Here is a 72,089-nt window from a genome sequence, read left to right as displayed (position 1 = left end):
TCTCGGTTCCGGCGAAAACCTGAAGGCACTGTCCATGTATCCATCAAGATGAGCTCACGAGAGTGCTCCTGAGAGAGGGCACTGTCAACTTCTTTTTGTTGTTGTGCTGCTAATGTCCAGTCCCATTTAAATTAGAGCACGTTTACATAAAAGTGTGCTGATATTTTCTGCTACTATATTGAAGCTAATGATGCTACCATATAACCTTGATTCACCAGAGACTTTCTATGTCAGACGGCGATGATGCTACCGTCGCATCCAATCTTGATTCACGGGAAACATGGCATGGCATAGATTCAAACACTAACAAAAATCTTAGGAGTGATAGATTGACCAAAACACAATACCGATAATCAACATTCTTTATCTTGAGTATGACCACCAAACTGGTAGTGTAAAGTGACCGGGCATCCACGCCGGGTGTTGAGTAGTTGAAAAACTGAGTTACCGACAATATTTGGTAGCAAAGAAAAGAAGATTGATGCAACATGTCAAATCAAACTACAACAACTAATTTATTAGTTACTTCTATCCCAAATTATTTTTTCACACAATATCCATTAGGTCCCAGGCAAAATACAGGTAATTTGAATTGAACCTAATGCAGAGGTGGGAGAGGGGGCAAGTAAAGGAGAACGGGTCATTGTCATCGACACCATGTCAGAGGGTTTCAAACAGTCTTTCTTGCACGCCTCCTGTTGGAAATATGCCCTAGAGGCAATAATAAATTGGTTATTATTATATTTCCTTGTTCATGATAATCGTTTATTATCCATGCTATAATTGTATTGATAGGAAACTCAGATACATGTGTGGATACATAGACAACACCATGTCCCTAGTAAGCCTCTAGTTGACTAGCTCGTTGATCAATAGATGGTTACGGTTTCCTAACCATGGACATTGGATGTCGTTGATAACGGGATCACATCATTAGGAGAATGATGTGATGGACAAGACCCAATCCTAAGCCTAGCACAAAGATCGTGTAGTTCGTATGCTAAAGCTTTTCTAATGTCAAGTATCATTTCCTTAGACCATGAGATTGTGCAACTCCCGGATACCGTAGGAATGCTTTGGGTGTACCAAACGTCACAACGTAACTGGGTGACTATAAAGGTGCACTACGGGTATCTCCGAAAGTGTCTGTTGGGTTGGCACGAATCGAGACTGGGATTTGTCACTCCGTGTGACAGAGAGGTATCTCTGGGCCCACTCGGTAGGACATCATCATAATGTGCACAATGTGATCAAGGAGTTGATCACGGGATGATGTGTTACGGAACGAGTAAAAGAGACTTGCCGGTAACGAGATTGAACAAGGTATCGGGATACCGACGATCAAATCTCGGGCAAGTATAATACCGCTAGATAAAGGGAATTGTATACGGGATTGATTAAGTCCTTGACATCGTGGTTCATCCGATGAGATCATCGTGGAACATGTGGGAGCCATCATGGGTATCCAGATCCCGCTGTTGGTTATTGACCGGAGAACGTCTCGGTCATGTCTGCATGCTTCCCGAACCCGTAGGGTCTACACACTTAAGGTTCGGTGACGCTAGGGTTGTAGAGATATTAGTATGCGGTAACCTGAATGTTGTTCGAAGTCCCGGATGAGATCCCGGACATCACGAGGAGTTCCGGAATGGTCCGGAGGTAAAGAATTATATATGGGAAGTGCTATTTCGGCCATCGGGACAAGTTTCGGGGTCACCGGTATTGTACCGGGACCACCGGAAGGGTCCCGGGGGTCCACCGGGTGGGGCCACCTGCCCCGGGGGGCCACATGGGCTGTAGGGGGTGTGCCTTGGCCTATATGGGCCAAGGGCACCAGCCCCAAGAGGCCCATGCGCCAAGAGATGGGAAAAAGGGGAGAGTCCTAAAAGGGGAAGGCACCTCCGAGGTGCCTTGGGGAGGATGGACTCCTCCCCACCCTTGGCCGCACCCTTCCTTGGAGGAAGGGGCAAGGGCTGCGCCTCCCCCTCTCCCTTGGCCCTATATATAGTGGGGAAAAAGGAGGAGCAAACCAATATAAGGCCTGGCGCCTCCCTCTCCCTCCCGTGACACATCTTCCTCCTCCCGCAGCGCTTAGCGAAGCCCTGTTGGAATCCCGCCACTTCCACCACGCCGTCGTGCTGCTGGATCTCCATCAACCTCTCCCTCCTCCTTGATGGATCAAGGCATGGGAGACATCTCCGTTCCGTACGTGTGTTGAACGCGGAGGTGCCGTCCGTTCGGCACTAGGATCATCGGTGATTTGAATCACGACGAGTACGACTCCATCAACCCCGTTCTCTTGAACGCTTCCGCGCGCGATCTACAAGGGTATGTAGATCTACTCCTCCCTCGTTGCTAGATGACTCCATAGATAGATCTTGGTGACACGTAGGAAAATTTTGAATTTATGCTACGTTCCCCAACAGTGGCATCATGAGCTAGGTCTATGCGTAGTTAGTATGCACGATTAGAACACAAAGTAGTTGTGGGCGTTGATTTTGTTCAATATGCTTGCCGTTACTAGTCTTATCTTGATTCGGCGGCATCGTGGGATGAAGCGTCCCGGACCAACCTTACACGTACTCTTACGTGAGACCGGTTCCACCGACATACATGCACTAGTTGCATAAGGTGGCTGGCGGGTGTCTGTCTCTCCCACTTTAGTCGGATCGGATTCGATGAACAGGGTCCTTATGAAGGGTAAATAGCAATTGGCATATCACGTTGTGGTCTTTGCGTAGGTAAGAAACGTTCTTGCAAGAAACCCATAGCAGCCACGTAAAACATGCAAACAACAATTAGAGGACGTCTAACTTGTTTTTGCAGGGTATGCTATGTGATGTGATATGGCCAAAGGATGTGATGAATGATATATGTGATGTATGAGATTGATCATGTTCTTGTAATAGGAATCACGACTTGCATGTCGATGAGTATGACAACCGGCTGGAGCCATAGGAGTTGTCTTAATTTATTTATGACCTGCGTGTCAACATAAACGTCATGTAATTACTTTACTTTATTGCTAACCGTTAGCTGTAGTAGTAGAAGTAATAGATGACGTGACAACTTCATGGAGACACGATGATGGAGATCATGATGATGGAGATCATGGTGTCATGCCGGTGATGATGATGATCATGGAGCCCCAAGATGGAGATCAAAGGAGCAATATGATATTGGCCATATCATGTCACTATTTGATTGCATGTGATGTTTATCATGTTTATACATCTTATTTGCTTAGAACGACGGTAGTAAATAAGATGATCCCTTACAACAATTTCAAGAAGTGTTCTCCCCTAACTGTGCACCGTTGCGACAGTTCGTGTTTCGAAGCACCACGTGATGATCGGGTGTTAGATTCTAACGTTCAAATACAACGGGTGTTGACGAGCCTAGCATGTACAGACATGGCCTCAGAACACATGCAAAACACTTAGGGTTAACTTGACGAGCCTAGCATGCACAGACATGGCCTCGGAACACAGAAGACCGAAAGGTCGAGCATGAGTCGTATGGTAGATACGATCAACATGAAGATGTTCACCGACGTTGGCTAGTCCGTCTCACGTGATGATCGGACACGGCCTAGTTGACTCGGATCATGTAATCACTTAGATGACTAGAGGGATGTCTATCTGAGTGGGAGTTCATAAGATGAACTTAATTATCCTGAACATAGTCAAAAAGGATTTTGCAAATTATGTCGTAGCTCGCGTTTCAGTTCTACTGTTTAGATATGTTCCTAGAAAAAAATTAGTTGAAAGTTGAAAGTAGCAATTATGCGGACTAGGTCCGTAAACTGAGGATTGTCCTCATTGCTTCATAGAAGGCTTATGTCCTTAATGCACCGCTCAGTGTGCTGAACCTCGAACGTTGTCTGTGGATGTTGCGAACATCTGACATACACATTTTGATAACTACGTGATAGTTCTGTTAAATGGTTTAGAATTGAGGCACCAAAGATGTTTCTGAAATGTCGCAAAACATATGAGATGTTTTGAGGGCTGAAATTGGGATTCAGGCTCGTGCCCACGTCAAGAGGTATAAGACCTCCTTCTAGCCTACATACTAAGGGAGAAAAGCTCAATTGTTGAGCTTGTGCTCAGATTGTCTGAGTACGACAATCGCTTGAATCGAGTGGGAGTTGATCTTCCAGATGAGATAATGATGTTTCTCCGAAGTCATTACCACCAAGCTGCTAGAGCTTCGTGATGAACTATAATGTATCAGGGACATATATGATGATCCTTGAGATATTCGCGATGTTTGACACCGCGAAAGTAGAAATCAAGAAGGAGCATCAATCGTTGATGGTTGGTGAAACCACTAGTTTCAAGAAGGGCAAGGGCAAGAAGGGATACTTCATGAAACGACAATTCAGCTGCTGCTCTAGTGAAGAGACCCAAGGTTGAACCCAAACCCGAGACTAAGTGCTTCTGTAATAAGGGGAACAACCACTGGAGCAGAATTACCCTAGATACTTGGTAGATTAGAAGGCCGGCAAGGTCGATAGAAGTATATTGGATATACATTGTGTTGATGTGTACTTTACTAGTACTCCTAGTAGCACCAGGGTATTAGATACCGGTTCGGTTGCTAAGTGTTAGTAACTCGAAATAAAAGCTACGGAATAAACGGAGACTAGCTAAAGGTGAGCTGATGATATGTGTTGGAAGTGTTTCCAATGTTGATACAATCAAATATCGTACGCTCCTTCTACCATCGAGATTGGTGTTTTGTGTTGAGCATAGACATGATTGGATTATGTCTATCGCAATACGGTTATTCATTTAAGGAGAATAATGGTTACTCTGTTTATTTGAATAATACCTTCAATGGTCTTACACCTAAAATGAATGGTTTATTGAATCTCGATCGTAGTGATACACATGTTCATGCCAAAAGATAGTAATGATAGTACCACCTACTTGTGGCACAGCCACGTAAGTCATATTGGTATAAAACGCATGAAGAAGCTCCATGTTGATGGATCTTTGGACTCACTCATTTTTGAAAAGTTTGAGACATGCGAACCATGTCTATTGGTGTGTATGCATGAAGAAACTCCATGCAAATGGACCGTTTGGACTCACTTGATTTTGAATCACTTGAGGCATGCGAATCATACCACATGGGCAAGATGACTGAAAGCCTCGGTTTCAGTAAAATGGAACTAGAAAGCAAATTGTTGGAAGTAATACATTTTGATGTGTGCAGTCCAATGAGTGCTGAGGCATGTAGTGGATATCGTTATGTTCTTACTTCACAGATGATTTGAGTAGATGTTGAGTATATTTACTTGATGAATCACGAGTCTGAATTATTGAAAGGTTCAAGTAATTTCAGGGTGAAGTTGAAAGATCGTCGTGACAAGAGGATAAAAGATCTATGATATGATCATAGAGATGAATATCTGAATTACGAGTTTGGCACAGAATTAAGACATTGTGGAAATTGTTTCACAACTAATACAGCCTGGAACACCATATGTGATGGTGTGTCCGAACATCATAACTGCACCCTATTGGATATGATGCATACCATGATGTCTCTTATCGAATTACCACAATAGTTTATGGGTTAGGCATTAGAGACAACCACATTCACTTTAAATAGGGCACCACGTAATTCCGATGAGATGACACCGTATGAACTATGGTTTAGAGAAACCTAAGCTGTCATTTCTTAAAAAGTTTGGGGCTGCGACGCTTATGTAAAAAAGTTTCAGGCTGATAAGCTCGAACCCAAAGCGGATAAATGCATCTTCATAGGACACCCAAAACAGTTGGGTATACCTCCTGTCTCAGATCCGAAAGCAATAAGGGATTGTTTCTAGAATCGGGTCCTTTCTCGAGGAAAAGTTTCTCTCGAAAGAATTGAGTGGGAGGATGGTGGAGACTTGATGAGGTTATTGAACCGTCTCTTCAACTAGTGTGTGGCAGGGCACAGGAAGTTGTTCCTGTGGCACCTACACCAATTGAAGTGGAAGCTTATGATAGTGATCATGAAACTTCAGATCAAGTCACTACCAAACCTCGTAGGATGACAAGGATGCGTACTACTTCAGAGTGGTACGTAATCCTGTCTTGGAAGTCATGTTGCTAGACAACAATGAACCTACGAGCTATGGAGAAGCGATGGTGGGCCCAGATTCCGATAAATGGCTCGAGGCCATAAATTCCGAGGGAGGATCCATGTATGAAAACAAAGTGTAGACTTTGGCAGAACGGCTCGATGGTCGTAAGGCTGTTGGGTACATATGGATTTTAAAAGGAAGACAGACAATGATGGTAAGTGTCACCATTAAGAAAGCTCGACTTGTCGTTAAGAAGTTTCCCGACAAGTTCAAGGAGTTGACTACAGTGAGACTTTCTCACTCGTAACGATGCTAAGAGTCTGTTGGAATTATATTAGCGATTACTGCTTTATTTATAAAATCTTGCAGATAGGATGTCAAAACATTGTTTCCTCGACGATTTTCTTGAGGAAAGGTTGTATGTGATACAACCGGAAGGTTTTGTCAATCCTGAAAGATGCTAATAAGTATGCAAAGCTCCAGCAATCCTTCTGAGGACTGGAGTAAGCATCTCGGAGTTGGAATGTATGCTTTGATGCGATGATCAAAGATTTTGGGTTTATACAAAGTTTATGAGAAACTTGTATTTCCAAAGAAGTGAGTGGGAGCACTATAGAATTTCTGATGAGTATATGTTGTTGACATACTAATGGATCAGAAATGATGTAGGATTTCTGTAAAGCATATAGGGTTATTTGGAAAGTGTTTTTCAATGGAAAGCCTGGATTAAGCTACTTGAGCATTGAGCATGAAGATCTATAAGGATAGATCAAAACGTTTAATGGTACTTTCAAATGAGCACATACCTTGACATGATCTTGAAGTTGTTCAAGATGGATCAGTCAAAGAAGGAGTTCTTGCCTGAGTTGTAAGGTATGAAGTTAAGACTTAAAGCTCGACCACGGCAGAATAGAGAGAAAGGACGAAGGTCGTCCCCTATGCTTAAGACATAGGCTCTACAGTATGCTATGCTGTGTGCCGCACCTGAAGTGTGCCTTGCCATGAGTTAGTCAAGGGGTACAAGAGTGATCCAAGAATGGATCACGGGACAACGGTCAAAGTTATCCTTAGTAACTAGTGGACTAAGGAATTTTCTCGATTATGGAGGTGGTAAAAGAGTTCGTCGTAAAGAGTTACGTCGATGCAAGCTTAACACCTATCCGAATAGCTCTGAGTAGAGATATCGGATGCATATAATGGAGCAACAATTTAGAATAGCTCCAAGTAGAACAGTTATTTGGAATAGCTCCAAATAGAGCGTGGTAGCTACATCTAGGAGATGACATAGAGATTTGTAAAGCACACACGGATCTGAAAGGTTCGGACCCGTTGACTAAAACCTCTCTCACAAGCAACATGATCAAACCTAAAACTCATTAAGTGTTAATCACATAGTGATGTGAACTAGACTACTGACTCTAGTAAACTCTTGGGTGTTAGTCACATGGCGATGTGACCTGTGAGTGTTAATCACATGGCGATGTGAACTAGATTATTGACTCTAGTGCAAGTGGGAGACTGTTGGAAATATGCCCTAGAGGCAATAATAAATTGGTTATTATTATATTTCCTTGTTCATGATAATCGTTTATTATCCATGCTATAATTGTATTGATAGGAAACGCAGATACATGTGTGGATACATAGACAACACCATGTCCCTAGTAAGCCTCTAGTTGACTAGCTCGTTGATCAATAGATGGTTACGGTTTCCTAACCATGGACATTGGATGTCGTTGATAACGGGATCACATCATTAGGAGAATGATGTGATGGACAAGACCCAATCCTAAGCCTAGCACAAAGATCGTGTAGTTCGTATGCTAAAGCTTTTCTAATGTCAAGTATCATTTCCTTAGACCATGAGATTGTGCAACTCCCGGATACCGTAGGAATGCTTTGGGTGTACCAAATGTCACAATGTAACTGGGTGACTATAAAGGTGCACTACGGGTATCTCCGAAAGTGTCTGTTGGGTTGGCACGAATCGAGACTGGGATTTGTCACTCCGTGTGACGGAGAGGTATCTCTGGGCCCACTCGGTAGGACATCATCATAATGTGCACAATGTGATCAAGGAGTTGATCACGGGATGATGTGTTACGGAACGAGTAAAAGAGACTTGCCGGTAACGAGATTGAACAAGGTATCGGGATACCGACGATCAAATCTCGGGCAAGTATAATACCGCTAGATAAAGGGAATTGTATACGGGATTGATTAAGTCCTTGACATCGTGGTTCATCCGATGAGATCATCGTGGAACATGTGGGAGCCATCATGGGTATCCAGATCCCGCTGTTGGTTATTGACCGGAGAACGTCTCGGTCATGTCTGCATGCTTCCCGAACCCGTAGGGTCTACACACTTAAGGTTCGGTGACGCTAGGGTTGTAGAGATATTAGTATGCGGTAACCCGAATGTTGTTCGAAGTCCCGGATGAGATCCCGGACATCACGAGGAGTTCCGGAATGGTCCGGAGGTAAAGAATTATATATGGGAAGTGCTATTTCGGCCATCGGGACAAGTTTCGGGGTCACCGGTATTGTACCGGGACCACCGGAAGGGTCCCGGGGGTCCACCGGGTGGGGCCACCTGCCCCGGGGGGCCACATGGGCTGTAGGGGGTGTGCCTTGGCCTATATGGGCCAAGGGCACCAGCCCCAAGAGGCCCATGCGCCAAGAGATGGGAAAAAGGGGAGAGTCCTAAAAGGGGAAGGCACCTCCGAGGTGCCTTGGGGAGGATGGACTCCTCCCCACCCTTGGCCGCACCCTTCCTTGGAGGAAGGGGCAAGGGCTGCGCCTCCCCCTCTCCCTTGGCCCTATATATAGTGGGGAAAAAGGAGGAGCAAACCAATCTAAGGCCTGGCGCCTCCCTCTCCCTCCCGTGACACATCTTCCTCCTCCCGCAGCGCTTAGCGAAGCCCTGTTGGAATCCCGCCACTTCCACCACGCCGTCGTGCTGCTGGATCTCCATCAACCTCTCCCTCCTCCTTGCTGGATCAAGGCATGGGAGACATCTCCGTTCCGTACGTGTGTTGAACGCGGAGGTGCCGTCCGTTCGGCACTAGGATCATCGGTGATTTGAATCACGACGAGTACGACTCCATCAACCCCGTTCTCTTGAACGCTTCCGCGCGCGATCTACAAGGGTATGTAGATCTACTCCTCCCTCGTTGCTAGATGACTCCATAGATAGATCTTGGCGACACGTAGGAAAATTTTGAATTTATGCTACGTTCCCCAACACCTCCATGGACTGGTAGCATTCTAGGGGTGTGTTTGGCTGAAGAACCAACTGTCATGGAATGGAATGATTCCATTCCAGAGGAACGGGTTGGTTCCGTTCCTGTGTTTGGTAGAGCAAAAAAGTGGAATGGGATGGTTCCGTTCCAGTGTTTGGTTGTGAAGCATGGAATGAAAAATGGAATAACAAGAATTCAAAAATTCAGCGGCATTTCACTTGTATTTTGAAGAAAAACATCATAATTATATATATATATAGTGTTACTATTCATCAACCAGGGTGCAGAATAAGTTATTCTTCACCCGAGGTAATCTTACGATCATTTCATAATTAAATTATATTTCGAATTCAAATAGTTACATTCCTATTGATTCACTACGTAAAATTTGACATAAGAAAATAAAAATATAGGTCATAAGACCAGAAAATTTGCAGTTTATGTGTATTTTAGACTATGTTTTTATGTTTGTAATTTTACATAACATAAAATATTTTTTACGGCGATTATATATTTTCTTACGGTCCCTTTTTACGTCGGAAATAAGACGAAACTTACGGTGCATTGATGGTAAAATAGAGGGGGTGAAGAATAACTATGCCTCACCCAGGGTGACGAATAGCGCGACCCTATATATATATATACATACATATAACAGAATTTTCAACAACAATATCATAAGGTAGCAATCGGGTAGCAAGTTCCAGAGCCACATCCAAAAGCAATCAGCCAATACATGTCTTGTTTGCATACAAATATCCAAAGCAAAGTGCACTACAACCATACATGGTGTTCACATACCAAATATCCAAAAGCAACCAAATGACACTATATCCATGAAGGAAATATGCCCTAGAGGCAATAATAAAGTTATTATTTATTTCCTTATATCATGATAAAAGTTTATTATTCATGCTAGAATTGTATTAACCGGAAACATAATACATGTGTGAATACATAGACAAACAGAGTGTCACTAGTATGCCTCTACTAGACTAGCTTGTTAATCAAAGATGGTTATGTTTTCTAACCATGGACAAAGAGTTGTCATTTGATTAACAGGATCACATCATTAGTTGAATGATCTGATTGACATGACCCATTCCATTAGCTTAGCACCCGATCGTTTAGTATGTTGCTATTGCTTTCTTCATGACTTATACATGTTCCTATGACTATGAGATTATGCAACTCCCGTTTGCCAGAGGAACACTTTGTGTGCTACCAAATGTCACAACGTAACTGGGTGATTATAAAGGAGCTCTACAGGTGTCTCCAAAGGTACATGTTGGGTTGGCGTATTTCGAGATTAGGATTTGTCACTCCGATTGTCGGAGAGGTATCTCTGGGCCCTCTCGGTAATGCACATCACTTAAGCCTTGCAAGCATTGCAACTAATGAGTTAGTTGCGAGATGATGTATTATAGAACGAGTAAAGAGACTTGCCGGTAACGAGATTGAACTAGGTATGGGATATCGACGATCGAATCTCGGGCAAGTAACATACCGATGACAAAGGGAACAACGTATGTTGTTATGCGGTCTGACCGATAAAAGATCTTCGTAGAATATGTAGGAGCCAATCTGAGCATCCAGGTTCCGCTATTGATTATTGACCGGAGACGTGTCTCGGTCATGTCTACATTGTTCTCGAACCCGTAGGGTCCGCACGCTTAAGGTTACGATGACAGTTATATTATGAGTTTATACATTTTGATGTACCGAAGGTTGTTCGGAGTCCCGGATGTGATCACGGACATGACGAGGAGTCTCGAAATGGTCGAGACATAAAGATTGATATATTGGAAGCCTATGTTTGGATATCGGAAGTGTTCCGGGTGAAATCGGGATTTTACCGGAGTACCGGGAGGTTACCGGAACCCCCCGGGAGCTATATGGGCCTAAGTGGGCCTTAGTGGAAAAGAGAAGGAGCAGCCCAAGATGGGCCGTGCGCCCCTCCCCTCCCTTGGTCCGAATAGGACAAGGAGAGGGGGCTGGCCCCCCTCTCTCTTTTCCCCCCTCCGCGAATCCTATTCCAACTAGGATTGGGGGGGGGAATCCTACTCCCAGAGGGAGTAGGACTCCTCCTGGCGCGCCTCTCCTAGGCCGGTCGCACCCCCCCTTGAGCCTTTATATACAGAGGCAGGGGCACCCTGAGAAACACAAGTTGATCCACGTGATCATATTCTTAGCCGTGTGCGGTGCCCCTTCCACCATAGTCCTCGATAATATTGTAGCGGTGCTTAGGCGAAGCCCTGCTAGAGTAGTACATCAAGATCGTCACCACGCCGTCGTGCTGACGGAACTCTTCCCCGACACTTTGCTGGATCGGAGTCCGGTGTCGGGGTACTAATCCACGAGCACCTATGGGACCGGCGGACCGAGTCCCTTTCGGTTCGGGGGCGAGGGTCGCACGAAGAGCGGATCGAGGCGAAGCACACGAGCAGTTTACCCAGGTTCGGGTCGCACGGATGCGTAAAACCCTACTCTTGCTTTGTGGTTTGTATTGAGTTCTTGCTCGGGAGCGCGGAGTGCTACAGTACACCCCAGCAGCTAACGAGACCGAGCATGAGTGTTCTCTTCCTCCCCCCCTTCTACGTTGCGCATGGGCCTCCTTTTATATGCTCAAGGGGTCACCGACAGGTGGCAACGTAGACAAGGGTAAAAATGGAAAGGTGTTGCGGTTGGTACAGCTACCTGCTATAGTGTATCATACCTAACCCTGACGGCAGGGGACCAGGGCATTAAATGCCCGTCTGCGTCGCCTAAATAGTGCAAAAGGGACCATCAGGGACGCCACCGCTCGCCACGATGGCAATCTTGTCAGCGCCGCTTGCCACCGCGCACCGCTGGCTGCACAGCCTCCCGCCACGTACGCCTGGAAGGGTCCCAGAGCGACACGTTGGTGGATGTGCTGGAGCGCGGACACAGAGTGGTGGCTTGCCGCGGCAAGCGCCTTGCCGCGGTTGTTGTCTTGTCGCGTCCGGGAGCTTGTCGCTCACCGGGCCTTGCCGGGACGCGTGGCGCGTTGCGGCAAGTTCCTTGAGATGCCTTGGTTGGCCTTCCCGGCAAGCTCCTCTTGCCGGGGTCTTGTCTCCTTGGCTTGGATACTATGTCCTTGAATGGCTCCAAAGGAACCACAGAGGACCTTGGCGGTCACCCGGCAAGCCTTGCCGCGGGATGCTGCGACTGCCCGTGCACAAGTTCGGGATACTAGGGTACCCCTACTCTAGTACACCGACAGGAGCCCCCGGGCCTGGGCCATACACGGTGCCGAGCGCTGTTGGGCCAGGCCCAAAACAGGGCACGGGCACACGCGGCCTGGGTTACGTCGTATCTCTCCCCGTATCCACCGCGCCCTCCCCGAACGACACGCGTTGAATGCGGCGTCGTGGGATAGATCGTGGGTGGTTTCTTTATTCGGAAAGGCGGAACGTCCGCCCCTCCCTCTGATGAGAACCTCCAACCCAGCGCCAAGCTCACCTTGTTCTTCAAAGGCGTGGCGACGGCCCTCCAGCGGCTCCGGGAGAAGATCCCAAAGCAGCTGGCCGACGAGTCGCGCAAGATCTGCGCGGGAGCTCTTCAAAAGGTGTTGGTGAAGGTGGCCTTCCGCAACCCGGGCCTCAACCTCACCAACGTCCTCAAGACCCTGCCGCCGGATGCTGATCTGGAGGCGCTCAAGACCCTTGTCGCACCCATTGTGGATAAGGTGAGCGGGATCAAGAGGATTGAGGGCGATCGCGTAGACTAGGCCGCCCGTTTTCTTCTTTTCTTGTCGCTGCTGGTCATGTTATGAGAACAATCTGTTAGAGCCGCGACAAGCTACCTTGTAATATAACTCTATTCCGGGTAATGATTGCAATGCTATTCCCTTTACTTGATTCCTCCCTTTGTATGTTTTTTCCCTACGCTTTTAGGGAACTTGCCGGTGCAGGCACCTTAGCCGCGAGCGCTGAGTGCGGGACGTCAGCAGCCTGCTGGCGGTGCCGCTACCGACAAGAAACCTTGTCGCAACTAGTCGCAGCTCACTTAAGTTGTTGAGCGGACTCGAAACAAAGTAAGGGCGCAACTAGCTACGAGTTGGTTCCTCCGCGCACAGGTTTTCCATACAAAGTGCAGTCGTTCAAGGGAGATAACTTAAAAATTTAAAAAATCTGATTGCTCAAACTTTGGAAACTTAGCTTTTCTGTTGTTTGCTTCCCGGTAAGGCGAAACTTTCTTGAACGACGCCTGGTCCATACCATTATCTTCTCCTTTCCCCCCCCCGGCAAACTTGTGGGCGAGGGAACCTTCCTTTCCTTGAGAAAAAAGAAAGAGGAGAAAATAAAGATATGGAGCCTTACGGCTCGTTATTGCTTACCGGGGAGTAGGTGCTGCACAAAGTGTCAGATCACATATGCAAAAAATAGAAAGCATGAAATTGACAAGATGTGCGGAGCATATGAGCTTTACTTATGCATGGGGTCTGCGCCCGGCTTTGTACAAAGGATTACATGCAACAGCGGCAAGACTTGTACAAAAGGTGGTTGCCGGAACAGATTCCGGCAACCGCGCCTTACGGGTAAAACTTACGAAGATGCTCAATGTTCCAGGAATTGCTCACCGGAATGCTATCTTCGGTCTCAAGGCGGACAGCGCCAGGCCTAGTGACTCGTTTCACCCGGTAAGGGCCTTCCCACTTCGGCGTCAACTTGTTGGAATTCTTGGCGGACTGAACACGCCGAAGAACAAGGTCGCCTTCCTCGAGACTTCTGGCGTTAACTTTGCGGCTATGGTAGCGGCGCAAAGCTTGCTGGTAGCGAGCAGCTCGTACAACAGCCTGAAGACGGTCTTCCTCAAGGAGTAGCGCGTCATCTTGTCGCAGCTGCTCTTGCTCAAGCTCATCATAAGCGAGCACTCGAGGTGACCCGTATACGAGTTCCGTGGGGAGAACTGCCTCTGCTCCATAGACTAGAGCGAAAGGTGTCTGGCCAGTGGCTCGATTTGGCGTCGTCCTGATCGACCAAAGAACCACCAGCAGCTCCTCGATCCAGCTTCTTCCGCACTTGTGCAGCCTGTCGAAAGTCCTGGTCTTGAGGCCACGCAGCACTTCAGCATTTGCCCTCTCCGCTTGACCGTTGCTTCTCGGGTGAGCAACAGAAGCGAAGCAGACCTTGGCGCCAAGATCTTGGACGTACTGCATGAAGGTGCGGCTCGTGAATTGTGTACCGTTGTCGGTGATTATCCTGTTAGGGATCCCAAAGCGGCAAACAATCGACCTGAAGAACTTGACTGCTGACTGTGCTGTCACCTTCCTCACTGCTTCCACTTCCGACCACTTTGTGAACTTGTCGATTGCAACGTACAAGTACTCAAAGCCCCCGACTGCTCGGGGAAAGGGGCCGAGGATGTCGAGCCCCTAGACCGAAAATGGCCAGGATAAAGGGATCGTCTGGAGAGCTTGAGCTGGTTGGTGTATCTGCTTGGAATGGAACTGGCACGCTTCACACTTGGTTACTTGTGCAGTTGCATCCTGGAGGGCTGTCGGCCAAAAGAAACCTTGCCGGAATGCTTTGTCGGCAAGTGCTCTTGCGCCAATGTGGTGACCACATATGCCTCCATGTATCTCTGCCAACAGCTTTTGTCCGTCTTCCCGGTGAATACACTTCAATTTCACACCGTTGAGTATTCTTCTGTACAGTGTGTTGTCGACAAACTGGTACATACTTGACTGCCGGGCTACTCTTTCCGCTTCTTCTTGCTCTTCGGGAAGTTCTCCTGTCTGAAGGAAACAGACAATCTGATGTGTCCATGCTGGAGCTTGTGGCTCGACAACAAGGACTAAAGGCAAATCTGCTGCTACGGGAACATCCGCTTCTACGGCGAGAACCTGCGGCTTTGCCGGAGCTTGACGTTCCCCGGCAAGCTTGCCGGAGAAAAACTTGTCGGAGTTTCTGCTTCAACGGAACAAACCCTAGGGCTTGCCGGAGCAGACTGCTCCTCAGCGCTCTTGGCGTTGATCTTGGGGACCTTCTTGGCGGCGGCTTCGGGAAGCTCTGCCGGAAAATAGTCACCAGAAATCAACTTCCTCTTCTTCCATGAAGATCTGATGGTATCCTAAGTATGCCTCAAGAAATGAAAGCAAGTCACATCCGGCCGTGGAGTCAACAATCTGGTCCATGCGCGGCAAAGGAAATGGGTCTTTGGGACAAGCTTTGTTAACATCGGTAAAGTCGATACAAAGTCTCCATTTCCCATTCGCCTTGCGCACGACTACAGGATTGGCCAACCACGTAGGATGGAGCACTCCTCTGACAAGGCCTACTGCTTCCAACTTCTTGATCTCTTCTGCGATGAATTCTTGGCGCTCCACTGCTTGCTTCCTGACCTTCTGCTTGACGGGCCGCGCATGAGGACAAACGGCAAGATGGTGCTCAATTACTTTCCTGGGTACACCGGGGATGTCAGACGGTTGCCACGCAAACACGTCGACATTCGCCCGCAGGAAAGCAATGAGCGCGCTTTCCTATTTAGGGTCGAGAGTGGCACTGATGGTGAAGGTACCACCAGTGCCGTCCTCCTTGGCGGACACCTTCTTGGTCTCTGGCGGAGCTGCCATTGTCTTCTTACACTTGCCGGTGGAGCTTGATGGTGCATCCTCGACGGCAGCGCAGCACTCCGAAGAGGTGCGCTTGCCGGAGTGGGCATCAGAACTCTTGCCGGACTTGGTCTTCTTCTTCCCCCCGGGAGCTTCAACGGCAGGTGACTTGCGATCTGTTGTGGCTGCCGCTTCCCGGTAGATCTTGTCGGCGCAGATAAGAGCATCCTTCTTGTCGCCAGGGACAGAGATGACGCTTATCGGGCCTGGCATCTTCAGCATGTTGTATGCGTAGTGAGAGGCTGCCATGAACTTGGCGAGTGCTGGACGGCCGAGTATCCCATTGTAAGGCAATGGAAAATCGGCAACGTCAAAAGTGACCCTCTCAGTCCTGAAGTTCACCTCGTTGCCAAATATTACTGGCAACGTGACCTTCCCCTTCGGCTTGCTCCTTCCCGGGTTGATTCCTTGGAATGTGCCGGTCTCTTCAAGCTCGCTGTCAAGGATCTGGAGTTTCTGGAGTACAGCGGAGGAGATCAGGTTCAAGCCGGCCCCGCCATCAACTAGCATCTTAGTGACCTTGAGGTTGCGGATAGTTGGTGATACCAACATCGGCAAGCACCCGACCGCAGTTGTGCGATCAGGGTGGTCCTCAATATCAAAGATGATAGGCGTGCTGGACCATTTCAGAAGCTTGCGTGACTCGACAGGTGGTTTCGCCGCATTGACTTCCCGCACCCACTGCTTGAGTTGGCGGTGCGAAGTATGCAGAGAAGCACCGCCGTCAACGCACAAGACCTCTGTGGCTTTCTGGAACTCCTGCTCACTGGTCTCGACACCATCCATGTCTTCGTCGTCGTCGTCATCTTCATCCTTGTCGCGGCCGCGAGGAGGTCTGTCTCCTTGCCGCTGCTTGGCCTTGCCGCGGCGTCCTCCCCGGCCGACGCGCTTCTTGCCGGATTCTCCAGCGCCTCCTTGGGCCCTCTCCTTGTCGCGTTGCTCGTATTCAGCCTTTTGCTACTGGACAAGCTGCTCGACCTTCTTGTAGCTCTGGAGGTCATGGCCCTTGGTGCGGTGGATCTTGCAATACTGCTTGTCGGTGCCGTCCTGCTTGTCGGCGACCGCCACAGTCTGGCAGTTGGTGCATGCGGCAATCTCCTTGCCGGAGCTACCAGCTTTAGCTTTCTTGGCGCCACCTTCGTTGCCGGACTGCTCAATGACTAGCACATCTTTGCCTTTCTTCTTCCTGTTGTTCCGCCGCCGGTTTTTCTTTGCCGGGGCAGCATCCTCGCTGTCAGATCCTCCTGCTCCTGTATTCTCTCCGGGGAGTTTCCTCCCTTCCTCAGCACGTGCACACTTGTCGGCCAGGGCATACAGCTCACTGACGTCTTTGATCTTGCACATCGCCATCTCCTCCCGCATCCTGCGGTTACGCACGTTCTGATGGAACGCACTGATGACCGCAGCAGGGGGGACATCTGGGATGTTGTGCTATACACGGCTGAATCTCTGAATGTACTTGCGCAGGGGCTCTCCTTCCTTCTGGGCGAGAAGATGAAGGTCACTCTCTTGGCCATGAGGTTTGTGGCCGCCTGTAAAGGCGCCGACAAACTGATGGCATAGGTCTGCCCAGGAGGATATGGAGTTGTCCGGCAAGTGCATGAGCCAGGACCTGACGTTGGGCTTGAGCACCAGCGGAAAGTAGTTGGCAAGGATCTTGTCGTCCCGCCCCCGGCAGCCTGCACCGTGATGGTGTAGATGCTGAGGAACTCCGACGGATGCGACTTGCCGTCGTACTTCTCTGGTACGTCTGGCTTGAAATTCTTCGTGCTGGGCCACTGGACTTGCCGCAGCTCACGAGTAAACGCAGGGCAACCTACCACGTACGGCAAGTCGCCTGGTTCCCCTAGCGCATGCATGTCGACAGAGGGCCCAGCGCGCTGGTCCGATTGATGTCGCACTTCTCTTCGGCGCTCGATGCGAGTACGAGCGTCTTCTTGCTATCGTTCGTGAAGAACTTGGCGCTGATCGCGACGAGCTCGTGGATCTGATGACGCGGTGGAGTCGCTGTCGAGGTGGATCCGGCGAGTCGGCGATCTTGGCCTTCGGGGCGGAGAGTGCACAGTGGTTGCACCCCCACCGGTCTTGTCGCCACCAGCTCGTGCCTGGCTGACTTGCCGCGGCTACGACGTGTTCGGCTGCCGTTGAGTGTCGCCGTTGGCGAAGCCGATGAGAATCTGAATGGTGGCCCTCCAGTCGTCGATCTTGTCTGCCGTTGGAGGGTAGTCCAGGAGCAGTTGAGCTCGCGCCAAAGCTTCTGCTGTAGTGGCGGGTGGCGGTGGCGAACGGTGCGAGGAGTGGGATATGCTCGGACTTCTAACTATGTTAGAAGGAGCAGTATCCCGTCCAGGCGACCGTGCCTCGCTCGTGCCAGCATGTTGGCGTGCATGCTGGTCTTGAGCACTCCGAGATCCAACAGCACGATCTTGGTCCAGCAAACGCATGGTACCGTGAGTACCATGACACTTCCAGTCCCGCGCCTCCTGAGATGGGCGCGGTGCATGTACGGACACCGAGGTCTTGGAGTGCGCCCGGTCGTTGTGGGAGCCGGCTACGCCGCCGATGGGCAGCGCAGCCTTGTCCTTGGACCTGGCAGCACCGTGAGCTCCCTCGTCGACGCCCGTTCTTCCGCCGGCGTCTGCCCCATCAGCCGTTTGCTCCGGTGGTGGTGGGTTCGGCGCGGACGGAGCAGCCGCCTCCGAAGCCTTCTTCTTCGGTGGCATGTCGATGAAGATGATGAAGATCTAGCTCGTGTGAACGCCGGATCTGGTTCACACAACCTCGACACCCCTACCTGGCGCGCCAAGGATGTCAGGGTACTAATCCACGAGCACCTATGGGACCGGCGGACCGAGTCCCTTTCGGTTCGGGGGCGAGGGTCGCACGAAGAGCGGATCGAGGCGAAGCACACGAGCAGTTTACCCAGGTTCGGGCCGCACGGATGCGTAAAACCCTACTCCTGCTTTGTGGTTTGTATTGAGTTCTTGCTCGGGAGCGCGGAGTGCTACAGTACACCCCAGCAGCTAACGAGACCGAGCATGAGTGTTCTCTTCCTCCCCCCCCCCTTCTACGTTGCGCATGGGCCTCCTTTTATATGCTCAAGGGGTCACCGATAGGTGGCAACGTAGACAAGGGTAAAAATGGAAAGGTGTTGCGGTTGGTACAGCTACCTGCTACAGTGTATCATACCTAACCCTGACGGCAGGGGACCAGGGCATTAAATGCCCGTCTGCGTCGCCTAAATAGTGCAAAAGGGACCGTCAGGGACGCCACCGCTCGCCACGATGGCAATCTTGTCAGCGCCGCTTGCCACCGCGCACCGCTGGCTGCACAGCCTCCCGCCACGTACGCCTGGAAGGGTCCCAGAGCGACACGTTGGTGGATGTGCTGGAGCGCGGACACAGAGTGGTGGCTTGCCACGGCAAGCACCTTGCCGCGGTCGTTGTCTTGTCGCGTCCGGGAGCTTGTCGCTCACCGGGCCTTGCCGGGACGCATGGCGCGTCGCGGCAAGTTCCTTGAGATGCCTTGGTTGGCCTTCCCGGCAAGCTCCTCTTGCCGGGGTCTTGTCTCCTTGGCTTGGATACTTTGTCCTTGAATGGCTCCAAAGGAACCACGGAGGACCTTGGCGGTCACCCGGCAAGCCTTGCCGCGGGATGCTGCGACTGCCCGTGCACAAGTTCGGGATACTAGGGTACCCCTACTCTAGTACACCGACATCCGGGGATCGTCATCGAGCTGAACGTGTGCTAGAACTCGGAGGTGCCGTAGTTTCGGTGCTTGATCGGTCGGGCCGTGGAGACGTACGACTACATCAACCAAATGCTTCCGTTGTCGATCTACAAGGGTACGTAGATCATACTCTCCCCTCTCGTTGCTATGCATCACCATGATCTTGCGTGAGAGTAGGAATTTTTTTGAAATTACTACGAAACCCAACAGTGTCATCCGAGCCTAGGTTTTATATATTGATGTTATATGCACGAGTAGAACACAAGTGAGTTGTGGGAGATATAAGTCATACTGCTTACCAGCATGTCATACTTTGGTTCGGCGGTATTGTTGGACGAAGCGGCCCGGACCGACATTACGCGTACGCTTACGCGAGACCGGTTCTCCCGACGTGCTTTGCACATAGGTGGCTTGCGGGTGACAGTTTCTCCAACTTTAGTTGAACTGAGTGTGGCTACGCCCGATCCTTGCGAAGGTTAAAACAGCACCAACTTGACAAACTATCGTTGTGGTTTCTGATGCGTAGGTAAGATTGGTTCTTGCTTAAGCCCGTAGCAGCCACGTAAAACATGCAAACAACAAAGTAGAGGACGTCTAACTTGTTTTTGCAGGGCATGTTGTGATGTGATATGGTCAAGACATGATACTAAATTTTATTGTATGAGATGATCATGTTTTGTAACCGAGTTATCGGCAACTGGCAGGAGCCATATGGTTGTCGCTTTATTGTATGCAATGCAATCGCGTTGTAATGCTTTACTTTATCACTAAGCGGTAGCGATAGTCGTGGAAGCATAAGATTGGCGAGACGACAACGATGCTACGATGGAGATCAAGGTGTCGCGCCGGTGACGATGGTGATCATGACGGTGCTTCAGAGATGGAGATCACAAGCACAAGATGATGATGGCCATATCATATCACTTATATTGATTGCATGTGATGTTTATCTTTTATGCATCTTATCTTGCTTTGATTGAAGGTAGCATTATAAGATGATCTCTCACTAAATTATCAAGAAGTGCTCTCCCTGAGTATGCACCGTTGCGAAAGTTTTTCGTGCTGAGACACCACGTGATGATCGGGTGTGATAGGCTCTACGTTCAAATACAACGGGTGCAAAACAGTTGCACACGCGGAATACTCAGGTTATACTTGACGAGCCAAGCATATACAGATATGGCCTCGGAACACGGAGACCGAAAGGTCGAGCGTGAATCATATAGTAGATATGATCAACATAGTGATGTTCACCAATGAAACTACTCCATCTCACGTGATGATCGGACATGGTTTAGTTGATTTGGATCACGTAATCACTTAGAGGATTAGAGGGATATCTATCTAAGCGGGAGTTCTTTAAGTAATATGATTAATTGAACCTAAATTTATCATGAACTTAGTACCTGATAGTATCTTGCTTGTTTATGTATGACTGTAGATAAATGGCCCGTGTTGTTGTTCGGTTGAATTTTAATGCGTTCCTTGAGAAAGCAAAGTTGAAAGATGATGGTAGCAATTACACGGACTGGGTCCGTAACTTGAGGATTATCCTCATTGCTGCACAGAAGAATTACGTCCTGGAAGCACTGCTGGGTGCCAGGCCTGCTGCTGGAGCAACACCAGATGTTGTGAACGTCTGGCAGAGCAAAGCTGATGACTACTCGATAGTTCAGTGTGCCATGCTTTACGGCTTAGAACCGGGACTTCAACGACGTTTTGAACGTCATGGAGCATATGAGATGTTCCAGGAGTTGAAGTTAATATTTCAAGCAAATGCCCGCATTGAGAGATATGAAGTCTCCAATAAGTTCTATAGCTGCAAGATGGAGGAGAACAGTTCTGTCAGTGAGCATATACTCAAAATGTCTGGGTATAATAATCACTTGATTCAGATGGGAGTTAATCTTCCAGATGATTGCGTCATTGATAGAATTCTCCAATCACTGCCACCAAGCTACAAGAGCTTCGTGATGAACTATAATATGCAAGGGATGAATAAGACTATTCCCGAGCTCTTCACAATGCTGAAAGCTGCGGAGGTAGAAATCAAAAAGGAGCATCAAGTGTTGATGGTCAACAAGACCACTAGTTTCAAGAAAAAGGGCAAAGGGAAGAAGAAGGGGAACTTCAAGAAGAACAGCAAGCAAGTTGCTGCTCAAGAGAAGAAACCCAAGTCTGGACCTAAGCCTCAAACTGAGTGCTTCTACTGCAAGCAGACTGGTCACTGGAAGCGGAACTGCCCCAAGTATTTGGCGGATAAAAAGGATGGCAAGGTGAACAAAGGTATATGTGATATACATGCTATTGATGTGTACCTTACTAATGCTCGCAAGTAGTACCTCTACATCTACCTGATACTGGTTCTGTTGCTAATATTTGCAACTCGAAACAGGGACTACGGATTAAGCGAAGATTGGCTAAGGACGAGGTGACGATGCGCGTGGGAAACGGTTCCAAAGTCGATGTGATCGCAGTCGGCACACTACCTCTACATCTACCTTCGGGATTAATATTAGACCTAAATAATTGTTATTTGGTGCCAGCGTTAAGCATGAACATTATATCTGGATCTTGTTTGATGCGAGACGGTTATTCATTTAAATCAGAGAATAATGGTTGTTCTATTTATATGAGTAATATCTTTTATGGTCATGCACCCTTGAAGAGTGGTCTATTCTTATTGAATCTCGATAGTAGTAACACACATATTCATAATGTTGAAACCAAAAGATGCAGAGTTGATAATGATAGTGCAAATTATTTGTGGCACTGTCGTTTAGGTCATATCGGTGTAAAGCGCATGAAGAAACTCCATACTGATGGACTTTTGGAACCACTTGATTATGAATCACTTGGTACTTGCGAACCGTGCCTCATGGGCAAGATGACTAAAACACCGTTCTCCGGTACTATGGAGAGAGCAACAGATTTGTTGGAAATCATACATACAGATGTATGTGGTCCGATGAATATTGAGGCTCGTGGCGGATATCGTTATTTTCTCACCTTCACAGATGACTTAAGCAGATATGGGTATATCTACTTAATGAAACATAAGTCTGAGACATTTGAAAAGTTCAAATAATTTCAGAGTGAAGTTGAAAATCATCGTAACAAGAAAATAAAGTTTCTACGATCTGATCGTGGAGGAGAATATTTGAGTTACGAGTTTGGTGTACATTTGAAACAATGCGGAATAGTTTCGCAACTCACGCCACCCAGAACAGCACAGCGTAATGGTGTGTCCGAACGTCGTAATCGTACTTTACTAGATATGGTGCGATCTATGATGTCTCTTACTGATTTACCGCTAACGTTTTGGGGTTATGCTTTGGAGACGGCCGCATTCACGTTAAATAGGGCACCATCAAAATCCGTTGAGACGACGCCTTATGAACTATGGTTTGGCAAGAAACCAAAGTTGTCGTTTCTGAAAGTTTGGGGCTGCGATGCTTATGTGAAAAAGCTTCAACCTGATAAGCTCGAACCCAAATCAGAGAAATGTGTCTTCATAGGATATCCAAAGGAGACTGTTGGATACACCTTCTATCATAGATCCGAAGGCAAGACTTTTGTTGCTAAGTTCGGAAACTTTCTAGAGAAGGAGTTTCTCTCGAAAGAAGTGAGTGGGAGGAAAGTAGAACTTGACGAGGTAACTGTACCTGCTCCCTTATTGGAAAGTAGTGCATCACAGAAAACTGTTTCTATGACACCTACACCAATTAGTGAGGAAGCTAATGATAATGATCATGAAACTTCAGAACAAGATACTACTGAACCTCGTAGATCAACCAGAGTAAGATCCGCACCAGAGTGGTACAGTAATCATGTTCTGGAAGTCATGCTACTAGATCATGATGAACCTACGAACTATGAAGAAGCGATGGTGAGCCCAGATTCCGCAAAATGGTTTGAAGCCATGAAATCTGAGATGGGATCCATGTATGAGAACAAAGTGTGGACTTTGGTTGACTTGCCCAATGATCGGCAAGCAATTGAGAATAAATGGATCTTCAAGAAGAAGACTGACGCCGACGGTAATATTACTGTCTACAAAGCTCGACTTGTCGCAAAAGGGTTTCGGCAAGTTCAAGGGATTGACTACGATGAGACCTTCTCACCCGTAGCGATGCTTAAGTCTGTCCGAATCATGTTAGCAATTGCCGCATTTTATGATTATGAAATTTGGCAAATGGATGTCAAAACTGCATTCCTGAATGGATTTCTGGAAGAAGAGTTGTATATGATGCAACCGGAAGGTTTTGTCGATCCAAAGGGAGCTAACAAAGTGTGCAAGCTCCAGCGATCCATTTATGGACTGGTGCAAGCCTCTCGGAGTTGGAATAAATGCTTTGATAGTGTGATTAAAGCATTTGGTTTTATACAGACATTTGGAGAAGCCTGTATTTACAAGAAAGTGAGTGGGAGCTCTGTAGCATTTCTGATATTATATGTGGATGACATATTACTGATTGGAAATGATATAGAATTTCTGGATAGCATAAAGGGATACTTGAATAAGAGTTTTTCAATGAAAGACCTCGGTGAAGCTGCTTACATATTAGGCATAAAGATCTATAGAGATAGATCAAGACGTTTAATTGGACTTCCACAAAGCACATACCTTGACAAGATTTTGAAGAAGTTCAAAATGGATCAAGCAAAGGAAGGGTTCTTGCCTGTGTTACAAGGTGTGAAGTTGAGTCGGACTCAATGCCCGACCACTGCAGAAGATAGAGAGAAGATGAAAGATGTTCCCTATGCTTCAGCCATAGGCTCTATCATGTATGCAATGTTGTGTACCAGACCTGATGTGTGCCTTGCTATAAGTCTAGCAGGGAGGTACCAAAGTAATCCAGGAGTGGATCACTGGACAGCGGTCAAGAACATCCTGAAGTACCTGAAAAGGACTAAGGATATGTTTCTCGTATATGGAGGTGACAAAGAGCTCATCGTAAACGGTTACGTTGATGCAAGCTTTGACACTGATCCGGATGATTCTAAATCGCAAACCGGATACGTGTTTACATTAAACGGTGGAGCTGTCAGTTGGTGCAGTTCTAAACAAAGCGTCGTGGCGGGATCTACGTGTGAAGCGGAATACATAGCTGCTTCGGAAGCAGCAAATGAAGGAGTCTGGATGAAGGAGTTCATATCCGATCTAGGTGTCGTACCTAGTGCATCGGGTCCAATGAAAATCTTTTGTGACAATACTGGTGCAATTGCCTTGGCGAAGGAATCCAGATTTCACAAGAGAACCAAGCACATCAAGAGACGCTTCAATTCCATCCGGGATCTAGTCCAGGTGGGAGACATAGAGATTTGCAAGATACATACGGATCTGAATGTTGTAGACCCGTTGACTAAGCCTCTTCCACGAGCAAAACATGATCAGCACCAAGGCTCCATGGGTGTTAGAATCATTACTGTGTAATCTAGATTATTTACTCTAGTGCAAGTGGGAGACTGAAGGAAATATGCCCTAGAGGCAATAATAAAGTTATTATTTATTTCCTTATATCATGATAAAAGTTTATTATTCATGCTAGAATTGTATTAACCGGAAACATAATACATGTGTGAATACATAGACAAACAGAGTGTCACTAGTATGCCTCTACTAGACTAGCTTGTTAATCAAAGATGGTTATGTTTCCTAACCATGGACAAAGAGTTGTCATTTGATTAACAGGATCACATCATTAGTTGAATGATCTGATTGACATGACCCATTCCATTAGCTTAGCACCCGATCGTTTAGTATGTTGCTATTGCTTTCTTCATGACTTATACATGTTCCTATGACTATGAGATTATGCAACTCCCGTTTGCCAGAGGAACACTTTGTGTGCTACCAAACGTCACAACGTAACTGGGTGATTATAAAGGAGCTCTACAGGTGTCTCCAAAGGTACATGTTGGGTTGGCGTATTTCGAGATTAGGATTTGTCACTCCGATTGTCGGAGAGGTATCTCTGGGCCCTCTCGGTAATGCACATCACTTAAGCCTTGCAAGCATTGCAACTAATGAGTTAGTTGCGGGATGATGTATTACAAAACGAGTAAAGAGACTTGCCGGTAACGAGATTGAACTAGGTATGGGATACCGACGATCGAATCTCGGGCAAGTAACATACCGATGACAAAGGGAACAACGTATGTTGTTATGCGGTCTGACCGATAAAAGATCTTCGTAGAATATGTAGGAGCCAATATGAGCATCCAGGTTCCGCTATTGGTTATTGACCGGAGACGTGTCTCGGTCATGTCTACATTGTTCTCGAACCCGTAGGGTCCGCACGCTTAAGGTTACGATGACAGTTATATTATGAGTTTATACATTTTGATGTACCGAAGGTTGTTCGGAGTCCCGGATGTGATCACGGACATGATGAGGAGTCTCGAAATGGTCGAGACATAAAGATTGATATATTGGAAGCCTATGTTTGGATATCGGAAAGTGTTCCGGGTGAAATCGGGATTTTACCGGAGTACCGGGAGGTTACCGGAACCCCCCGGGAGCTATATGGGCCTAAGTGGGCCTTAGTGGAAAAGAGAAGGAGCAGCCCAAGATGGGCCGTGCGCCCCTCCCCTCCCTTGGTCCGAATAGGACAAGGAGAGGGGGCCGGCCCCCCTCTCTCTTTTCCCCCCTCCGCGAATCCTATTCCAACTAGGATTGTGGGGGGGGGGGGATCCTACTCCCAGAGGGAGTAGGACTCCTCCTGGCGCGCCTCTCCTAGGCCGGTCGCACCCCCCCTTGAGCCTTTATATACGGAGGCAGGGGCACCCCTGAGAAACACAAGTTGATCCACGTGATCATATTCTTAGCCGTGTGCGGTGCCCCTTCCACCATAGTCCTTGATAATATTGTAGCGGTGCTTAGGCGAAGCCCTGCTGCAGTAGTACATCAAGATCGTCACCATGCCGTCGTGCTGACGGAACTCTTCCCCGACACTTTGCTGGATCGGAGTCCGGGGATCATCATCGAGCTGAACGTGTGCTAGAACTCGGAGGTGCCGTAGTTTCGGTGCTTGATCGGTCGGGCCGTGGAGACGTACGACTACATCAACCAAACGCTTCCGTTGTCGATCTACAAGGGTACGTAGATCATACTCTCCCGTCTCGTTGCTATGCATCACCATGATCTTGCGTGAGCGTAGGAATTTTTTTGAAATTACTACGAAACCCAACAATCCATACATGTCAAGTTCACATACTTGACAACCATACAACCATATCGAATTTAGAAGTTCTTCACATATCTACTCACCCAAATAGATTTGTTGGTTTGGGAAAGTGTCATGAAGGCTTTTGTTATCTTCGCATTGTCAACAAGATGAGCATAATAGTGGGCTAGGTGCTCTTCATCAAATTCTCCCAACTTGCAGACCTCATCCCAAAGTTCAGCGGGTATATCATCATCATCCCTAGACTTCACAAGAGCACCAGCCACAAGTTTGAACCCATAATTGAGAGTGGTAACTAGTGGATCTTCAAGAACTTTCACTACCTCAGCCTTATTTTTTGGTGGTCCTTTGGGGTGAGAGGACTCAGCAAACATTTGGTGATGTATTCACCTCACCATTCTCCTCATCTTCCACATCAATAGAAAGTAGATCATTCCCAGACCTAGCATTCATCCCCGAAGCCGCGGTTGTCCCAAAGATGGCCGCCATAGCATGATAGTGTTAAATTGGGGTATTCAAGAAAGGGGCATCAGCTTTGTGTGTCTACAAAAAATGTGCAAGTGATTAGCAAAATGTAGGCAGAAAATGGCATGATATAATTTCATAGCATTAGAAGCTTACCATGCAATGACCTGCATAGTGTTCTTCGCTAAGCCTAATTGTGCAAGTATCTTCATCCCATAAAGCTCCACTCAAATTCTTCAAGATGACTACCCTTCCCCAAATCTTCCTCCACTTCTTGAGATGGTTTCAAACTTGTTCTCCAGTGACAACTAGTTTGAACTTCTCAGTCAAAACAACAACACATTGTCTGTGATGTGCCTCCATGAACCCACTAAAGTCCTATTTCCTTTAGCAACAAGGTCAGCCAAAAACCCTAGCATCGTGTTGGTCATGGCAGCAGTCCATACAATGACCCCACTCTTTGCGGAGTTCCCACTTGCAGCGGTGACTCCAGTATTGTCCATTTCTGCCAAGCCATCAAAAGATTGCAAAAAATAGATTATAGTTTAACAAATTCATGGTTTCAATATCATAAATGATGCAAGCTGTCCAGCCATCAAAATAGACCAGTAAAATGGATTAAAGCTTTACAATTCATGGTTTCAATATCATAAATGATGAAATCTGTCCAGCCATCAAAACCGACAAACAAATTTGATGAAATCTAAACAAATACACGGTTTCAATACCATAAACAGTACAATCTGTCCAGCCATCAAATAAATCCAAAGGAGTGGTTTCAACACTACAAATACATGGTTTGAACACAATAAATGATACATGATACATGGAGTGTCACACACTCATAAATTTGTATACATGATTTGCCTATCTTCCCACATTTGGGCGGCAATTTGCAGCCTATGGTCTACCGTGGCCCTATGGTCACTTGCTTGTTGCCTTGTTGTGCGAATTGGTTGGGTGGTCCATGTCACTTCCGGTATAATAAATTCATCAATCCCTTGTGACAGTGCATAATTATGAAGAACACAACAAGCTGTAACAATGTCGACCTGCACCGGGAAAGAGAAGAAGGGTTTGGCATCATCTAAAATTTTGAAACACCTCTTGAGAGATCCAAAAGCCTAAGATTGAACAACTCCCTATCATTTTGGACCGGATTGTTGCCCCACTCATTCAAATGGTACCTCACACCATGAAAAGGTGGTAGGAACCCAGGCTTTGCTCCATAACCAGCATGAACTAGGTAGAACTTTCCTAAAAAAATAAAACAAAAATTGGTGACAATGGTTCTTGCAAGGCAATAACAAATGGACAATTTTCTATCTTGGGAAACTTCTTACCCGGTGGCACTTGTAAGCCTCTCTCACGCGTTTATGCATTAGCTAAAATAGTAGCATCATGTGCCGACCCTTCACGGATAGCACTCTAGATTCGCGAGACAACACAAACAAAGCCATCCATCTTTGCATCCTTTCTCGTTGACGCAAAGCCAATACGGTAAATTGATCTTATCGTCATCCACGTCTTCTTCGATGATCCGACCTATGGAGCAACAAATAAATTGGCCATTGATATGGTAATTGATCATTTTGGACTGATTAACAAACAAGCAACATATATTGAAAGGTGAGAAAGAACTGATAACTCTGTGTGGAAGTGCATACATTGTGCAGTAGGTGCGGAGCATAGGAGATGGAGAGACACTAACAAGGCTAGACCGTAGATGCGAACCATTAACCTATCTATCCTCTTCTAATGCAGTTTGAAAATGCTAGGCAAAATATATGCATGATTGGTCTATCAACACAGGGCAATAAAATACTCCCTCCGTTCCTAAATATTTGTCTTTCTAGATATTTCAAATGGACTACCACATACGGATGTATATCGACATATTTTAGAGTGTAGATTCACTCATTTTGCTCCGTATGTAGTCACTTGTTGAAATATCTAGAAAGACAAATATTTAGGAACAGAGGGAGTTGTACATACCTATTAATTGGCCTAATTAAAACTTGTAGTACTCACCCCGATCCATATTAACTGTCGCTCAAATGGATGTATGGATCAGAAGGAGTACCTCATTTAAGAGCTTCATACTAGAAGCACATATCTTATGGTAGTACCATTATTTCTAATAGGAAGATTCCAAGACTTAATAAGACAGACCTAAATAAGAATTCCTGCAATAAAGAAGATTCCAACACTTGATAGGAGACTTCATTATTAAACACATATTTCAACACTGAATAAGAATATTGCTCAATAAAAAGTTCCAACACTTAATAAGACATACCTACAAGAGGAGATATTTTTATGCTTCTTATATTCATGGATATTGTTATGTTGATATGATTACTTCATCGTTTTTCAATATTTATACCGTTAAAGAGGTTACATGATACACATGTTGGGTAGCATTTCATATAAAAAATAACCTGTTTTTATCATTTACCTACTCGAGTACGAGCATGAATTAAGCTTGGGGATGCTTGATATGTCTCCAACGTATCTATAATTTTTTTATTGTTCCACGCTATTATATTATCAATCTTGGATGTTTTATATGCTATTTTATATCATTTTTTGGGACTAACCTATTAACATAGTGCCTAGTGTCAGTTGCATTTTTTTGCCTGTTTTTGGTTTTCCGGAAAATCAGTACCAAACTGAGTCCAAATGCTACGAAACTTTTTGATGTTTTTTTATGGACAAGAGAGATCCTAGAAGTTTCGGGAGGAGACCAGAAGGCAAATGAGAAGACGACAAGGCAACAGGGCGCCCTAGGGGAATGAACTTCATGAGTTACATGAACTAAATTTGAGATGAATCCAAAACCATGTGTGAGAGTAAACATTGCGCTGGCAAGTGGCAACACGTGGGCTCAGTGGAGGAGCCAGGAATAAAGCAAACCCCGGGCCTAGTTTTCTTTCCAACAACATGGAAAAACTTTGGCACTTGAAGCTACTTCATACCATTTTGTAAAAAATACCTGATGCAGAAGCATACAAAATAAAGTTCAATTTCTTAATAATCTACAATTTAAACTTGATGCTCAATGATCCAAGAAAATAGATAAAACACGCCAGAAGTATAAATAGTAATATGGGAATAGAAAAAAAAATACCAAATCAATTGATAACTTCATCGGTGCCTCCCATAACTTGATCAATGGTAGAAGAATCAACACCTTCAAGGCTTTCACGAAAAAACATAAGTTTCAGGTGAGACAATTATGAAAGATACAAATCTGAAAATATACCAAGTAACACATAGGTCACATGAAAGCATCAGGGGAAGCTAGAAAAGCATCAAAAAAAAAACCAAGCTGCGGCAATCAAGCAGGGGAATGGTGCACAGTACATCGGTGGCCAGGAGCAGGGGGAAGTGGGAGGGTGGAGGCAGTCGGTGGACGACGCCACGGCGGCCAGGAGAAGGGGTGGCTCCACGGGACTGCAAAAAACTAGTACATAGATAATAGGCTGCAACATTTTGGTTTCCACGGCCCGGGGCCAGGTCCGCCCCTGCGTGGGCTTGAATTTGAGTGGAAACAATTCAAATATCGATGTCAATGCAGGAGGAAGACACGTAAAAAGTGCTGCCTTATTAATTTAAAATGCCATTTTCGGTTTTGATTTTTGGAATCAAATGTTTCTTGATCCTACATTGACATCGATATTATAAGCGGCATTGTCCATTTGTTTCGAAAATATGGCCAACTTTGTCCAATCACAAGAAATCTGTTCAAGTCACCCACCCACCAACCCCACGCAGGCAGCCACTCTCACTCAATGTTTTAAATATCGGTCTATGGTATTTAGTAGCGGCTCGGCCAGAAGCTATGAAAAGCTATAGCGAAGCTATAGCTAAGCCAAGCCCTATTTAGCGTTTTCCATAAATTATGAAAAATTGAAATAATAAGTATACAATCAGGCATCATATATGATATACTGCATATATTTAATATATTCACATGTTCGTACATCAAAACCCGACCATCAATCAGGTGTCCCAATTCAATAACCAAGCTTTGCGTCAACGCATCATTTATATCATAAACAAGAACAAAAAATAATGCATAAGGATGGTGTTGTATAGCGGCTTAGCAGCTAAATGACTCCAAATTTAGCATTATAGCGGGAAATAGCGGGCTATTAGCGTCATTTTCAATTTAGCATTAAAAGTGCATAGCTTTAGCGGGAGAGCTCTCAAAGGACGGCTATTGAAAACATTGCTCTCACCATGTGACCCCGGCGCCTGCATCTCAACCGTCCACGCTCGAACGGAGGCACATGATCGGCCCCGACCTTAGCTTAGCCTTCACGGCTCGTCCGCCTTATTAAGAGCATCTCCAATAGCCGTGCTATATAAGCGCCGCGCCGCAAATTTATGGTTTTTAGCGCGCGCGCAATCGCTAACCGAGCTCCAGCGGACGCGCAATAACTGCGCGCGCGACATAAAGAGTTCAGCGCAGTTTGAATCGCCATCACGCGCCGTTTATTTGGTGTGCCCGCTTCTGTGTTCCGCACACTCAAGCGCTCGCGCCATACTCTCTCCGCCGCGCCACTTTCGCCCTGCCCATGCCGCCGCCGGCGAATTGACCCGATGGACGGCCGCGCCGGCACCCCCTCACCCCTTCCTACACCCGCGACCCCTCCGCCGCCGTCACTGCTGCAAACCCTAGCGCAAGGAGCTTTGGCTTCGCCTCCGCCGGTGCTCGGAGATGAAGAGGAGGAGGAAGAATCGTGTTCGGATGATGATGAATCGGAGGAAGAGGAAGATGAAGACAAGGACGAGGCTTGATTGTTGATGGGCCATTTGTTGGTGTGAAATTTTGTGTCATGAACTTGGTTTGGATTTTCAACTTGGCTGGATGATGTTGTGGGCATGAATTTGAACTTGTGGGCATGAGCTTGTTTGAGTGATTTAAATTATGCCATGTCTTTATTTTGATGTTTGAAATATCTCATCTCGTCTCCAAAATGCAACATATGGCAAGCGTCGGCTGATCGCGCGCGCTGCTTTTTAGCGCGCCTGCTGAAGCTACTCACGCGCGCTAAACTTTTACGCATTCCTGGAGCAAGCGCTTCTCGCCGCACAAAAACAGGCGATCGGGGCGCTGCAAACACTTTTTTAACGCACGGCGCGTTGGGCGGCTGTTGGAGATGCTTTAAGGCTGCCACCCGCTTCTCCCATCGTCATCCCACCACCACCACCACTAGAGAGAGGCTTCCATTCCACCATCCTCATCCCACACCGTCAGTGGCGGAGCCAGCGTATAGTTGTTGGGTTCAGATGAACCCAACGATTCTTGTCAGCTAGGTACAGATGTATAGGTCCTTAGTGGCGTGAACCCAGTGAAAAATCAAAGCTGACCCCATCAATAACACTGCACCGTGATCTAAAGGCCCAAAAGCCCACACGCTAATTGCCTCAGTACCAACTGCCCAGGCCTGTTGGTGACTTGTATCGTTAAAAAAGCCTTAGATGTATACGCACGCCCTTCCTGTTCGCTTCCCAACTCTGCTCTCTCGTCTCATCTCCCCCGTTCCTATTGCTCCGTCGGCGGACCCAGCGGCAAGGAGCAAATTGAAGATCGACAGCGGCAATCCGGCACTTGCAGTCTCAATTAGAAATAGCAAGGCTAGATCGCCATATCTCTTTCCCCTTGTGCATGTTTTATTTATCCTAATAACCTAGAACTGTAATGGCTTTTTGCCCTAGTTTTCCAATTGTTTTTTCCATGAATTTTTATTGGGTACAGGAAATTAATTTTCAAAGAGAAATCGATCCCCAAATCTGGTTAATTATGCAACCACGTCAAGGTCATCTGTCAGAGGTAGGCAAGCATCCAAAGTCCCTGTAAGTAATCTCCTAAAGCCTTCTATTCAGAGAAAATGTAATTTGGCCTTACGATCCGACTGATTGGAAGATGCTTTCAGAATACGCAGTAAATCCTAATTAGCAAAGATGGAATTAAGCATAGAACTTGTGTGTAGCAACTCACAATTTTGATTATCCACAACAGAGATTTAATCCAGAGCCGTTTGATGAATATGGTGGTTGGCCAATTTGACTGCAGTTGCTGATCTTGATAAACTAATGGTGCAGATAAATAAGCATGTTACTTTTTCTTTGGCCTATCAACTTTTAAATCTAGTTGCCACAACATCGATTGGGAGATGCTTTACAGCTATGAATGTTATCAAGTAGAAATTGCGCAAGAAAATTATGAGCGATGGTCTAATTGTCTATGTGGAGAAAGATATGTCTTAAACCAGTAGTAATAATGACAAATGAGGGGTTTGATCTTTTAGAAGATGATATAAAAATGAAAGGGGGAACTCTAAAATGTGATTGGCTTCACAAGTTTCTTTTGATTGATGGTACTTATTCTAAAAATGTCAAACTATCATGACAACATTTTTTAACGTTTTGAAGAAGACGATAAGCTATGCCTGGAGCTGCAAAGTTATTTTCCTACAAGTCTATTGATAATATGTAAGAATCCATGTTCCATATTTGAAGTGGGTTGATCTTTATGCTTATCTCATGGTCACTGTTCCACGTAGAAGTTAACGTTTGCGGTTTCTGCGGTCGAAATAAATGCGCCAGCATACCCACGCTGAACGGAAACGATACAGCTTGAATACAAACTGGAATACATTGCACAACGCTGATCCACATGTGAGTAAACGGGGGAGTTTCCAGGATCATCTGAGCCTGGGCTCACAATTGGATATCTGGTGATAAGTGATATTATATTTCTATTTGTTATGTTGTTTTTGGGTTCTATACTAGTGTTGTAAGATAATTTAAATTTAGTCTCTCGAAAGAGGCTTTCACCCCGCTTTAGATATAAAGCAATCACCGAACAGAATACACAATCTTGTATGTAAATTTAGTCTTGGTACTTAGTTAATGCATATCAAATCCCCAAGGCGACTCATTGAGTGAACCCAATGGCCAAATTTCCTGGCTCCGCCCCTGCACACCGTCCCGCCGCGTGCAGAGAGAAACCCTAGCTGTTGGAAGAACTGAGAGAGGGAGATCCCAGCCAGCCATGAAGGGGCCCTTCCGCCTCCTCCTCTTGGCCTTGCTGCTCCCGGCCGCGGCGGCGGCGGCCGCCGCCACTACACCTTCGGGCCGCAGCCGTGTGAGCCGACCCTGCTGGCCACCAAGGCCGCCCGGCTCTGTGCAACGGGCATCCCCTCCGTGCAGTGCTGCGAACCGCTGGTGGCCACCGTCGACCTCGGGGGCAGGCCCATATGGGGCACATGTGCAGGATGTGCAACTGCACAGCCCCCCCCCCAAAGAAAATGGGGCCCCAAATTAGTTTTTACTAGAGCCATCTGTACATGAAGAAATTAGCCAATTCACTCCGGAACATAAAGCACTAGCTACGGAGAGTATTTTGGTTTTCTCTCCTTTGATTACTTCTGAGAGACGCATGCCTTTTTCACTCTTTGCCTTTGGTCTTCTCAATGGCAGTATTGATGGGACTACTTGTTGATGTGATTTTTTTTCTAAATTGTTACAATATCACTTCAACTACCAAAGGACCACAGTCATTTTTGGTGCTTTCATTTTAAGAAAATGAAAAGGAGGGGAATTATTTTTTAAAATGTAGCACTTCAGAATTGTGCTTGAAATTCTCTAATGGAGATGATCTTGAAGATTTTGTGGAAAAAAGTTCCAGAAAGATTGGTCGTTGCAACTAAAATACAGATTGGTAGATATTAATTCATAATTTTCCACAATTTTTTGCACCACATAGCTCTTGGAAAAATTGTGTTGCGCATATGGTAAATTAAAAAAAAACTTCTCTCCCTAACGATTTTTTCTTAGTGACCAGGCCTGAACTTTGATTTTGCACTGGGCCCTCAAATTCTCAGATACGGCCCTGCTCGGGGGCTGCCTCTGCCGCGTCGCCGCCGAGCCCAAGCTGGTCGCGGCCGGACTCAACGCCACGGGCCTCCTCACTGTCTACACCTCCTTGCAAGTGACAAGTGCTAACTTGTTACTCCTGGTAAACAAGCAGGTTTTCTCGGAGGTCCCGGCAAGAGCAGCACGTGAGGCAGCCGGAGATGGCCGCCGCCTTGTCCAGCAGCCTGTTGGCGTTGCCCGCTTAGCCGTCTAGTGGAGTGGATGTTTTGGTTTTCTCTTTTCTGATGATCAAGACAAGTCAAGGACGTGCGTGGAGCAAGCAGAATTAGATGTTGTTTTATTTCTTTCTTTCTTCTTTCTTTCTTTGAAAGCATGAAGGAAAACGCTACCTACTCCGATGTTTACTGATGCATCATCGTTATTCACAGCCACTAATTAATTAATTAATTATTAATCACCAAGTACTCACCCTTGGGATGTGCTAATCAATTTCACCGTTGCTGCCACTGCCGCCTACTTTTTGTACCCAAGCTAAACATCCAAGTCCAACACGCTACATTCTCGTAATTCGGCCAAGGGTATTGCCTTGTGTTGCTTTTTTGTTGATCCTCCTGGGAATACGCTTTGGTTTCTGGTTGTAGATATACCCTATATGAGGATTTTTTTAATAATTAAACAAAAAGTTAAAATAGTTTAGAAGTATTTTTAGAATAAACTTGACTTACTTTTGCACTAGTATATAAATTTTCATGAACAAAAAACCAACGTTGACTTCAGAGCAAAAAAGCAAAATTTATTTGCTATTATAGGTCACTGTTCACACTATTTTGGCCCAAAATTTATCTTTTTTAAAAAGAAGTCAAAGGCAGATTTTCTTTTTTGGAATTTTTCTCACAAGTACAATGGAAGATCAAGTTTATTTCAAAAATATTTTTAGAATTTTTTGACTTTTTGTTAAATTACTATTTTTTTTGTTTTGCATATAGGGTGTAGATACACCCATAGACCAAAAATTCCCCTCCTTGATCCTCCTCTCTATTTTCATGCGAGATACTTACTTTTAATTATCCTCAGGTCATACTCGGTAATGTTGGCTAATTCAATTTTGAATACTCAAAGTGTTGTGTTATTCGTACATCTAGTATATATTTTGACACTTGACACTACTACTTCCTCCGTTCCAAATTACTCGTCGCAAAAATGAATGTATCTAGAAGTAAAATACATCTAGATATATGGAGCATGCATGCATGGTCAACCTCCTCATGTTCGTCTGGCCATGCATGGATGGGTGCTCGTATTAACCTGTCTATCGAGTAGAAGAACAGGGCCACTTGGGAGAACAAGGAACAATTTCAAAGATCAATTCTTGCTATTTTGCGCAGTCAAGATATATAGATTATTCCTTTGTGGGACAAACACGACAGCCATACCAGGTGTGCCATTGTTGAGTACCCAAAAGGGTGGAGTTGTTTTAAGAAATGCAATGGGCTTTGAAAATCACTTTCAGACAATGACGTGACGAAAGGCACTAGAATGCTTGGTCGGGTTGCAAGAATCGATGATAAAACCAATGCTGATATTCAGAATGAAGAAGCACATAAATATTCCCAACTTGAAGCAAGTTTGACAGGGATGTGCAAGAGCTTGATATAAAGGTTGCTATGACGATGGAGCAAGTGAGCTTGATATAAAGATTGCTATCACAGGGATGTGCAAGAGGTTGATATAAAGAACATCAGGGTTTTTTGAGTCTCGGTATATTGTTTCCCGCAATCTTTGAATCTTTTTTATCTATATATGTAGGTGTCTTATTTATTGTATATAATGTAGGATGCAAAGGGAGAGAAAACTCGCTGAAATCAAGGATCTTCAGTTACAAATGCTAATGCTTAACAAGTAGGCTTTTTTAGAGCTGAAACAACTACATGGCGAATAGGAAGTAACGGAGATTATGCCACGTGAGGATGTTTCGCAGATTATTCTCTGGATTAATTTTGTCAATGCCATGCTCATGATGATTCTCTAGATTAATTCAATCAAAAAATTGCTAATATTCTCAACAGATCGGTACTCCGTTTTTGTAAGAACTCGGTGCTCCGGGCCGAGTAGTACGTGATGCACCGTAGCTGATAATGGCAACGATATTTCAGCACATAAAAATAGTAAGAAGAAAATTGAGGGAAACATAAAAATAATAATAGTACACATGGAATCCCTAATCTTCCTTGGCTCGTCAAGACAATATGGCGTGGGTAACCCTAAAAACAGGTGTGGGTAGACCAGATAATCCCTTCGCTAAAATAAAGACCAGATAATTGAGAAATGGCAACAGCTGGAACATCTTTTGAATGGAATGGAATGGCAACCGAGATTGATTTTCTTTTTCCTAAACCAAGGCCAAAAGTGCATCTGATCTACTCCGTATTAATTTGAGGCCTCGCGATCGATCTCACCAAATTCGGCCATTCCTTCACGGCCGGGTGATCTGGTCTGATCTCCATCACGATTTTATATATGGATCCAGTTTACGGGATCGTCAATGGGAAAGTTCATCTATATATCCTAGTAGTAATAAAAATTGTTAGAAAGGGAAGTGACAGCGGTTTCGGCAGTAGAATCTCACGCACCCCCACGAGATTACGTGGTAATTTGATGCCATATGAACGATCGAGAGCTCCATCGCCATCGTCTCTCGTGGCTGATTCCCTATAAATACCACGCCATATATCCATGCCTTCTTCTCCAACACACACGAACCAACAGAGCAACAAGAAAGAAGAGAACGTAGTGCACAACACACCACCACCGACAGCACACGCATGGCGCGCTGGGCCATTGCCATCCACGGCGGCGCGGGCGTGGACCCGAACCTGCCGGTCCACAGGCAGGAGGAGGCGGAGCGGGTGCTGGCGCGGTGCCTGCAGGTGGGCGTGGACATGCTCCGGTCCGGCGCCGCCGCGCTGGACGTCGTGGAGGCCGTGGTGCGCGAGCTCGAGACGGACCCCTGCTTCAACTCCGGCCGCGGCTCTGCGCTCACCCGCGCCGGAACCGTCGAGATGGAGGCCAGTATCATGGACGGCCGCGGCCGCCGCTGCGGCGCCGTGTCGGGCGTCTCCACCGTCCGCAACCCCGTCTCCCTCGCCCGCCGCGTCATGGACAAGTCCCCCCACTCCTACCTCGCCTTCGACGGCGCCGAGGATTTCGCCCGCGAGCAGGTAATGAATTGAGATTAGAGAAGCTCCGTTGGTTATGTTTCCTACCTAGAATGAATGCACCCCCACTCAATAAGGAAACTATAAACTTGATTATGTTTCCCGTGGAATGTGTTGATCTTTATTTGCATCAAGAGTTAACTGAGATCAAGGACAATTTTACTACTGGAATGTGTATGTGTTGATCTGACTTGGCTTCAAACTTGATGTGCTTGCAGGGCATGGAGACCGTCGAGAATAGCTACTTCATCACGGAGGAGAACGTGGGCATGCTCAAGCTCGCCAAGGAGTCCAACAGCATCCTCTTCGACTACCGCATCCCGCTCGCCGAGGCCGCAGCGTCGGAGAACCACAATAACGGCGGCATGGTGATGAACGGGCTGCCCATCAGCATCTACGCGCCAGAGACGGTGGGGTGCGCGGTGGTGGACTCGAGCGGCCACACGGCGGCGGCCACGTCCACGGGTGGGCTCATGAACAAGATGACGGGCCGCATCGGCGACTCGCCGCTCATCGGCGCTGGCACCTACGCGTGCGGGCACTGCGCCGTGTCGTGCACGGGCGAGGGCGAGGCCATCATCCGCTCCACGCTGGCGCGGGACGTGGCGGCCGTCATGGAGTACAAGGGCCTGCCTCTCCAGGAGGCCGTGGACTTCTGCGTCAAGGAGCGGCTCGGCGAGGGCTTTGCGGGCCTCATCGCAGTCTCCGGCACCGGCGAGGTAGCCTACGGTTTCAACTGCACCGGCATGTTCCGGGGCTGCGCCACCGAGGACGGATTCATGGAGGTCGGCATCTGGGAGTGAGCAAGCAAGCGCGTGGAGTCGCGGTGGCCGGTCTGAACTCTGCAGATTCTTTTTTAGTGCAACTCTGGAGATAAGTGTCCGTGCGTACGTGTGTGTCATCCTGCGATTGCCATGTGGTTCCAGTCTGGGATCCCGGGTTATTGCAGTAGTAGTTCTAGATTGGAGATTGGAAAATAATAATGTGAAAAGTTTCTATGGCGTCTGAAATTACAGCTCTCTTCAGTGTTCGTTTCAATTTTGACCAAAAAGGAGTTTCCCCCGGCTTCACCTTTTATTAAAGAGTTACTTACCTTTTTTACCCCTAAAATATATGGTTTTTATTAGCAAACACAGTAGGGTAAAAACCCTATTGTAACTCTGATTTTTCATTAATACTAACTAGCAAAGTGGCCCGCTCGATGCGCGGGCTAGGATTTTACGAAGTTCAATTTGAAAAAAATTGTTTATTATTTTTTGAAGTAAAATTGAAAATAATTGTTGATACAATTTTTAAGTATTACAACTTTTGGAAACTTTATTGTTTGATATTCGCAGGCATCATCTTTATAGGTTTGTACAGAATTTACATTGACCACATATGTATTACTCTATAATATGCTTGCGAATATCCAAATACCATCAACCTAAGACAAACATATACAGTCGTGCTATTTGTAGGTTTAAAACTATGCAGAACAAATAGTAAACATAATTTTGTAGAGGTGATTTTACTATGATATTCTTTATAAGACAAGATTGTCCCATTAGCAAGTATGTCAAAAGATAGAATCCGTTATTATCTAATTTGGGTAATTCCCACATTATTGGTAGTTGAATTGTGCAATATGTTATGCAAGTCACATGAGATTTGTACGGCCAACAATATGAAGCTTTGATCCATTGTATAACCAAAACTACATTCCTTATACTATGCAAATAATGGATGAATGTCATGCATTAGAATTGCAATAAGTGCAATGTTCTACAACTACAAGCATTTCTAATAAAAATTACAAACATGGTATTTCGGAGGGAAAAAAAGGACTGAGATATAAACACAATAATGTTAAGTAGGAATATGTTTCTTGGGGATTAAGGGACTGAAATTAGGAAGTTGTCCGGTGTGAACATATATATCCCCTCTCCTCTTTGCATAATTGAGTTTTGCGTTCTTTAGACCTAGTGTTGTTAATAATTTCAGATAAATTTCACAGAACCAATTCCAACATCATAAAGAAGTTCCAGAAGGCCAAACAGTTACACCACAGAGCCAAAATTAGTTTAAGAGATACTAATCTATAGAAGCACAAACTGACCATTGCATCATAAAATCCCCCGATTATTATCGATTGACATAAATATATGAATAATTGACGAAAATTATATTTATACAATAAGTAGCAGCGACATACCATATGAGCTCTATGGTGCATACTAATTAAGCTGGAAGTGAGGAAAAAAAGGAGTTCAAATAAGTCAAGAGAAGCTATAAAATATAAAATGTGTATTTTATTTAAAGGAAATTAGTATCAAGAGCTTAAGTTCATATATTCTTATAAATCATCAAAACAAATGAGTAGATTGGGAGGCTGATCTCTCGATGTATCAAATATGTTAGAATCAGAACTAAAGCTATGACAAAGTTTATCATAATTTAGGATAAAAATTGGCTAACCGCATATAAGTGGTATCGGAGCTATTATAGATGTGGTAGTTGTAATAGTTTCTCTCTCAAGATCTAGTACTCAAATAAGTGGTATCGAGGCCGCCGGGGAGATCCCGATCCAATTGGGATGGAGTACGCCATCCCACCTCTCGCTCTCTCTCTCTTTGTTTGATGATATCGTCGTTGCCCCGACACCCTTGCCGTAGAGTTGGCCGTGCAGGCTGTTGTTTGGGCACGAGCATGGTCATAGGTGGTGAGCTGTCGGGCGACACAAAGGAGTGCGCGGAAACTGCAAAGCTGGCGCAGAGGTCGTCGAGAGTGACACAACCCTATCAGTAGCCATAGGTGGGTAGCAATTGGACGTTGTGCGACATGTCGTTCTGCTGCTGTTGGGGGAGGCTGAGATGACCGGTCTACTCTCCTCGCTGGAGCTCAAACCATCATTCCACTGATGGCCTCTGTACCGTCGCCTCTGAGCATTCTGTGCATGGGAGAAGACGAGCGCGTGAGAATGAGGCGAGACAACGCTCTAGTTTTTTTTTGCGCATATTTACCTGGTGGGCCCATTGGGTTAGGTCAACGTGGCTACAATCCAAGCATTTCCAAGTGACTCGTTGGTGGGTCAATGCTAACCATGCAAGCTTAGGACCTAAGAGGAAGAAACTTACATAGTTTTGGGACCCACAACTACTGTTTCAAAGTTATAGGACTAAACTGACACACCTTTGATAGTTTTATGACCCAAAAGTGCAGTTTCGAAGTTATAGGACTAAACTGACACACCTCTGATAGTTTTAGGACCCAAAAGTGTAGTTTCAAAGTTATAGGACTAAACTGACACACCTCCGATAGTTTTAGGACTTATGATGCATTTTACTCTTTAAATTAATATACTCCCTTCGTTTCAAATTACTCGTCGTGGTTTTACGAGTAAGTTGGAACGGAGGAAGTATATATGACTGTTTGGATTGTGACTATCTTTGCCATATATTGCCACATAATTTTTATCATATTTGTCACACTTGCCTTAGTTGAGTTGCTCAAATTGTTAGCAACACTTTGGCTTTTGTAAGAGATTCTTATCATACTTTTTGTGTCTATTACATGTGAGGTTCACTGCTCATAAATAAATCATTGCCTTAGGTGTGGTTAGAACCAAACACTTATCTAACTTGATCAAACTTGCCTAAGTTTAGGTGTGACAAAATGTGGCAAAGTGTGGCTGGAAACCAAACAGCCTCGACAGCACATCACACTTCTGTTCAGTAACATCACCTTGACAAGCTGAATCAGGCGGAGCTCGTTAGCATCTGTCAAACTACAGGGTGTTTGCTGACTGTCAGTAACACTAATTCAGACTTGTGTTCAGTAAAAATTGTAGGAGCAGGAGCTGACTGTAAGCTACAGAGTAGAGTTTGCTTGCCCTGTAGAGTGTAAAGCCACTTCTACCTGGATCAGCAAGCAAATGTGACTTATTCCATCCTCCTCTTCCTTGACCTCGCTGTCGCTGCCGCCGGTGGAGCTCCACCTCCATTGCCTTCTCGACGCCGTGGTCTTCGTTGAGCAGTTGAGCTCGAGGTCTCGGCTGCCGGTGAAGCTCCGTTGTCTCCCCTCCCGAGGCCCGAGCCCCGTCTTCTTTGAGCTGGACACTCTCGAGCCCTGCGTCACTTTCTCGGACACGTTTGCAAAACATTTGTAGATGACCCAAAAAAAATTACCTCCATTGCCTTCTCGACGCCGTGGTCTTCATTTCTCGGACCGTTTACATTTGTGATCCAACGGACAATACTAGATTAGAATATTGGTGTGTTTATATCTGCCGAGAACAATAAGTACAAGCTGTCACCAACGATCCAGGCGTCTGGCCTTGCGCAACCCCTCCCTGCTCGAAACAAGTGGAGAAGGAACTCAGCGGCACCCGGCAAGGATTTCTTGTTAATCTTGGGCGGTCAGGCGTGTGCAAGAGTGGGATGCGTTGCAATCGATCTATACATGCAGATCATGCATATTGAATCATGCAGCTCTGATTCCAGCAGCAGCCCTCGTGTGACCGTGATTTTAAGGGGCTGTTTGGTTCTAGAACTAGTATTGCCACACCTTGCCACACATTTTTACCAAGCTTGCCTAAGGTTAGTTCATCAAAATGAGAGCCACAAGTTGGCAAGTCTAAGGGAATCTTGCCACATTTTTTGTGTGTATGCCATGTGGGGTCCAAGTATGGCTTGTCTAAGGTGTGGCATGAACCAAACACTCACCTAAGTTGGTCAAACTTGCCTAACCTTAGTTGTGGCAATCTTTGGCTAAGTTAGTCACAAACCAAACAGCCCCTAAATGTACTCCCTCTGTAAACTAATATAAAAGTGTTTAGATAACTAAAATAGTAATCTAAATGCTCTTATATTAGTTGACATGTGGAGCCGCAAACCTGACGGCCCACATGCTAGTGACCATAAGTCACCTGACGTAAGTCAGCCAATCTGAGCCCATGCAGAAAAGGCTGGATGATGCAGGGACTGCATCCGGACACCGGCATAAGACCAAACCATCAGCCAGCAGCCATTGCTCCAGGAAATAAGTAGTACTTCTCACCGTGTCAGTCCATGCACAACAAACAGTAGGGTCAATCAAACATACAGTACATAACAAGAGCCGTTAGAATCGCCGCTCCACAACAGACCAACAACAGATATATGCACAATGATGAGGTCGCAAATTAGAGACTCTCGTTGATTGATTAGCAGCAGAGAGATTCCCTTCCCAGTGAAAGCAAGCATTTATTTATTTATTTTGAATGAAAGAGGTTTCCCTCTGATTTCATTAATGAAACCAAAAGCGAGCACACACAAACGAGGTTCATCAGGTTTCATCACAGTCGCATTGAAACTGCACTAAAGCTAAGGGCTACCCCGCCGCATGGGAATTGGGAATACAAAAGAGATGCATCGCATACATCATTTTGCCAGAGAGTTATTCTCCCACAAGTTCAAGATTACAAAAGAGAGGAAGGTATGTCTTCTTCGCTGGTCTCAGCCCTCCAGCCGCTGAACTCCCAGTCTCCACCCCTGCGTCGCCTTGTATATTATTGGCAGTATGATGATACAAGTACATGGCCAGGCAGGCAACAGACCCATATACAGCACTCCCTTTGTTCCATAATGTAGTATGCCCGCGCTTATAGACAGGATCACACTTCTGTTCACTAACACTAATACAGATGGTCAGCTAGTTATACTGCAGTGCAGAGCTTCCACCACATGTTATTGCAGCAGCAGAGCAGAGTATGGCATGCTGTTCCGCCATACACATCTCCAGTTAGCTTAGCAGCACTGACCCAGCACCGAACCGGTCGGGAGGCAGACAGGGAGCAAGGAAAAAGCCCGACAAATGTTTGTTGGACAAGGAGGACGGTGATGGGCCGGCCATGTGATGCGTGCTATCCAATCTCATCTCGTTAGCAATACACCAAGCAATTATCATTCATTGATTCATTGCCACCTTTCTTGTTCCTCTGCCATCTGCAGTTATCTTCCTCCGCTGCTCGACGACGGCTCATCGGCACCTTCACTCACAAGGTAAATCAGGAGGAGATGATGAGCCTCTCACACAAATGACCAGCACCTTCACTCACAAGGTAAATCAGGAGGAGATGATGAGCCTCTCACACAAACGACCCTATCTGCAGCACCAACACAAGGTTGATGAGGAGGAGCGCAACAACACTTGGAACATAACGGTTGGTTAGACCAACAACACTTGGTATCCTTTTCTTTTGCAGTCAGTCAAAACTCTAGGAGGAGCAGCTGACTGTCTAGAATCTACAGGGTAGGTAGTGCTTGCTTACCCTGTTGCACCGAGGCATGCAGCAGCCACTTCTCCTGGCCAGCAACCAAATGCGACTCTTTCTAAGAATAAATCTAACAACATACATAGCTCCCTATACCATAAGGCATGATACAAATCAACATCGACCGGCCTCCCACACGGTCAACGCTAAGTAACAACAGACAGTCAGATAGTAAGCTGGAGTGAAAGTATGGCTGGCTCACAAGGATTTCCCAAGCTTGGATGACGGCAGGTCCCATGCGTTGATCATTTCAGGCCACAAGAAAGAAACACAAAAAAAAACAGTTGTTTGAGTAAGTGATAGGCAAATTAACATGGCCTGAAAATAACTAGCAGCAGCATTGTGAGACTGTAGGGTTCACTCCCCGTAGTTATGCACAAGGTGGGTTCAGTTCGATAAAGGGCGGGGAAGAAATGAACAGGCATATGTGTTGGCACAAGTACACATGAAGGAAGAAAGCCAAGACTCATACTAATTCACAAACTAGTCACCGAGCATGGAAAAAACATACAAGAAAAGGATGTTTCAGTTATCGGTAAACATGGCCCGAAAATAGGAGATAACATAGTTGCAGTTTCTGAAACCACAGCTGCAAACCACTACCTAGCTAAATAAAGGCATGTTTTTCGGTCTCCTCCTGTGAAAGACTTGTATTTCTGTTATGCAAGTAACGGAGAGGTGGGGGATCCCGGTTTGAAGAAAGATGAGCAACGACCGCCATCGCCGTCTTCCTCGAGCTCGAGGTTGCGACCAGCGGCCGAGCCCCGCGTCGCCGTCTTCCTTGAGCTCAACGCCGTGGCCGTCCGTCAAGCTCCGCTGTCTCCACACCCGAGCCCGCGCCGCCGGTCTTCCTTGAGCGACAGGATGGCAAAAAACATTTGCAAATGAAAAAAATGAATAGCCAAGTGGCAAAAAACAGTTGCAAATGAAAAAAATATATAGCCAAGCGCATATGTCATGCGCCGGTACCATCACACACGGTGGTGGTGGTGAGTGGGCTTCATCATTGATTTACCATTGTTTTTTATGTTGCTGAATGCGCATACCGCACATGCCACCGCCACGGCAGGAGCCTCATCTGGCTCATGCCTTGTCGGGTGTGCTTCCATTTCTTTTCTTTTTTGCCTTGTGAATTATACCATGGGCCAATCAATGGACATGAGCGCACCCTCTCTTCTGGTGCTCTGTGCTGTATAGCCTAGCCAGTGCCTCAGTGGTTGACATGTCATTGTTGCGGGATAGATATGCATGCATACATACATAGTACATACTCGCTTCATCCTATACTGTAAGACGTTTTTTAACTCTACTAGATCGAAAAACATCTTACATTATGGGACGGAGGGAGTACTTACATACATATGTACCCCTAAAAAAGGATATGCGTACACGCATACTAATAGAGCAGAATACGCGTCTCGGCACATCGCTAACACCGTAGTCTCATTAACACCAGATTGAATCCCTGCCCTGTGAATTCCCAAGAGCCAAAAAACACCAGCTACAGCTCCCTCCCTGTAGATGTGTTGGCAGTTTCATCCATACCATACACACAGCCAGGCACAGGCAGGCCGACGCTCAGACCAGAGACAGAGAGTCGTCCCTACTCCCTCCGTTCCAAATTACTCTTCGCGGAAATGGATGCATCTAAAACTAAAATACATCTACATACATCCATACCTGCGACAAGTAATTTGGAACGGAGGGACTATGATTTGGTTTGGTTTTGGTCCAACACGATTCAGTAATAATTCAGGTAGTTAGTTGGTTGCTATACCTATACATACAGCAGACCTTCTTACCCTGCCACCACCAACATCTTGCCTTGCATCACTTCAGAAAAAAAAAACATCTTCCATCAAAATGGCATTGCAGCAGCAGAGTGCTGTTCCTCTCAAATCAGGGATACACCAAGCAAGGAAAAAGCCCGACAAATGTTGTCTTGTTAGGCTGGTGCTGGAACACACCAACCAAATTACCACTCATTCATATTCATTCATTCATTGCCACATTTCTTCTCTTCTGTTTGGCCATCTATCTCGGCTCGACGACTCGTCGGCCGCAAGCAGGCCGGGTCTCCAGCACGCTTCTGTTTTGGCACTTCACAAGCTGAATCAGGAGGAGCTCATGAACCTCTCACACAGATGGCCCTATTCGCAGAGCCTTCTTTCACAAGGTGCATCAGGAGGGTCATAACACACAATGGAATGGTTAGATGAACAAGACTCCCTACATTTTGCAGCCAAAACTGTAGGAGCAGAGCTGCTGGCAGACGAGCCTCCGGTGCCCTTTTTGCAGCACTTCGCAAGGTGAATCAGGAGGAGAGCAACACGGAACATAACGGTTGGTTAGACCAACAGGACTCGGTATCATTTTGCAGTCAAAACTGTAGGAGGAGCGGCTGGCTGTCAACAAGCTACAGGGCAGTGTTTGCTTACCCTGTACCAGAGGAGGCACCACCAGCCACTTCTTCCTGGACCAGCAAGGAAATGTGAATTCTTTCAACTCAACTAGGGATCTAACAACCAGACTAGCCTACCTAGCATAAGACCACATAGTACAGACCAACAGCGACCGGTCGACCGGCTCCAGCGCCCGGCCTTCGACGGTCCAGGATAACTAACAACAGACAGACAGACAGACAGTAAGCTGGAGCACAAGTTACAACACACCATGGCTGGCTAGCTCATCAGGACTTCCCCAGCTCGGATGACGGCAGGTCCCACACGTTGATCACTTCTGGCCAAAAAAGGGAAAGAAAAGAAAACATTATTAAGGCGGAAGACATGGCCTGAAAATAACTAGCAGCGAAGCAGATCTGTAGAATTCACTCCCCGCAGCCCAAGGTTCAGTTCTGTTGAATAAAGCATGGACAAGAAATGAACAAGCATATGTTTTGGCACAGGCACACAGGAAGATTCATGGTTGACAAACTAGTCACCGAGCATGGAAAAGACTACCAAGAAAAGTTGTTTCAGTAAGCGGTAAACACGGCCTGAAAATAGGAGATAACATAGTTGCAGCACCCTGGCAGAAACAAGATTTGTAGAAACTAGATACCGCATCCCAGGGTAGGTTCAGTTAAACATAGCATGCAGGATACATGAACAAACATAACTGTAGAGTTGTTTCAGTAAGTTAGCACAGGCACACGTACAGGAACCCAGGACGAAAGCCAAGACAAATTGGCAAACTAGTCACCAGGTATGGAAAAATATATAGATCATCGAATGGGGGATATGGCGCAGCCATATTATAACACATACAGACTAAGCAGAAAAAGAGCAAATATCTTTGTACGGAACTGAAAACGTACTCTGTAAAAGAATAACATGGTATTCATATTCCTATGCAAATAAAACATGGTTTTCATATAAACAGAAAATAATGGAAAATAGTCGGTCCACCTAAAGAAATGACCTGCGCTTATATCACTAAATGACATGATGTTGCTGTAATCCATGTGGGCATGCAAATGACTCTTGGAACCATTTCAGAAAAGAAAATTAAATAATGCCTCCAGCAGTACAGGCAGTACAGGCAGCTATCATGCATATGTGGCTTGGTCCAAAAGTTCAACGGAATATCAGCATACATATTAATCGAGCAGCCAGGAATGTGCACCCAAGTTAACTAATCTACACAAGCTTCATTCACATATATATATGGTAAAAATTTGAGACAAACCAGGCTGGCAACGCTCCAGTTTCAGCAAGAACAAACATAAAAGCTGGGAAAGGAAATTTGTGCATTTCCAGAAGTGAAGTGGGAGAGCTTACCTAATGGTATCTTGTCAAACGCACCACCATATAGGACGCCATCATCACTGGGAATTCCCTGGTGAAATGAGAAACCGTTTAAATATCTTACTTAAAGAGATAACGACAAAAAGGTATGAATACAGGACAGAAATGCAATGCTGGGGATCATAGTTAGAGAAGAACAATGACGAAGTGCGGTACTGAGAAATGCCAATAAGAGCATGAACAGACTGATTTGGTAATTACCCCTTGAGCATGTGACTATATGGGCAAATCATTGGTGAGAAGCGCAACCCCTAGTATTAAAGAAAGTTGTACAGTAACAGTTACCCTCTCTAGCTAGTTTACTGGCTGCACGAAGAATAATGAACGAAAATGAGGGCACAGATATATTCTTTCAAAACAGCCATCTCACCTGTGCATTGACAGCTCCCATCCCAGTCCACCTATTCCCGGAATGTGGTGGAACTGATGAAGAAGATGCTGGGATGTTAGTCTGATGGTCAGGAAAGCTTGCGGCTTGCTCGTCTTGAGAACACATACGTTCTGGCAGAAAATTATCCACGTGTAAGGCATCACTTCTGTATAGTGGACATGTTCAAATGTAAAAGATTGCCCTCTCCCCCCCTGAGATTTGCGACAAAAAGAATGATGAAAGAAAGCTTACTTGGGTTCTAAGAACTCTCTGGTACCAGGCTGCTCTGCATAATCATCATCATCGTCGTCGTCATCCAAATTAATTATAGGAATCATCATTTGGCCATTGTCCAGGCTGCGAAGTGTAGCTTGTCTCTTTGCAGCCCGGTCCATTTGCCCATCCTTCAACTGGCCCCCATCAACTGCAGATTTATTAACTGAATCATCTGTTAGTAGCATCTGTTCACCGTTCAGATCACAATGATCCAAGTCATGCACAACTGTAACATGATCTAGAAGCATTTGTTCCTCCTTTATCTGGTGATTAACGTCTGCAGCACGATCAGGTAGGAATTGCTCATTCTCCACCTGCTCCTCCCCATCTTGCTTTAGCATTGTTTCCTCATTGTTTAAAAGCATTTGCTCGCCCTCCTGCTGTTGATCACCCTGTCCATGCTCATCGGCTATCTGATTTATAAGCATCTGCTCGCTGTTCTGGTAGTTCCTATCCAAATCATGCATGACAATACCCTGATTTAGAAGCACCTGATCATCCTCGAACTGTTGGTTTTCATCTGCACGTTTATCTTGAACTTGAGTATCTGGAGGATCAGAGTATGCTTGCTGACTCATCTGACCAACTAAATCAGGCAGAGAATCAGAAGCATGTTCTTCAGGAGGATCACCGGGAATCTCAGTCACTTCACAGCTCTCACGAGTTCCGTCGACATTGAGGTCAAAAATTTGATACCAAGCCGGCAGCTCTTCTTCATCTCTAGTAGGATCACCATCAGCAGCTTCAATTTCAATTTGTGGAGTTTCCTCGACAAGTTCAGATTCATGTTCAGTTTGCGGAGCCTCCATTTCACCTGCCACTTGAAGTTCAGTTCCAAGCTCAATTTCCATTTGTGGAGTTTCCTCGACAAGTTCAGTTTCAGGTTCACTTTGCGGAGCCTCTATTTCACCTGCCACTTGAAGTTCAGTTCCAAGCTCAATTTCCATTTGTGGAGTTTCCTCGACAAGTTCAGTTTCAGGTTCACTTTGCAGAGCCTCCATTTCACCTGTCACTTGAAGTTCAGTTCCAAGCTCAATTTCCCTTTGTGGAGTTTCCTCAACAAGTTCAGTTTCAGGTTCACTTTGCAGAGCCTCCATTTCACCTGCCACTTGAAATTCAGTTCCAAGTTCACTTTGCGGAGCCTCCATTTCACCTACCACTTGAAGTGCACTTCCAAGTTCACTATGCAGAGCCTCCATTTCACCTGCTACTTGAAGTTCAGCCTCAGGTTCACTTTGTGGAGCCTCCATTTCATAGGCAACTTGAAGTTCAGCCTCAGGTTCACTTTGTGGAGCCTCCATTTCATCGGCAACTTGAAGTTCAGCTTCAGATTCACTTTGTGGAGCCTCCATTTCACTTGCAACTTGAAGTTCAGCTTCAGGTTCACTTTGTGGAGCCTCCATTTCACTTGCAACTTGAAGTTCAGTTTCAGGTTCACTTTGAGGAACCTCCATTTCACCTGCAACTTGAAGCTCAGTTTCACGTTCACTTTGCGGAGCCTCCACTTCATCGGTACCTTGAAGTTCAGTTTCAAGTTCACTCTGCGGAGCCACTATTTCAGCTGCAACTTGAATTTTAGTTTCAGGTTCACTCTGCAGAACCTCCATTTCATTTCTAACTTGAAGTTCAGTTCCAAGTTCACTCTGCAGAGCCTCCATTTCACCTCTAACTTGAAGTCCAGTTTCAGGTTGACTTTGCGGAGCCTCCGTTTCACCTCTAACTTCAGAACAACCACTGTTGTCAGCCACTGGTTCAATCAGGCATGCATCCACACGCGCAACGCCCGCCTCCGTGTCCTCCTCGACGTCGCTGAGCTGGGGCTGCGTGTGCCCCGGTTCCTCATCAGGCTGTGATGGATGAACATCCACCATGGACAGTTGGTGGCTGGCATTTATTTCAGCAGCATCAGCATCAGCATCATTCAAGCCAGCAACAGCAGCAGCCTCATCGTCCTGACCATTGTCCTCTGTTTCCATCTCTTCATATTCATAGGTGACACCATCATCATCTTCACCATGATCATCTGATTCCACAACCTCCTCATACTCATACTCTGCCTCTTCATCTTCATGTCTGGCACCATCATGCTCTGGTTCCACCGAAGCTTCATCTTCACGGCCGGCACCGTCAGTCGCCTCCACCATCACCACCTCCGAGCGAGGAATCTTTGGATCCATTGGCAGTTTATCGACATCATCGCCGTCCACATCACCGTCGCGGCTGGCAACAGTTGCAGGCTCTGCTGGCACCTTGCTCTGATCCAGATCGCCACTGCGTGGCTGATCGAAATCACCACCGCGTGGTCGCCAGTCTGGATCCCTCCGGCCACCGCTGTAAGAGCTCCTGGGCCTGGTTCTGCTCCGGCTCCGGCTCCGGCTTCTACTCCTGCTTCTGCTCCTCCGCTTGCGGTCCAGTCTGCGGTCAACAGAGGGCCGGCGGTCATCGATGGGGGCCGGCCGGCGGTCGTCGCTGGAGGCCCGGCGGTCGTTCTGCGAGTAGGAGCGTGACATGGCGGGTCTCCTCTTCTCGTCGTACGGGTGGCTCCGGCGAACGCCCCGGTCGGCATCACCGCCAGCACCGCGTCCGCCATCGCCCTCGTTGTACCTGCGTCTTCCGTCAAAGCTCTGGGTCCTCCGGTCCCAGCCCGACTTGGCCCGGGCTAGCCTGGCGCCGTCGTCCTCGTCCCTCTTGTCGCGGCCCCAGTCGGCGCCGCCGCCTCCTCCTCCGTTCCTCCGCCATCTGGGGTCGTCTCCGTCGTCATCCCTCTTCCTGGTGTAGCCGGCGGGGGCGGAGATCTCGGGGCGGGGGCTGGGGATGGGGTGCTGCTTGGGGTCGTCCCTGGCGTGGAGAACGTGGTGGTGCTTGGGGCTGGGGTCTTCCCGGGCGTGGAGAACGTGGTCGGGGAGGACGCCCTGCGCGACCAGGTAGTGGGCGGCCAGGCGGCCGGCCTCGAGGAGCACGTCGTTGCGCCAGCGCCGTTCGGCGGCGACGACCAGCGCGGCCGCCGGCGGCGGGAGGGGCTTCTCGTCCAACGCCAGCAGGCGGCGCGGGGGCGGCCGTTCGGGGCTGCTGCGCCGCGGCGGGGCCCGGCGCTGGTGGTGCTGCGGCCGCGGGGAGGGCGGCGGCAGGGGCGGGGACCGTCGGCGGTATCGTCCTCCCGATGACGGCGGCGGCGGGGCCGGCGGCTCGCGTCCGCGAATGCGCGACCTCGGGTGCATCGGGTCCTAGGAGGGACGGGAAAGCCTCCTCCTTTCCTCCGACGGGGGGCGGCGGATTCGTGGCGAAATGCGTTCGGCGAGTTTTCGGTCAGTCCGTCGGCGCGTTTCTCGGTCAGAGCGGCGAGATCTGCATCTGCGGCGTCGTCTGCTTGCGTTCTTCGTCGGCGGGCCGTGGCGGGGCGGGTCTCCCGGCGCGGCGGCGCGGCCGGAGGCGGAGGCGGAGCGAGGAGATTTGAGAGCGAGGGTTTGCTTTGTGAGTGGGGGGTTGCCTCTGCCTATTTGAGCACACGCACAACCACACCCACACACCCGCTGGTTTTCACTGCGGCCCGTGGGCAGTTGCCCTTTTTTTTACTGCGTGGTAAACTGGTAATAATAGACCGATAATCACCGTCAAAATTACATTACATGGGTTAATTAGTTTAATCATCGGTGTGTTTCTAGTTAACAATGGCGATGTGAGGAGTGATGCCTCGTGTTAGGTTTGAGCCTCTCCCCTTCATCATAGATCCGGATATTTGCCGTCTCGAAATATTTTCGATATCATTTTCTATGACTAATCTAAGAAACATAGTTTGATGAAGGGGAAAAGATGCTTGGAAAACACGAAACCGTTACCGGAGCGCATTTTCAACTGCCTAACTTTGGCCCCGAGGATCCGGTGCCCCTGGTTAGGGGTCTAGCGCCGAGGATCCGGCGCCCCCGGTTAGGGTTCTAGTTCGTCCATCCAGATATTTCGGATAAATTGGTAACGTATCGCCGTTTTCATTTTTTATTTATAAGTTGGTCTTGACGTGACTGTTGCCGGTAGGAATTATGGCGCATGATAAATGCTTGGGTAACGCCTCTTATCTGTGGGATTGCTGTCGGAGGCACCCTCGTCGTGATGCGGAACTGTGTTGGTACTTTCGTGTCGTTTTTTAGGGTGTTGATCATGTTGGCATGACCTGGCCTTGGTTTCGACGCCGCTCTAAATAATCGGATATTGGTGGCGTTGGTCACGTCACCGGTAGGAACCCGAAGGCAGATACCGACAATGTTGTTGATGCGAGGTGTACAAATCATGCCGTGTTACGAAAACCAGTATTTCTTTCCTTATCATTCCACCCACGGGGATCGATGTGGTCCTCCGAGGAAGAAATCGCTTGTACACATTTCGTATTTGCCTAGGACGCTCGTATGACTCTCGTTCTGCCATGAGTAGTGATGGTCTTAGGGGGTCTTCTTTCGAATTCGAAACAAACATATGCATGGCGGCTAGTCCGTTTCTGATTTTTGGGACCAAGAGGCAACGTGTTATCGTCTCTAATTTAGAAGCGGTCTATGAGTTGCCCGCTGCATATCGAAAGTGGTGTTTCATAGATTCTCTGGTAATGCCTCTTACGCACGGGATAGGTACAAAAGGCGCCATCTCGCGACGCGTGAATCCCGTTGATACTTTTGGCATCGTTTAACGTTGTGCGTTTATCATGTTGACCTAACCGATACAAACCCAGGTGCGGACACCGGTGGTGTCGCCAATATAGACGACACAAAATTCTGCCGAAACCAGTGTTGATCAGATTCACAACTACTTGTGAGGTCCTCCGGGGGAAACGGGGTTTGTATTCACGCGTGCATATCTTATTTGTTCCAACCTCCTTTGTTTAGTAATTACTGAGATATTTGTATAGATTTCTTGTTTACTTATGGCATCTCCAACTCCGGCCCTTTCGTCTGGACCGTGTTGTCCGGACGTGTTTTGTCATCAAACACGGTATCGCGTCGGTCCATGGTGCGGTCCAGACGTCCGTTTTCCCGCAAACCGAAGGAAAACTAGGGGCTTTGCTAGAGTCCAGGCCGCCGCACGGAGGACTCTGACACTCCCGGCCCACTCAAACCGCCCTGCCAGTCCACTTTTTTTAACTCCGCCCCTACTACCCCTTGCTTTGTATCTATACCTTCCTCGTCCAATGTTGTCGCTGTACCTTCCCGGCTGTCGCCCAGGCATCATAGGACCTCTACAACCCCCACCAACACGTCTGGCCTCCTTGGACTACGTTACCGTCCACCCTGGATCCCTCCGCAACTAGGTACCATCCGCCCCTAGCCGACGATGTCCATCGTGGACACCACGTCCTAGGTGTTTGGTCAAATGCCATTAAGCTTTTTTGTTGAACTTTTTGTTGTTTTCAAGAGTAAGCACGATGGTGAGTGCTCAGTGAAGGAGGATGAGTTGTTGTGTGATGCCTGGTTAGCCTTATCTACGGACTTTGTAGGCAGGAATTCAAGGGGCTTGATCTTTTGGCAACGTGTGCATGGCTCCTTTCATGTATAAAAGAACTTCACGCCCTACAACATACACATCATCCAGGAACACAAATGTGAAGTCGATATCGCATCGATGGTACACCATCCGCAACTCTGTCATGAAGTTTTGCGGTGCGATTGCACGAGTGGAGCACATTGTGGCCATCGCGTACCATGGCGATCGTACGTTTTGCTCCGTTGATCTTCGTGTTGTTTAATTTATTCATTCACTCAATGTTATTCTACACATTGTATAGACTGCACACGCTGCAGAAATATACTACATGCAGGTCATTCGCACACATATATTGTTGAATGAAATTTAAAGGGCAATATGTGTGGGAAGACTTATGTCAGTTTTAAATAGCATTGTTGAATTTGTAATTGATAAATTCAAAAAAATCCTTTGAACATCATGTTATTGCAGATGTAGTCCTATTTACATTTGAACTGGTATTAGTGTACTAGATATACTTGTGTGTTATTTATGAATCAATTGTGCCACACTTTTACGATTACTTTGAGTACTGCGGTAAAAAAGATAAAGCCAAATATTTAGACTGTTTGTTGGATCCTTTTGAACCATACTTTTTTTTCATTAACGATGGTTGTTGTTATGATGCGCTAGTTGATACGGTAGTAGTATAACAATGTTTGCCGAGCCTCGATAAGGAAAAGAGATGGCCTTGGGCGCTGGTATGGACTTCTTTCTGGCGTGTCTTGTGCTCGTTGAGGCCCAAACAGTGCCAATGTGTCTGAAGAGCGCATCGAGATAGACGCTCAATCTAATCTGGGGAAGGATCGAGGCTGTGGAGTATGGGTCAAACTCAAACATGAAAGTAGTACGATGGACAGTTATTCGCAAAAAAAAAAGTACAATGGACAGTTGGGGTGTGACGACGCCACCGCACCTTGTGCCAAACAAATTAATAGTACCGCAAGCATTAATGGGCTTCCTTAAACAGAAGATGATTTCTTTTTCTGGAAATGGCCGAGGTGGGACCCACCGGCCAAACAATGCTACGTGTCGCCACTGGTCAGTCGGTCGTCTGACACGTACCTACGTGGCCCAAACGATCTGCCGCTGGGCCGCAACCTTCCCACGGCCCATGCAAAATGGAGCCCGCTGGAGAAGCAACGCTATCCTAATTCCCTTCCGGCTATCCTGAAAAAATAAACTACTTACTTGCATTCTCTCGCTTAAAAAAAGCTGCTTACTGCCAGAAGGTAAATGACCCGAGGCCTCCCTCCACGAGAGTAAAAAAGTAAAACACAAAAGGACCGAAGACATTTCTTTAATCTTGACCTTTCTTTGATGAGTTGAAAGAATAAAATCGTAGTAGTAAACTCAAAAAGAAAGTGAAAATTGCATCAATCAAAATCTGTTCATCAAGATTCAAGAATTTGGTTAGGCCATCTGGCGCTTCGTCGGTCAGCGGCGAGATCTACATCAACTGCGCATCTTGTGCATGCATTCTCCATCCGAGTGCACAATGTGGATGGGCCCGCAACTATTGATCAGATGGCGTTGATGGTGTTTCTCACATTGTTCAGACCAGCACAGCTTCATCTTACTCGGCGAAGGCCGACCGACACCTGTCCTAGTCATGTTCTAGTAGCCGAGCCGCTTGCTGGACCGACGTCTCACAATGGCATGGGGTACAAGGTATGTTTGTCTTGGTTTGGTAGATCGTCCGAGGAACCTCGTTCATGGGTGGAATCCGGTGTCGCTCCTTGCGGCGGGAAACCCATCCACCCGTGTGTCTGGAAGATGAGCTACCCACTTCGGGAGATGTCCCCGCGCGCTTCTTGGCTAGTGCACCATACCTCGAGCGCCTTTGCACGCGTCATCCCACCGACCATCCTGGTCTCGTATGCATTTCTTGTGTTTGCATGCGGGTGGTCGTATGAATTTGTTTGTGGCGTGTCAGGCGCTGGTACCAATGTGGTGAAGATCGATGCTCTTCTGTTCTTTTCTGGTCGGTCATGCAACGGCCATGGGACCCACCGTTCATCCACTGCCACGTCTCTCCACTGGTCAATCCTCGTCGTCCGCTCCTGGCTGACACGTACCTGCTGCTGCTGCTGCTCGGGCTGCTCGGTCTGCTGCTGCTGCTGCTCGGCCTGCAGGCATCGCACGGCCCATGCAGAGCTAGGCCGAAGCAGAACTACCAGTAAAGAAAGGCCGACCTGACAGTAGTAGTATGACCTGAGTGAGTCCTCCGTGAAAACGACCTGAAGCAGTATTTCCTTAGTTCTGACCCTTGTTGGATGAGTTTTAGGTCTGTTTAGTTTGAGACTATAAGTTTGCCTAAGGTTGCCATATCTAAGGTTAAATAAGTTTGACCAACTTAAATCAGCGTTTGGTTAAACCCACACTTTAGGAAAGCCACACTAGGGTTTCATATCACATACATTTAAAAAGTGTGACAAGATTTTCTTAGATTTGTCAGCTTGTGACTCTCATTTTGAAGAACTAACATTAGACAAGTGTGGCAACATTTATATGACAAAGTATGACATGATTAGGCCTAAAATCAAACAACCCCTTAATTTAGGTGCTGAAAGAGGGTGGCAAATCGAACGTTGCTCATGTCAATTTATGTTGTTCGGGCATGACAATATTTTAAGCAAGTACGACAAATTCGTCCAATTTAGTTCTTTGTCAAGACTAGGTATGTGTCCGTGCGTTATCAGGGGCCAATTTTTTTAACATAATAAGAGGACCATGTGATTTTTTTGATGCAAAACAAATAGACAAAACAAGAATATGGTTTGGCTGTAAAGTATAGATTTTCTACCATTTCTTAAACTAACAAAATAGGTATAGGTCCGTGATTAATCTGCTCTACTGGATCATCAAAGATAAGAGACTGATTAATACTTTCTTTGCTTACGAACCATGAATTAATTGCTATTTATTCTGTTGCCAAAGAGGTCTGCAGGAGGATGAAGGGGCGAGCAAAACGCAAGAGCAAATCTTGCATATTTTTTAAGTAGTATAATAGAGATTTGTCGTGCTCGCTGAAGGAATTTTTCATCCTCGCGACAACATAATTTACAATAAAAACATTTGATTTGACATGCCCTCCCAACAAACATCAGCACAATACTGTTTTCGTTGTTTTAAGGTGCTATGAGCAAAAGCCAGGCCGAGTGAGATACAACTCAGCAGCTACGGCTACATCAGGTAGCGCCAAAATAACAGAAGGAGAATCATAAAGGAGGTACAAAAAGCATACAAAAAATGTAGCACCCATTACTATCTAGGCATGTTCGTAAAAGTAGGTGCTAGTTTTGTCAGATCAATAAGAGGTATACCACTAAGAAGACATAGAGAAGAAGTTGCCAGCTGTCGCGCAATCACTCTGCACCTTGAATAGCTCAGCGAACCGCAACCATTATCGAAGGGCATCCCACTACCTAGGCACGCCATGAAAGAGAGAATCACGTACCATGCCAAAGAGCAATGTTCGGTCGAGATAGCTCCTACACATCCTCTAGGCCCCACGGCCACATTGAAAATAGAGAAAACCAACGCATCATGCGAGGCAACGATATCGCAAGCATGGTCGAAGGGCACCAGACACCAAGACCTCACAACCACCACAAATGTCCAAGACATAGGCCAACCATCAGTGCCAGGACGACCAAAGTATTGGACGCCGCCACAGACCATTTTCACCGCCATCACCCTACACTCCAACCACCCAACAAACGCTCCAACCTAGACATCAAGAAACCAATGGAGGATCCATGGCCCCAAAACAACGCCCCGAGTGAAGAAACGACATCGAGGCGTCATCATTGTCTGGTCCATAAAAGGATATCTGTCTTTCCTCCGGGGCACACGAATTAACGGGCAACAATAGCTCCTCAGTGATGCCTTCAATAAGGGATGCGGTGCCCGAAGGCGTCGCTGTCATCATTGCTATTGAAATTGGGACCAGACTTTTGCCTGAAGCATACTGCTACCTCTTGAGCTTGCGTTGGATTTCCCCGAAGGAAAGGATGATGCAGCAGAGTAGCGTAAGTATTTCCCTCAGTTTTTGAGAACCAAGGTATCAATCCAGTAGGAGGCCACGCTCAAGTCCCTCGTACCTGCACAAAACGATAGCTACTCGCAACCAACGCGATTAGGGGTTGTCAATCCCTTCACGGTCACTTACGAGAGTGAGATCTGATAGATATACTATTTTTGGTATAGAGATGCAAAGTGAAAAGTAAAAGGCAAAGTAAAAAAGCAAAACAAAATTAAAGTGATGGAGATTGATATGATGAGAATAGACCCGGGGCCCATAGGTTTCACTAGTGGCTTCTCTCAAGAGCATAAGTATTCTACGGTGGGTGAACAAATTACTGTTGAGCAATTGACAGAATTGAGCATAGTTATGAGAATATCTAGGTATGATCATGTATATAGGCATCACGTCCGTGACAAGTAGACCAAAACGATTCTGCATCTACTACTATTACTCCACTCATCGACCGCTATCTAGCATGCATCTGTATTAAGTTAAAAACATAGTAACGCTTTAAGCAAGATGACATGATGTAGAGAGATAAATTCATGCAATACGAAATAAACCCCATCTTGTTATCCTCGATGGCAACGATGCAATACGTGCCTTGCTGCCCCTTCTGTCACTGGGAAAGGACACTGCAAGATCGAACCCAAAACTAAGCACTTCTCCAATGGCAAGAACTACCAATCTAGTTGGCCAAACCAAACGGATAATTCGAAGAGACTTGCAAAGATAACCAATCGTACATAAAAGAATTCAGAGAAGACTCAAATATTATTCATAGATAGACTTGATCATAAACCCACAATTCATCGGTCTTAACAAACACACCGCAAAAAGAAGATTACATCGAATAGATCTCCACAAGAGAGGGGGAGAACTTTGTATTGAGATCCAAAAAGAGAGAAGAAGCCATCTAGCTACTAACTATGGACCCGAAGGTCTGGGGTAAACTACTCACACTTCATCGGAGAGGCTATGATGATGTAGAAGCCCTCCGTGATGACGGCCCTCTCCGGCGGAGCTCCGGAACAGGCCCCAAGATGGGATCTCGTGGATACAGAAAGTTGCAGCGGTGGAATTAGGTTTTTGGCTCCTGTTCTGATCGTTTGGGGGTACTGTTGGAAATATGCCCTAGAGGCAATAATAAATTAGTTATTATTATATTTCCTTGTTCATGATAATCGTTTATTATCCATGCTATAATTGTATTGATAGGAAACTCAGATACATGTGTGGATACATAGACAACACCATGTCCCTAGTAAGCCTCTAGTTGACTAGCTCGTTGATCAATAGATGGTTACGGTTTCCTGACCATGGACAATGGATGTCATTGATAACGGGATCACATCATTAGGAGAATGATGTGATGGACAAGACCCAATCCTAAGCCTAGCACAAAGATCGTGTAGTTCGTATGCTAAAGCTTTTCTAATGTCAAGTATCATTTCCTTAGACCATGAGATTGTGCAACTCCCGGATACCGTAGGAATGCTTTGGGTGTATCAAACGTCACAACGTAACTGGGTGACTATAAAGGTGCATTACAGGTATCTCCGAAAGTGTCTGTTGGGTTGGCACGAATCGAGACTGGGATTTGTCACTCCGTGTAAACGGAGAGGTATCTCTGGGCCCACTCGGTAGGACATCATCATATGCGCAATGTGACCAAGGAGTTGATCACGGGATGATGTGTTACGGAACGAGTAAAGAGACTTGCCGGTAACGAGATTGAACAAGGTATAGGGATACCGACGATCGAATCTCGGGCAAGTACAATACCGCTAGACAAAGGGAATTGTATACGGGATTGATTAAGTCCTTGACATCGTGGTTCATCCGATGAGATCATCGTGGAACATGTGGGAGCCATCATGGGTATCCAGATCCCGCTGTTGGTTATTGACCGAAGAACGTCTCGGTCATGTCTGCATGTCTCCCGAACCCGTAGGGTCTACACACTTAAGGTTCGATGACGCTAGGGTTGTAAAGAAAGTTTATATGTGGTTACCGAATGTTGTTCGGAGTCCTGGATGAGATCCCGGACGTCACGAGGAGTTCCGGAATGGTCCGGAGGTAAAGATTTATATATAGGAAGTTCTGTTTCGGCCATCGGGACAAGTTTCAGGGTCATCGGTATTGTACCGGGACCACCGGAAGGGTCCCGGGGGCCCATCGGGTGGGGCCACCTACCCCGGGGGCCACATGGGCTGTAGGGGGTGCGCCTTGGCCTACATGGGCCAAGGGCACCAGCCCCAAGAGGCCCATGCGCCTGGGGAAACCCTAAAGGAAGAGTCCCAGCAGGGGAAGGCACCTCCTAGGTGCCTTGGGGGGGAGGACTCCTCCCCTGGCCGCCGCCCCCTTGGAGATTGGATCTCCTAGGGGCTGGCGCACCCCCCCCTTGGGATCCCTATATATAGTGGGGTAGGAGGGCCTCTCAAACACACCTTATGCCTTTGGTGCAGCCCTCCCTCTCTCCCAAGTCCTTCTCCTCTCCCGTGGTGCTTGGCGAAGCCCTGCAGGATTGCCACGCTCCTCCACCACCACCATGCCGTTGTGCTGCTGTTGGATGGAGTCTTCCTCAACCTCTCCCTCTCTCCTTGCTGGATCAAGGCGTGGGAGACGTCACCGGGCTGTACGTGTGTTGAACGCGGAGGTGCCGTCCGTTCGGCACTAGGATCATCGGTGATCTGAATCACGACGAGTACGACTCCATCAACCCCGTTCACTTGAACGCTTCCGCTTAGCGATCTACAAGGGTATGTAGATGCACTCTCCTTCCCCTCGTTGCTGGTCTCTCCATAGATAGATCTTGGTGACACGTAGGAAAATTTTGAATTTCTGCTACGTTCCCCAACAGTGGTATCAGAGCTAGGTCTATGCGTAGTTTCTATGCACGAGTAGAACACAAAGTAGTTGTGGGCGTTGATTTTGTTCAATATGCTTACCGTTACTAGTCCTATCTTGATTCGGCGGCATCGTGGGATGAAGCGGCCCGGACCAACCTTACACGTACTCTTACGTGAGACCGGTTCCACCGACAAACATGCACTAGTTGCATAAGGTGGCTGGCGGGTGTCTGTCTCTCCCACTTTAGTCGGATCGGATTCGATGAAAAGGGTCCTTAGGAAGGGTAAATAGCAATTGGCATATCACGTTGTGGTATTTGCGTAGGTAAGAAACGTTCTTGCTAGAAACCCATAGCAGCCACGTAAAACATGCAAACAACAATTATAGGACGTCTAACTTGTTTTTGCAGGGTATGCTATGTGATGTGATATGGCCAAAAGGATGTGATGAATGATATATGTGATGTATGAGATTATCATGTTCTTGTCAAGGGAATCACGACTTGCATGTCAATGACGAGACAACTTCAAGAAGACACGATGATGGAGATCATGATGATGGAGATCATGGTGTCGTGCCGGTGACGATGATGATCATGGAGCCCCGAAGATGGAGATCAAAAGGAGCAATATGATATTGGCCATATCATGTCACTATTTGATTGCATGTGATGTTTATCATGTTTATACATCTTATTTGCTTAGAACGACGGTAGTAAATAAGATGACCCCTCATTAAAATTTCAAGAAGTGTTCTCCCCTAACTGTGCACCGTTGCTACAGTTCGTCGTTTCGAAGCACGCCGTGATGATCGGGTGTGATAGATCCTTACGTTCACATACAACGGGTGTAAGACAGTTTTACACATGCAAAACACTTAGGGTTAACTTGACGAGCCTAGCATGTACAGACATGGCCTCGGAACACAGAAGACCGAAAGGTCGAGCATGAGTCGTATAGAAGATACGATCAACATAAAGATGTTCACCGACGTTGACTAGTCCGTCTCACGTGATGATCGGACACGGCCTAGTTGACTCGGATCATGTAATCACTTAGATGACTAGAGGGATGTCTATCTAAGTGGGAGTTCATAAGATGAACTTAATTTTCCTGAACATAGTCAAAAAGGATTTTGCAAATTATGTCGTAGCTCGCGTTTTTAGTTCTACTGTTTAGATATGTTCCTAGAGAAAAATTAGTTGAAAGTTGATAGTAGCAATTATGCGGACTAGGTCCGTAAACTGAGGATTATCCTCATTGCTTCTTAGAAGGCTTATGTCCTTAATGCACCGCTCAGTGTGCTGAACCTCGAACGTTGTCTGTGGATGTTGCGAACATCTAACATACACGTTTTGATAACTACATGATAGTTCAGTTAAACGGTATAGAGTTGAGGCACCAAAGACGTTTTGGAAACGTCGCAAAACATATGAGATGTTTTGAGGGCTGAAATTGGGATTTCAAGCTCGTGCCCACGTCAAGAGGTATAAGACCTCCGACGTTTTTCTTAGCCTGCAAACTAAGGGAGAAAAGCTCAATTGTTGAGCTTGTGCTCAGATTGTCTGAGTACAACAATCGCTTGAATCAAGTGGGAGTTGATCTTCCAGATGAGATAGTGATGTTTCTCCGAAGTCATTGCCACCAAGCTGCTAGAGCTTCGTGATGAACTATAATATATCAGGGACATATATGATGATCCTTGAGATATTCGCGATGTTTGACACCATGAAAGTAGAAATCAAGAAGGAGCATCAATTGTTGATGGTTAGTGAAACCACTAGTTTCAAGAAGGGCAAGGGCACAAAGGAATACTTCATAAAACGGCAATTCAGCTGCTGCTCTAGTGAAGAAACCCAAGGTTGAACCCAAACCCGAGACTGAGTGCTTCTGTAATAAGGGGAACAGCCACTGGAACAGAATTACCCTAGATACTTGGTAGATGAGAAGGTTGGCAAGGTCGATAGAAGTATATTGGATATACATTGTGTTGATGTGTACTTTACTAGTACTCCTAGTAGCACCAGGGTATTAGATACCGTTTCGGTTGCTAAGTGTTAGTAACTCGAAATAATAGTTACGGAATAAACGGAGACTAGCTAAAGGTGAGCTGACGATATGTGTTGGAAGCGTCTCCAATGTTGATATGATCAAGCATCGCATGCTCCCTCTACCATCGAGATTGGTGTTTGCGTTGAGCATAGACATGATTGGATTATGTCTATCGCAATACGGTTATTCATTTAAGGAGAATAATGGTTACTCTGTTTATTTGAATAATACCTTCAATGGTCTTACACCTAAAATGAATGGTTTATTGGATCTCGATCGTAGTGATACACATGTTCATGCCAAAAGATAGTAATGATAGTACCACCTACTTGTGGTACTGCCACTTAAGTCATATTGGTATAAAACGCATGAAGAAGCTCCATGTTGATGGATCTTTGGGCTCACTCGTTTTTTTTAAAAAGTTTGAGACATGCGAACCATGTCTGTTGGTATATATGCATGAAGAAACTCCATGCAAATGGACCGTTTTGTACTCACTTGATTTTGAATCACTTGAGACATGCAAATCATACCACATGGGCAAGATGACTGAAAGCCTCGTTTTTCAGTAAAATGGAACTAGAAAGCAGCTTGTTGGAAGTAATACATTTTGATGTTGCAGTCCAATGAGTGCTGAGGCATGTAGTGGATATCCTTATGTTTTACTTCACAGATAATTTGAGTAGATGTTGAGTACATTTACTTGATGAATCACGAGTCTGAATTATTGAAAGGTTCAAGTAATTTCAGTGTGAAGTTGGAAGATCGTCGTGATAAGAGGATAAAAATATCTATGATATGATCATAGAGATGAATATCTGAATTACGAGTTTGGCACAGAATTAAGACATTGTGGAAATTGTTTCAAAACTAATACAGCCTGGAACACCATAGTGTGATGGTGTGTCCGAACATCATAACTGCACCCTATTGGATATGATGCATACCATGATGTCTCTTATCGAATTACCACGATAGTTTATGGGTTAGGCATTAGAGACAACCACATTCACTTTAAATAGGGCACCACGTAATTCCGATGAGATGACACCGTATGAACTATGGTTTAGAGAAACCTAAGCTGTCATTTCTTAAAAGTTTGGGACTGCGACGCTTATGTGAAAAAGTTTCAGGCTGATAAGCTCGAACCTAAAGCGGATAAATGCATCTTCATAGGACACCCGAAACAGTTGGGTATACCTCCTGTCTCAGATTCGAAAGCAATAAGGGATTGTTTCTAGAATCAGGTCCTTTCTCGAGGAAAAGTTTCTCTCGAAAGAATTGAGTGGGAGGATGGTGGAGACTTGATGAGTTTATTGAACCGTCACTTCAACTAGTGTATAGCAGGGCACAAAGAGTTGTTCCTGTGGCACCTACACCAATTGAAGTGGAAGCTTATGATATTGATCATGAGACTTCGGATCAAGTCACTCCCAAACCTCGTGGGATGACAAGGATGCGTACTACTTCAGAGTGGTACGTAATCCTGTCTTGGAAGTCATGTTGCTAGACAACAATAAACCTACGAGCTATGGAGAAGCGATGGTGGGCCTGGATTCTGATAAATGGCTTGAGGCCATATAATCCGAGAGAGGATCCATGTATGAAAACAAAGTGTAGACTTTGGAAAAACTACTTGATGGTCGTAAGGCTGTTGAGTGTAGATGGATTTTAAAAGGAAGACGGACAATGATGGTAAATGTCACCATTAAGAAAGCTCGACTTGTCGTTAAGATGTTTTCCGACAAGTTCAAGGAGTTGACTACGGTGAGATTTTCTCACTCGTAGCGATGCTAAGAGTCTGTTGGAATTATATTAGCGATTACTGCATTATTTATGAAATCTTGCAGATAGGATGTCAAAACATTGTTTCCTCGACGTTTTTCTGAGGAAAGGTTGTATGTAATACAACCGAAAGGTTTTGTCAATCCTGAAAGATGCTAATAAGTATGCAAAGCCCCAGCAATCCTTCTGAGGACTAGAGTAAGCATCTCGGAGTTGGAATGTATGCTTTGATGGGATGATCAAAGATTTTGGGTGTATACAAAGTTTATGAGAAACTTGTATTTCCAAAGAAGTGAGTGGGAGCACTATAGAATTTCTGATAAGTATATGTTGACATATTGTTGATCAGAAATGACGTAGAATTTCTGGAAAGCATATAGGGTTATTTGGAAAGTATTTTTTCAATGGAAAGCCTGGATTAAGCTACTTGAGCATTGAGCATCAAGATCTATAAGGATAGATCAAAACGCTTAAAAGTACTTTCAAATGAGCACATACCTTGACATGATCTTGAAGGTGTTCAAGATGGATCAGTCAAAGAAGGAGTTCTTGCCTGAGTTGTAAGGTATGAAGTTAAGACTTAAAGCTCGACCACGGCAGAATAGAGAGAAAGGACGAAGGTCGTCCCCTATGCTTAAGACATAGGCTCTACAGTATGCTATGCTGTGTACCGCACCTGAAGTGTGCCTTGCCATGAGTCAGTCAAGGGGTACAAGAGTGATCCAAGTATGGATCACAGGACAGCGGTCAAAGTTATCCTTAGTAACTAATGGACTAAGGAATTTTCTCGATTATGGAGGTGGTAAAAGAGTTCGTCGTAAAAGGTTTCGTCGATGCAAGCTTAACACCTATCCGGATAGCTCTGAGTGGAGATACCGGATACGTATAATGGAGCAACAATTTAGAATAACTCCAAGTAGAACAGTTATTTAAAATGGCTCCAAATAGAACGTGGTAGCTACATCTAGGAGATGACATAGAGATTTGTAAAGCACACACGGATCTGAAAGGTTCAGACCCGTTGACTAAAACCTCTCTCACAAGCAACATGATCAAACCCAGAACTCATTGAGTGTTAATCACATAGTGATGTGAACTAGATTATTGACTCTAGTAAACTCTTTGGATGTTGGTTACATGGCGATGTGACCTGTGAGTGTTAATCACATGGCGATGTGAATTAGATTATTGACTCTAGTGCAAGTGGGAGACTGTTGGAAATATGCCCTAGAGGCAATAATAAATTAGTTATTATTATATTTCCTTGTTCATGATAATCGTTTATTATCCATGCTATAATTGTATTGATAGGAAACTCAGATACATGTGTGGATACATAGACAACACCATGTCCCTAGTAAGCCTCTAGTTGACTAGCTCGTTGATCAATAGATGGTTACGGTTTCCTGACCATGGACAATGGATATCATTGATAACGGGATCACATCATTAGGAGAATGATGTGATGGACAAGACCCAATCCTAAGCCTAGCACAAAGATCGTGTAGTTCGTATGCTAAAGCTTTTCTAATGTCAAGTATCATTTCCTTAGACCATGAGATTGTGCAACTCCCGGATACCGTAGGAATGCTTTGGGTGTATCAAACGTCACAACGTAACTGGGTGACTATAAAGGTGCATTATAGGTATCTCCAAAAGTGTCTGTTGGGTTGGCACGAATCGAGACTGGGATTTGTCACTCCATGTAAACGGAGAGGTATCTCTGGGCCCACTCGGTAGGACATCATCATATGCGCAATGTGACCAAGGAGTTGATCACGGGATGATGTGTTACGGAACGAGTAAAGAGACTTGCCGGTAACGAGATTGAACAAGGTATAGGGATACCGACGATCGAATCTCGGGCAAGTACAATACCGCTAGACAAAGGGAATTGTATACGGGATTGATTAAGTCCTTGACATCGTGGTTCATCCGATGAGATCATCGTGGAACATGTGGGAGCCATCATGGGTATCCAGATCCCGCTGTTGGTTATTGACCGGAGAACGTCTCGGTCATGTCTGCATGTCTCCCGAACCCGCAGGGTCTACACACTTAAGGTTCGATGACGCTAGGGTTGTAAAGGAAGTTTATATGTGGTTACCGAATGTTGTTCGGAGTCCCGGATGAGATCCCGGACGTCACGAGGAGTTCCGGAATGGTCCGGAGGTAAAGATTTATATATAGGAAGTTCTGTTTCGGCCATCGGGACAAGTTTCGGGGTCATCGGTATTGTACCGGGACCACCGGAAGGGTCCCGGGGGCTCACCGGGTGGGGCCACCTACCCCGGGGGCCACATGGGCTGTAGGGGGTGCGCCTTGGCCTACATGGGCCAAGGGCACCAGCCCCAAGAGGCCCATGCGCCTGGGGAAACCCTAAAGGAAGAGTCCCAGCAGGGGAAGGCACCTCCTAGGTGCCTTGGGGGGGGAGGACTCCTCCCCTGGCCGCCGCCCCCTTGGAGATTGGATCTCCTAGGGGCTGGCGCACCCCCCCTTGGGATCCCTATATATAGTGGGGTAGGAGGGCCTCTCAAACACACCTTATGCCTTTGGTGCAGCCCTCCCTCTCTCCCAAGTCCTTCTCCTCTCCCGTGGTGCTTGGCGAAGCCCTGCAGGATTGCCACGCTCCTCCACCACCACCATGCCGTTGTGCTGCTGTTGGATGGAGTCTTCCTCAACCTCTCCCTCTCTCCTTGCTGGATCAAGGCGTGGGAGACGTCACCGGGCTGTACGTGTGTTGAACGCGGAGGTGCCGTCCGTTCGGCACTAGGATCATCGGTGATCTGAATCACGACGAGTACGACTCCATCAACCCCGTTCACTTGAACGCTTCCGCTTAGCGATCTACAAGGGTATGTAGATGCACTCTCCTTCCCCTCGTTGCTGGTCTCTCCATAGATAGATCTTGGTGACACGTAGGAAAATTTTGAATTTCTGCTACGTTCCCCAACAGGTACGTGGGTATATATAGGAGGAAGGAGTACGTCGGTGGAGCACCGAGGGGCCCACGAGGCAGGGTGGCGCGCCCCTACCCTCGTGACCGCCTCCGGTACTTCTTGGAGTAGGGTCCAAGTGTCCTGGGTCTTATCCGAGAAGAAAATCACGTTCCAAAAAGGATTTTTCTGTTTGGACTCCGTTTGATATTCTGTTTCTTCGAAACACTGAAATAGGCAAAAAAACAGCAATTCTGGGCTGGGCCTCCGGTTAATAGGTTAGTCCCAAAAATAATATAAAAGTGGAAAATAAAGCCCAATATAGTCCAAAACAGTAGATAATATAGCATGGAGCAATCAAAAATTATAGATACGTTGGAGACGTATCAGGCATCCCCAAGCTTAATTCCTGCTCGTCATGGAAGTGACATAACGAGAGACTCTCTATCATGAAGATCATGGTGCTACTTTGAAGCACAAGTTGGTAAAAGGATAGTAACATTGTCCCTTCTCTCTTTTTCTCTCATTTTTTATTTGGGCCTTTTCTCTTTTTTTTATGGCCTCTTTTTTTTCGTCCGGAGTCTCATCCCGACTTATGGGGGAATCATAGTCTCCATCATCCTTTCCTCACTTGGGACAATGCTCTAGAAAATGATGATCATCACACTTTTATTTTTCTTACAACTCAACAATTACAACTCGATACTTAGAACAAATATGACTCTATATGAATGCCTCCGGCGGTGTACCGGGATATGCAATGAATCAAGAGTGACATGTATGAAAGAATTATGAATGGTGGCTTTGCCACAAATACGATGTCAACTACATGATCATGCTAGCTATATGACAATGATGGAGCGTGTCATAATAAACGGAACGGTGGAAAGTTGCATGGCAATATATCTCGGAATGGCTATGGAAATGCCATGATAGGTAGGTATGGTGGGTGTTTTGAGGAAGGTATATGGTGGGTGTATGATACCGGCGAAAGGTGCGCGGTATTAGAGAGGGTAGCAATGGTGGAAGGATGGGAAAAAGTGCATATAATCCATGGACTCAACATTAGTCATAAAGAACTCATATACTTATTGCAAAAATCTAGAAGTTATCAAAGCAAAGTATTACGCACATGCTTCTAGGGGGATAGATTGGTAGGAAAATACCATCGCTCATCCCCGACCGCCACTCATAAGGAAGACAATCAATAAATAAATTATGCTCCGACTTCAGCACATAATGGTTCACCATACGTGCATGCTACGGGAATCACAAATTTTAACACAAGTATTCTTTAAATTCACAACTACTAAACTAGCCTAACTCTAATATTATCACCTCCATATCTCAAAACAATTATCATGCTTCAATCTTCTCTTAGTATTCAACGCACTCAAAAGAAAATTTCACATATCTTGAACACCAAGCATATTTATATTAAGCAAATTACCATGCTATTAAGACTCTCAAAATAATTTAAGTGAAGCATGAGAGATCAATAGTTTCTTTAAAACAAACCACCACCATGCTCTAAAAGATCTAAGTGAAGCACACAAAGCAAAATTATAACGCTCAAAAGATATAAGTGAAGTGCATAGAGCAAAACTACATAGCTCAAAAGATTTAAGTGAAGCACATAGAGTATTCTATCAAATTTAAATTCAAGTATGGCTCTCTAAAAAGGTGTGTACAGCAAGGATGATTGTGTCATACTAACAAACAAAGACACAAATAATACAAGACGCTCCAAGCAAAACACATATCATGTTGGTGAATAAAAATATAGCTCCAAGTAAATTACCGATGGAAGTGGACGAAAGAGGGGATGCCTTCCGGGGCATCCCCAAGCTTTGACTTTTTGGTGTCCTTGGATTATCTTGGGGGTGCCATAGGCATCCCCAAGATTAGGCTCTTGCCACTCCTTGTTCCATAATCCATCAAAAGAACTCACCCAAAACTTGAAAACTTCACAACACAAAACTCAATAGAAATTCGTGAGCTCCCTTAGAGAAAGAAAACATAAAACCACTTCAAGGTACTGTAATGAACTCATTCTTTATTTATTTTGGTGTTAAACCTACTGTATTCCAACTTCTCTATGGATTATAAACTATTTTACTAACCATAGATTCATCAAAATAAGCAAACAACACACGAAAAACAGAATCTGTCAAAAACAGAACAGTATGTAGTAATCTGTAACTAACGCAAACTTCTGGAACTCCAAAAAATCTACCAAAATTATAAGACCTAGATAATTTGTTTATTGATCAGCAGCAATTGGAATCAGTATTTTATCATGTTCTGATGATTTTTAGTAATTCGGGCACTGAACGCAAAGTTTCTGGAAATTACAGCAAGATCAAATAACTATCATCCAAGAAGATCCAATAGGTCTAGCTTGGCACAAAAACTAATTAAAACACAAAACCACATCCAAACAGAGGGTAGATGGGTTATTTATTCCCTAACAGAAGAAAAACACAAAAAACAAAAAATAAAATTGGGTTGCCTCCCAACAAGCGCTATCGTTTAACGCCCCTAGCTAGGCATAAAAGCGAGGATAGATTTAGGTATTGCCATCTTTGGAAGGCAATCCATAAGTGGCTCTCATGATGGTTTCATATGGCAATTTTATTTTCTTTCTTGGAAAGTGTTCCATGCCCTTTTTTAATGGAAATTGGAATCTAATATTCCCTTCCTTCATATCAATAATCGCACCAACCGTTCTAAGGAAAGGTCTACCAAGAATAATAGGGCAAGAAGGATTGCAATCTATATCAAGAACAATGAAATCTACAGGCACATAATTCCTATTTGCAACAATAAGAACGTCATTAATTCTTCCCATAGGTTTCTTAATAGTGGAATCCGCAAGATGCAAGTTTAGAGAGCAATCATCAAGATCGCGGAAATCTAGCAAATCACATAAAGTTTTGGGGATAGTGGAGACACTAGCACCCAAATCACACAAAGTATAAAACTCATGATCTTTAATTTTAATATTGATAGTTGGTTCCCACTCATCATAGAGTTTTCTAGGGATAGAGACTTTTAACTCAAGTTTTTCTTCATAAGATTGCATCAAGGCATCAACAATATGTTCGGTGAAGGCCTTCTTTTGACCATAAGCATGCGGAGAATTTAGCACGGATTGCAACAAAGAAATACAATCAATCAAAGAGCAACTTTCATAATTAAATTCCTTGAAATCCAATATAGTGGGTTTAGCAACATCTAAATTTTTATTTCTTTCAATCCCACTTTCTTCAATTTCATCATAAAGATCTAAATACTCTGAATTTTTGGAACGCCTTCTAGGTAAAGGAAGATCATATTCAGTTTCATCAAGATTCATATTGCAAAACAAATATTTGATAGGGGACACATCAATAACTTTTAGATCTTCATCTTGATTTTCATAAGAATTAGAAGAACATGCTTTAATAAAGGCATCTTTGGAAGCACGCATCCTAGCGGTTCTTTCTTTACACTCATCAATTGAAATTCTCATGACTTTTAGAGACTCATTAATATCATGCTTAGGTGGAATAGATCTAAGTTTCAAAGCGTCAACATCAAGAGCAATTCTATCAACGTTCCTAGCCAAATCATCAATCTTAAGCAATTTTTCTTCAATCATAGCATTAAAATTCGTTTGAGAAGAAATAAATTCTTTAATATTAGATTAAAAATCAGAGGGCATCTTATTATAATTTCCATAAGAGTTGTTGTA

General features: G+C 45.9%; 2 protein-coding genes and 1 pseudogene across 4 annotated transcripts; 1 reads left to right on the top strand and 2 right to left on the bottom strand.

The window, feature by feature from the left end:
• Nucleotides 1–26,938: 26,938 nt before the first annotated feature.
• LOC147987980 (uncharacterized) lies at nt 26,939–27,850 on the bottom strand (annotated as a pseudogene).
• Nucleotides 27,851–37,988: 10,138 nt separating this feature from the next.
• LOC125534613 (putative isoaspartyl peptidase/L-asparaginase 2) lies at nt 37,989–39,508 on the top strand. The gene is made up of 2 exons (XM_048697789.2): nt 37,989–38,455; nt 38,671–39,508. Exons 1-2 carry the CDS (start codon nt 38,060–38,062, stop codon nt 39,253–39,255), a joined length of 981 nt encoding a protein of 326 aa, XP_048553746.2. The 5' UTR covers nt 37,989–38,059; the 3' UTR covers nt 39,256–39,508.
• Nucleotides 39,509–47,077: 7,569 nt separating this feature from the next.
• On the bottom strand, nt 47,078–52,928 carry LOC125536738 (uncharacterized). Of its 3 annotated transcripts, none has more exons than XR_007295207.2 (4): nt 49,173–52,922; nt 48,921–49,051; nt 48,524–48,581; nt 47,078–47,480 (listed from the first exon to the last, which is right to left on the bottom strand). XR_007295207.2 is itself a non-coding variant. In XM_048699983.2 (4 exons), the coding sequence occupies exons 1-4, from the start codon at nt 52,412–52,414 to the stop codon at nt 47,434–47,436; spliced, it is 3,516 nt and encodes a 1,171-aa protein (XP_048555940.2). In that variant the 5' UTR covers nt 52,415–52,928; the 3' UTR covers nt 47,078–47,433. The 3 variants fall into 3 exon arrangements, 2 of the variants coding, with proteins under 2 accessions (XP_048555940.2, XP_048555941.2); XM_048699983.2 differs by having other exon boundaries at nt 47,078–47,483; nt 48,921–49,086; nt 49,173–52,928; XM_048699984.2 differs by having other exon boundaries at nt 48,921–49,086; nt 49,173–52,927.
• Between the last annotated feature and the right edge of the window lie 19,161 nt (nt 52,929–72,089).

The sequence above is a fragment of the Triticum urartu genome, chromosome 2A (genome assembly GCF_056163025.1).
Source record: "Triticum urartu cultivar PI428250 chromosome 2A, HENAU_Tu73, whole genome shotgun sequence".
Classification (NCBI taxonomy): Eukaryota; Viridiplantae; Streptophyta; class Magnoliopsida; order Poales; family Poaceae; genus Triticum; species Triticum urartu.
The sequence above is the reverse complement of the archived record's forward strand: the minus strand, read 5'-3'. Positions and strand labels throughout refer to the sequence as shown.

Coding starts and splice junctions, on each gene's coding strand:
- LOC125536738 (XM_048699983.2), bottom strand. CDS start 52,414: ATGCACCCGAGGTCGCGCATTCGCGGACGCGAGCCGCCGGCCCCGCCG. Junction 49,087..49,172: donor AGAGAGTTCTTAGAACCCAA/GTAAGCTTTCTT, acceptor TCCACTATACAG/AAGTGATGCCTTACACGTGG. Junction 48,582..48,920: donor TGGGAGCTGTCAATGCACAG/GTGAGATGGCTG, acceptor TCATTTCACCAG/GGAATTCCCAGTGATGATGG.
- LOC125534613 (XM_048697789.2), top strand. CDS start 38,060: ATGGCGCGCTGGGCCATTGCCATCCACGGCGGCGCGGGCGTGGACCCG. Junction 38,456..38,670: donor AGGATTTCGCCCGCGAGCAG/GTAATGAATTGA, acceptor ATGTGCTTGCAG/GGCATGGAGACCGTCGAGAA.